At 41.7% G+C, this 72,089-nt stretch overlaps 1 protein-coding gene and 3 pseudogenes across 1 annotated transcript in view; 3 read left to right on the top strand and 1 right to left on the bottom strand.

Annotated features, from left to right (window-relative positions):
* Zdbf2 (zinc finger DBF-type containing 2) overlaps positions 1-8,779 on the bottom strand; it is a 24,855-nt gene extending 16,076 nt beyond the window's left edge. The window contains exons 1-2 of the mRNA XM_087903683.1: positions 8,674-8,779; positions 4,118-4,248 (exon numbers count right to left, since the gene is read on the bottom strand). Coding sequence (XP_087759809.1) covers positions 4,118-4,248; positions 8,674-8,718 — 176 coding nt within the window. The 5' untranslated portion in view covers positions 8,719-8,779. The remainder of the gene's footprint in view (positions 1-4,117; positions 4,249-8,673) is intronic.
* Positions 8,780-38,224: 29,445 nt separating this feature from the next.
* LOC125416414 (ETS-related transcription factor Elf-2 pseudogene) lies at positions 38,225-40,111 on the top strand (annotated as a pseudogene).
* Positions 40,112-42,257: 2,146 nt separating this feature from the next.
* On the top strand, positions 42,258-43,344 carry LOC125416415 (circadian-associated transcriptional repressor pseudogene; annotated as a pseudogene).
* Positions 43,345-63,618: 20,274 nt separating this feature from the next.
* Positions 63,619-64,289, top strand: LOC146896199 (small ribosomal subunit protein uS5 pseudogene; annotated as a pseudogene).
* The last annotated feature ends 7,800 nt before the right edge of the window (positions 64,290-72,089 follow it).

Raw genomic sequence — 72,089 nt, 5'->3', positions numbered from 1 at the left:
CAGATGTTTGTTCCTGCTCTTCTCCACAGACATGTACTGCAAGTGGTCTTTCTGTAGTCCCGGTCCAGTTACAGATTAAAGCTGGGTTTGTGCTTACATGCCACTCTCTCCTTCTCTAAACCCAAGCATGCTTGTTAAAACAAAATCCTTAGTACCCAAGGCCACCCCATCATCTCAAAGGCCATTGAATGAAGGAGGTTCCCCAGCAATACAATACTCTGGACTCACCAAGATAGGATAGATAATGGAGTATTTTCTCTGAATTTGTCAAATGCAAATGGACTAGACATTGTTGATGTACTTACTGCCTGTATATATTGTATAATTATTGTACTTACTGAATGTAGTTTTTCTTATATTATAAACTTTCCTTTTTCATTTTAGACCAAAAGGAAAAATGTAGTGATATTTTGTTTGTGTTTTAACAAATAAAACTTGACTGAAGATCAAAGTTCAGAGCTAAACCACTAGAGGCCAGGCAGTGGTGGCTCACACCTTTAATCCCAGTACTTGGGAGTCCCAAGCCTTTAATCCCAGCACTAGGGAAATGAAGACAGGAAGGGATGTGGCTGGCAGGAGAGAGGAATATAAGGAGGGAGGAGACAAGCTCAGCTTTGAGGAATTATTGTCCAAATGTATCCTCTCAGTTTAGTCATGGGGAAACACCAGACAAGTCCAAACCGGGCTGCTGGTCATAAAATAAATACAGTGCTCTTAAAAGGTATCATAGCCTTAGTAAGTTAGTAAGTAATAAGGAAATGACAAGGGTGAAGGACACTCAGTGCAGTGTTAGCACTGGTGGTCCCAGCACAGGGGAGAACACAGCAAGAGCACAGCCACAGACATCATCATAGAGCAGCAGCCACAGACGAGCAGCAGCATCCATAGAGAGGGTCCTAGTTTAACTGCACGGTCAGCGCTCAACTTTTTCTATATCAGTTTTACAATGTATTTGGTAAGTCTGATATACTATCCCAAAATGAAAAGTTAAAAAATAAAGGCTTTATAGCAGTGATTCTCAACCTTCCTACTGCTGTGACCCTTTGATGCAGCTCCTTATACTGTGGTGACCTCCAACCATTAAATTATTTTTGTTGCTACTTCATAACTGTAATTTTTCTACTGTTATGAATCCTTGTTTTACTTTGCTTTCATTAATTTATTTTTTATGAGTGCTCTGTCTGCATGTACACCTGCATGCCAAAAAAGAGCAACAGATCCCATTACAGAGGCTGTGAGCCACCATGCAGGTGCTGGGAAATCAGGACCTCTGCAACAGCAGCCAGGGCAGCTTAGCCACCTCTCCAGTTCCTACTGCTATGAATCCGTATTTTCTGTTTGTCTTAGGTGACCCCAGTGAAAGGGCCCTTTGACCCCCAAGAGGTCATGACCTATATTTTGAGAACTGCTGATTTATAATGATCTATACACTCCCGCCTAGAAGTTCAAGTCCTATGAAATTAAACTACAGAAATAGTTGCTGTGGTGATTTGAATGATAATGGCCTCCATAGGCTCATATGTCTGAATACTTGGTCCCCAGTTGGTGGAACTGTTTGGGAAGAATTACAAAGTGTGGTCTTGTTGGGGGATGTGTGTCACTGCAGCAGCCCACACCATTCCCAGTTAGCTCGCTCGCTCTCTCTCTCTCTCTCTCTCTCTCTCTCTCTCTCTCTCTCTGCCTCTTCCTTGTGGGTTGAATGTGAGCTCTCAGCTACTGCTCCAGCACCATGCCTGCCTGCTGCCATGTTCCCTACCATGATGCTGTGGACCTCTAACCTTCAGAAACCGAGAGTCCCAAGTTAAATGCTTTTTTTTCTTAAGTTGCCATGGCTAAGGTGTCTTACCACGGAAGATAAAGTAACTAAGACAGTTGTACAGACATTTGTTGAAAAAATGCTTATGAGGTTTATAAATCTGAAAGTCTCATGTATGATCCCACGCTTAGTCTAATCTTATCTTTCTACCAGTTCCTATTGAAAAACAACATTTCAAAAAACATCTCCCCATTACATCTTCATCATTTCTAAATTCTAGATTCGTGTCTTGCAAAGCATGTTTCTTTTTCTACTACTGATGTGCACCTCAGGGAAGTCTGTGTAGATATGTCCCATTTTGCTTTGCTTATCCTGCATACTTGCTATAGTCTGATTTCTAGGGTTCTTTTAGCCCAGAAAATTAGCCATTAATTTTTAAATATTACAAATTTTTTTTATTAAAACAACCAAAACAAGCTGATTGGTGGGGGTAGCTATCAAAAGCCAGAAAAATGGCTTAATGGGTAAATATGTTTGTCACCAAGCCTATCTATGATTCCCAAAACATACATGGTACTTAAAAGAGAAAATTATCTCCTGCAAGTTGTCCTCTAACTTCCAGATATACACAAATGAAAAAAATAAATATAATAAAAATTTAACTGAAAATCTTCTGAAAAGACATCAAGATCCTGGCAGAGTGTGTAAGGAGGCTATTCAATCTAATATGTCCTCTACTCAATCAATATAAAATTGACTTAGATTTTTACTTTGGCTATATTGTCCTATTATGACCAACTTTTCTGTTACTAATCTTTCAAAACATTCTGCTCCACCGCTACCTAACATTTAATCCCATGACACACCTAAAAAGCACCTTAGTAACACAAAATTACTTGTCAGCCTAAGACATTTATTTAGGAAAAAGCATAGCTTTGTGCATATTTTCTGTAGTGAATTGTTTCTTCATTAGCAGGGTTGAGGACTGAAGCCAGGGACTCACTATAATGCAGCACTCTACAATTCAGCTAGCATTCCAGACTCATAGGAAAATCACACAAACAACCGAGATGGAAAAATGGCTCAGCAGTTAAGACTACTTGCTGCATAGTCATGAGGACCAAAATTTGGATCCCAACAGCCATATAACAAACTAGGAACTCTGTACATGCCTGGAAAGTAGCTCAGAGATGGGTAGAAACAGGTGGATTGCTGAGAGTTGGCGGCTTCCAGCCCAGCCCAGAAAATAGTAAACTTCAGCATACAGGTGCACACACACACACACGTGCATGCATCCACGTGCTTGCAAGAGCAAACATATACACAAATCAATCTTTAAAAATAAAAAAGAAATTTAAAACTATGTATTCTTATAATAGGCATATGAGTGTTTTGTCTGCATGTATGTGCACCACATATACGCCTGCAGAGGTCCAAAGGGGGTGTCAGAACCCCTGGAAGTCTATAGACTTACAGGTGGTTGTCAATCAACATGTGGGTGCTAGGAACTGAGCCCAGGGCCTCTGCAAGAGCCATCACTCAAGAGCCCCTACAGATAAATCTTTAAAGACAAAAGTAAAATAAACAATTAGAAATGCAAGTTACTAGATAAAATTTCACTTTAGGGCTAGGTAAGTGCTAACTCTCCTCCTAACCCTAAATCAAGACTGTAGCCAATAGCTTTCATTTGCAATTATTTGCTTTTATTGGTTAAATAAGACAGTACACTTCAAAGCTGGGAAGGCATCCAGAGTAGAGTGTTTGCCTGACTTGTTTGAGCACTTAGGTTTAGTCCCTAGCTCCATAAAAACAACAAAACAACTTTGTACTTTTCTTTTTTCTTTTCCAAGACAAGGTTTCTCTGTGTAGCCCTGGCTGTCCTTGAACTCTCTCTGTAGACCAGGCTGGCCTCGAACTCACAGAGATCTCCTGCCTCTGCTTCCCGAGTACTAGGAAAAAAGGTGTGCACCACCACCGCCCGGCTGTACTTTTTTTAAAATAATTTATTTTAACTTTATTTTATGTGCACTGGTGTAAAGGTGTCAGCTTCCAGGGAGCTGAAGCTACAGGCAGTTGTGAGCTGCCATGTGGGTGCTGGGAATTGAACCTGGGTCCTCCGGAAGAGCATCCAGTGCTCTTAACCATTGAGCCATCTCTCCACCGGCTGTACTTCTTATTTTTAATTCAATCACAGACTTTAAAAGCTAGGTATGGTGGGACATTCATATATAATCTCATCACTTGAGAAACAGTTTGAAGTCAGTCTGGGCTACAGTATTTCCGAACAAGACAAGCCCTGGGCTACAAAGCCGGATGGTGGGGGTGGATGAAATGGGATAATATTCCATTGAACTACCTTACCTGTTGTCTTGGTAGTTGTCTGGGTGGTGGTGCACAACATCCTGCAAGAAGCGTTCCATCAAACTGTTATCGGCAGTCGTCCGACGCCGGCTCTGTCTGGTCAGGCTTCTGTGTTGGGCACTAAACAAGTGCTAAAGAGAAACAATGGGTATTCTAAATGAGTAACTGCCAATCCCGGTAACACAAAACGGGCTCATGTATGTATTGCAGAAATATGAGTTGATATTCTTTCCATGTAGCACTTCTAACATATGTATCTAAAGCCATAATAATGTGTCTCCCTAAATATAGTTACATCCCTCTAAATACATCCTAAGAACAACATTAAAAAGGATACTTAATACACCATATATAGTATTTAACTGGAAACTGCATAATATTCTTAAATTATAATGTAGACTAAAATGTAATACCATGCAGTTACCTAAAATAATAAAGAAACCATAATAAAAATAAATACTATGTATTAAAAGAAAAACTGCATGTATGGCTCTATCTGAAACTACAGTCTAAAAATATATAGACATGCAAATGGAAGAAAATGTACTAAAATCTTAAACGTAAGCTTTTAAGTGATATAGTTATGGATAATTTTTAATCTTTCTTAAAATTTTTATATTTTCCAGTGAGTATTTTTACAATAGAAAACTGTGAAAAGAGAGAACAGGGTTGGATTATGGTATTAAAAAAGAACAAAGATTAACTCCAAAAATGCTTCATTTCTTTTTCTTCGGTGATTAAGAAGAATAGAATATTCTTGGTAGAATATTAGTGTAAGCACATTAAAGCCTTCAGCTTTACACAGATACCAGTATTAGTGGATTAGCAACATGATAAGAAGGAACCTAACAGGCTAAAACAGACCATATGCCACACACAGGGCTATTCAATCCAGCTCAAAAGCTTACTGCGTTTGCACTCTGCAAGAACAAGCGCCCTCTTTTGACGCAAAGAGAGTGGGGCACAAAAATAAAATAAAAGCAAACAGCAAAGCCAGGATGTGAATGTGAGCCAGACTGCAGTTCATGTGCTTCCCATGGTCACACAGCTAGTATAATAGCATATTAGTTGCATATGTTCCTTATAATACAATAACATGCTTTAGTGATATTTTTTAAATCATATTTTAATATATCATAGTTAAGGTACTATTTTTAAAAAAATAAGTTGCTAATTCCTGACCACTGTAACAACTCTTGGAATTATTTTCTGTCATGCTGACGTGAGACTTTTTCTTCAATGTTACCTTACCCCCAGGAACAATCAAGTATGACAGTCTCAAAATCCTCTTGCTACAAACTCCCACACTGTCCAGTGTCCATCACCAGAGCTAGACTGCTGGTAATAAAGGACAAGTGGACAAAGGAACAAACAAAGTCTCAACTGAAACCCAACCTTGTCCTCTGCTAAGGCAAAAGAGAGAGCAATGTGCACAGAGCAGCACATCTGTGTAAGTTGCAGGCGCCACCACAACAGACATACTCACATGGCTTTACATACATGTCACATAGAACACAAAATACTCACATGTAGCACACTAAACCATCACAAAATAAACACATCCATAACCATCTATCCCCAAATATAAGCACCTAGAAATCTCTCTTCTGCCTAACACCAATCTAACATCTCTTCTCTCTTCCTCAAGTATAACTATACCCTGATTTCTAATACTATGGTTTTGAAAGGTTCTAAAATTGACATAAATGACACGATACAACATGTATTCATTTGCATTGAGCTCCTCTCAGTCAACAATGCATTTATAATACCATTCAACATTAGCTGTGTTCTGCTCATCTTCAGGTGCACATCTGTATTCTCTTGTATGAATGTATCATAGCTTGTGCATTCTGCTCTTGATGGATTTTGGACATTACAAACAATGCTACAAAGAACCTCATTGCTTGTCTTGTGTGGTAGAATTTTTGTGTCATACAATACATGTATGCTCAGCTTCAGTACCTACTCTTCCAATGTGACTGGAACAATTTATACCTCAACCAACAGTATATCCTTATCTTTGCATTCATCTACTTCATCGACTCTTAGTATTCTGTTTTTCACATTTTAGCAACTGTGGAAGGTGTTCAATGCCATATATTGTGGCTTTAATCCACAATCTGATGATAGCTTTTCATTTTTACTGGCAATCCAGATTGTCTCTAATTATGTGTCCATTCAAATTTCTTCCTGATGTTCTTTTTTTTTTAAGACAGGGTCTTCATTATGAAGTCCAGACTAGCCTTGAATTCAATATCATCTCCAGAATATTGGGCTACAAGCAAATGCCAGCATACTAGCTCTTTTTCCTGTTTTTCAAACAGATGTCTTCTTCTTTATTAACATGTAGAATTTTTTTAAAGATTTATTTATTTATTATGTATACAGTATTTTCAGTACTCTGCCTGCAGGCCAGAAGAGGGCACCAGATCTCATTACAGATGGTTGTGAGCCACCATGTGGGTGCTGGGAATTGAACTCAGGACCTTTGGAAGATCAGACAGTGCTGTTAACCACTGAGCCATCTCTCCAGCCCTAACATGTAGAATTTACATGTTCTGGGTACAATCTCTTCATTCCAGTATCATCTTTCTTCCTGTAGCTGGTCTGGTCTTCTCACTTCCTCTCTGTAGCTGGTTTGGTCTTCTCACTTCCTCTCTGTAGCTGGTCTGGTCTTCTCACTTCCTCTCTGTGGCTGGTCTGGTCTTCTCACGTCCTCTCTGTAGCTGGTCTGGTCTTCTCACTTCCTCTCTGTAGTTGGTCTGGTCTTCTCACTTCCTCTCTGTAGCTGGTCTGGTCTTCTCACTTTCTTTCTATAGCTGGTCTGGTCTTCTCACGTCCTCTCTGTAGCTGGTCTGGTCTTCTCACTTCCTCTCTGTGGCTGGTCTGGTCTTCTCACGTCCTCTCTGTAGCTGGTCTGGTCTTCTCACTTCCTCTCTGTAGCTGGTCTGGTCTTCTCACTTCCTCTCTGTAGCTGGTCTGGTCTTCTCACTTTCTTTCTATAGCTGGTCTGGTCTTCTCACGTCCTCTCTGTAGCTGGTCTGGTCTTCTCACTTCCTCTCTGTAGCTGGTCTGGTCTTCTCACTTCCTCTCTGTAGCTGGTCTGGTCTTCTCACTTCCTCTCTATAGCTGGTCTGGTCTTCTCACTTCCTCTTTATAGCTGGTCTGGTCTTCTCACTTCTTCTCTATAGCTGGTCTGGTCTTCTCACGTCCTCTCTGTAACTGGTCTGGTCTTCTCACTTCCTCTCTGTAGCTGGTCTGGTCTTCTCACTTCCTTCCTATAGCTGGTCTGGTCTTCTCACTTCCTCTCCGTAGCTGGTCTGGTCTTCTCACTTCCTCTCTGTAGCTGGTCTGGTCTTCTCATGTCCTCTCTGTAGCTGGTCTGGTCTTCTCACTTCCTCTCTGTAGCTGGTCTGGTCTTCTCACGTCCTCTCTGTAACTGGTCTGGTCTTCTCACTTCCTCTCTGTAGCTGGTCTGGTCTTCTCACTTCCTTCCTATAGCCGGTCTTCTCATTTCCTTAATCATCTACCACCTTCTTAATTTTATTGCAGCCAACTTTCCATGCTCTTTTCGTTGTTGTTGTTAGCAGAAAGCTCTTCCTCACAAATCATGAACAGTTTCTCTTGTCTGTTATTAGTTCCTTTATTATGTTACCTACAACATTCACATCTATAATTCATTTGGAATGATTTTTTCACACAGAATGATTCGACAACACAGTTTTAATTTTTTTCCCAACTAGCTACTCAATTGGCACAACAGGCTTTAACCACACTCATTAATTCTAAGAGTTCATCTGTTTGGTTTCTAGTCTGTCACCATGTTATGACAAGTAACTGTTTTTTATCTTCTTACCCAATTATCTTTATCTTAGTCATTTTTATCTTTATCTTTCTTATTTCTATGGCTAAGACCTCCCATAAAGCATTAAATATAGTTTTGTTTTTTCCTTTTTGAGTTGCTGTCATACACAGCAGACAAGTGCTCTACCATGAAAGTAAACATGCACCCACACTGTCATTGAACACAGTTTTTTTTTTAAGATTTATTTATTATGTACACAGTGTTCAGCTTCCATGTATGCCTGCAGGCCAGGAGAGGGCACCAGATCTCATTACAGATGGTTGTGAGCCACCATGTGGTTGCTGGGAATTGAACTCAGGACCTCCGAAGAGCAGTCAGTGCTCTTAACCTCTGAGCCATCTCTTCAGCCCCTCACTGAACACAGTTTTAATTCAAGCAGTAAGTCTATGTTCACTTGGGTATGCTCAGAAGTCTGTTATTTATTATTCTTATGAGTAGTTTCTCTTCTTTCTTCCCCTTTATTATTCTAATTCCCCCATTTTGTTAGCTCAGTAGTTATAGACCCTCTTCCTGGTCTACTAGTAGGAACAAATGACAAGTATAAACTATCAAAGTCTAAAATTATTCTCTATTTTATTCTCTTCTTCAACAACTGAAGATCCTTAGAAATTAACTCCACTTACTACCCTCCCAAGCTACATCGCTGTTAATCCCACAAACATGATTTATTGATTGCCTACATATTTACCTGTCCATTGTTCTTCATTACTTCCTGATAGCTCTGAGCTTCCATCTGGAATCATTTTCCTTCTGCCTGAAGAACTCCTTTTAGTTTTTCCTTTAGTGAGGGTCTGCTGGTGACAAATTCCCTTAAATTTTGTTTTCTGAAAATATTTTTATTTTACTTTACGTTTAAAGGTTATACTTATTGAGTAGAGAATTCTAGGTTGGCTCCCACTGTTTTCTATCGAATTCTCTCCACTTGGTCTAGGCCCATTTCTTCACTGCCTTAGTAGTTTTCCAGCCTTGAGATATATATATATATTCATATTCATATATGTGTGTGTATATATATATATATACACACACATATATGTGTTTTCCAAACTTTCAAAGTAAATATAAATTATCCTGACTGTAATCAACAGAATGTTTTAAAAGGCCAATTTAGTGCAAGAGTGTCCAAATGAATAAAAGTTATTTTAAATGTTAGGCCAAAAAAAATATTTTTACTGAATAAAACCTGTAGTTAAAGAATTAATGTTTCACATTTGTCAAAGGTTCAACAAGTCCAGTCATGTAATGAAACAATTTATCAATCATAAGAGAAAAATAAAGAGACTTTATTTACTTTCTGCCTCATGTTTATGACCAGCATTAAATTTTTTTTTTGAAAAAGGATAGAGGGGTTAAAAAAACCATAACAAAAACTTTTTACAATGAAATTAATTGATTCCTATTAGATAAACAAGACAAATGCTACCACATAGAATTTTTACATATTAACAGTTATCTTAGATATCATCTAAGATAAAAAAACAGTTCAGCATTTACAAAACCAGAATATCATTATAAATTGCTTCACCTAAGACACAATTATAGCTTAGACCCAGAAGCAAAACTTGAGACACTTGTCAGAAAACAGTAGCTATTGCTACAATGAATACTTGTATCAAAATATATACAATGGTTCATAAAACTCTTCCAATAAAAATAGAAGGGAACACTACTCAATTCAGTCTATGAAACTGTTATTACTCTAATACCAAAATGACACAAAGACACCACAAGAAAGTCACAGACAAACACTTCTTACAAATATATATGTAAATATCTTCAGAAACTTAACAAAGAAAACCCAGCAATATGGAAAGAGAACTAACTGTGTGCCACAGCCAAGTAAGATCTATCTCAGGAATGTAAGATCAGGAGGGACTGCACACTGACCCTGACCAAAACTAGCCCAAATCATAGGCTTTACTTCTAACCCTAATATGACTAAAAAGTTGCTTAAGGCATCTAGTAGTCCTATGTTTTATTATGGCAGCCTGAGCTAATATACTTAAATAACAAGCACAGAAAAGCATGTGACAAGTCCTGCACTCTTTTATAACAAAACACTCAATAAACTAGAAGATAACTAGGAACAGAAGCTCATCTCCTAAACCTAACAAGGTCTTTTATATAAAACCACACTATGTGTCATATTTAATATTGACATAATAAAAGTTTTCTCCCTAAGATCAAGAGAGACAAGGATATCTATTCACCACTTCTACTGGACACCTACTAAATTAGAGAGAGGTGCAAGGAAAGAAAAAGGGTATCTGTATTAGAAAACTAGTGTGATGACTTTGTATAAGGAAAAATCTTACATTACAGAAAGTGTTAAGGGCTCACAAAAAAAAATTAGAGCTAATAAGTTCTACAAAGTTGAGTGAGGTAGGATAAATATTTTAAAAAGTTATTATAGTTCTATATGCTAGAGATAAATGCAAATTTAACAAAACAATAGCTCAAAAATATTAATAAATTTAACGTAATAGTATAAAACTTGTACATTGAAAAGTCCAAGACTGGGGGCTGGAGAGATGGCTCAGAGGTTAAGAGCACTGACTGCTCTTCCAGAGGTCCTGAGTTCAATTCCCAGCAACCACATGGTGGCTCACGGCCATCTATAATGAGATCTGGTGCCCTCTTCTGGCATGCAAGCATACATGGAAGGAATGTTGTATATATAATAAATAAATAAATCTTTAAATAACGAAAACAAAAGTCCAAGACTACATAGAAAGGTTTTTAAGAAGCTTTATATAATGGAAATACATACTTCCTGCTCACAAACTGGAAGACTCAATGCTAAAATGGATGCTCCACAAATTCATCTGCAGATTCAACACAATCTCTATCAGAATCTGCCTGCTTTTCTGAAGCAACCTAGTCTTAGAAAACAATTTAAGAACAAAGAAAGCCCATGATGTTTAGTGGAGATGGCAGAATGAGGACGTGTTGATATTACTGTGTTCCAAAAAAAGAAAACCTATTCAACCTAATAATCTAAAACTCTCTATCTTAGAAAAATATGGCTGTCCAAAAAACCTTGAAAATTGACCAAAGAAGATGAGATCTCAACTGTTCTCTAGAGTCCCATGTATTGAAAGGTTGGTCTTTAGTTTGGTACTATTAGAAACATTAAAAGGTGAAGGCCTAAAACTGGAGGTTTTAGGTCACTGAGTGTATGCCTCCAGTGACTATTATGGGAGTCCTGTTGGTTTGTCTATTTTTTTCACATTCCAGACACAAAGTCAACAGCTTGTGTCACTACAGTCCATGCCAAGCTGTGTTGTATCACCACACACCCACAGTAACAGAACCTATCAATTACAACCTCAAGTGTCTCCAAACTCCAAACTAAGAACCAAAACAAACTTCTGTATATAAGGTGATTATCTCAGTATTTTGTTATGGTACAGAAAGATAACAAATATCTCTCCGTCATCACTGTCAAGTCTCTAAAAATAAGAGAATTCTAAAGATAGCAACAGGAAAGTATCAAATTACATAAAAGGTAATTCCCACTAGACTAATAGAAAATGTGTTAGCCAAGATGAAAAATGGTCAAAGTCCTGAAAAAAAGAAAAACAAAACAAAAAACAAGCAATTCTATACCCAGCAAAGCTATCCTTCAGAAATGTAGAAATACAGTTCTTCTAAACTGCAGTAATTTCCCACCATCAGTCTATCCATACCTAAAAGATACGTCTGCTAGAGTTCTATATTACAAGCAAAGACAACTACCATCATAAAATATGCAAATATAAGACCCAACAGTTGCTCAAATATACAAGGGAAGAATCATATACAGAAAAGCACAAAGATGAGTAAGGAATAATATATATACCAAAAAACAGGAAAAAATTAAAAATATAACAAGAATTTATCATTACTTATCAATATTAAGCTTGAATAAAAACATTAAATTCTCAAAGGATGTAGATTGGCTCAATAGGGATTTTTTTAAGAAAAAGACTCAATGATATGCTGCTCTAAGAAACTTATTTCATCAAAAAAGTTAACAACACTTCCTAGAAGCGAGGAACAGAAAAAAACACATACCATGTAAACAAAACCAAGCAGGCATAGCCACATTTGTATCAGTATAAATAGACTTGTAGTCAAAAACTGGGGAAACAAGACATAATGGCAAAAGGATCAGCTCAATAAAAGGAAATAATATATATAGTATCAAATTATTCATCTGTAGATGGCAGCCTTTAAAAAAAGATTTACAGGTGTATAGGTGTTTTGCCTGCATGTATGTATGTGTACCACATGCATGTCTGGTACACACGGAGACCAGTAAAGGCATGCCAGACCCCCCTGAAATTGTAGTTATAGTTATGAAAACTCTGGGAACCAAACCCAGGTCCTCCACAAGAGCAGTAATCACTCAACTGCTGAGCCATCTCTCCAGCCCCAGATGACATAATTTTACTGATTAAGAAAGGGGGGGAAAAAAACTAGACTCCATTAAAATATTTTTAAAACTAAAAAACAATTTCAATAAAGGTGTAAGATATAAAAACATACAAAAAACAGCTGTTCTACATATTGCTACGTTTACCAAGAAAGATATCAATAGTAATAATAATAACAATAATACCATCTAAAGATGAATTTAACCAGACGTAGTATTCTCTACAATGGAAGTTACAAAGTATGAAGAGTGAAACTGAGGAGGATACATGACAAATAAACCAAGCACAAAAAGATAGCTCATGAACATGGATTAGAATATAAAGTATCCATAATAATCTACAGATTCAATTATAATTCATATCAGAATATCAAAGACCTTCATAGAAGCAAAAAAATTCCACATAAATTTAAATTCTAACTTTATGCAGAACCTAAAATATTCTTAACAGCCACAAAAATCTTGAGCAAAATGAATAAAGTTGAGCCATTATAATAGCAACTTCAAAGCATATTACAAAACTATAGCAACTAATATAGTATGAGGTGGGGCACCAAAGAAACGCAATAAAAAAACAAAGGAATAATTCATCCATCTAGAGCTAACTGTAAGGGCAGTTGACAGGGCATAGAAGGCACCAGCTAAAGTTAAATCTCTTCAGCAAATGGTGCTGGAAAACTTTAACATTTATGTATGTGGTGGCTCAAATCTTTAATCCCAGCACTCTGGAGGCAGTGGACCTCTCTGAGTGAAGGTCAGCCTGGTTGACATAGTGAGTTCCAAGACAGCTAGAGCTACATAGTATGACCCTGTCTCAATAAAGATAATGATGATGACGGTAAATCAAATATTAGGAAATAAAACTAGACTTCAATATCTTACTAACAGCCTCCATACAGTACTATGTTTGAATGCTTGGTCCCCAGTAACTGGGAAGGATTAGAAGGATTAGCCAACCCCCCCCAAAAAAAAAAAAGAAAAAGAAAAAAAAAGAAGAAACCAGTCAGTGGTTGTGCACGTCTTGAAGGCAGAGGCAGGTGAATCTCTGTGAGTTTGAAGCCAGCCTAGTCTACAGAGCAGGACAGCTAGGACTACACAGAGAGACTCTGCCTCAAAAAACAAAACAAAACAAACAAAAAGGATCACGAAGGGGTGACCTTGTTGGAAGAGGTATGCACTGGGGGTGGGAATTGGGGTTCCAGAAGCCCATTCCAGACACAGTCTCTCTGCCTGTTGCCTGTGGAACAGGAGGTAAAAGCTCTCAGCTACTTCTCCAGCACCACAGCTGCTGGCTACCAGACTCCCTACCGTGGTGATGGTGGACTAACTCTCTAAAACTGTAAACAAGCCCCCAATTAAATACTTTATTTTATGAGTTACCTTGGTTATGGTGTGTCTTCCCAGCAATGAAACAGTAACTAAGACACACACATAAGTGCAAGACCCAAAACTATCAAACTACATTGCTTTGACAATGGTTTTACCCTGTAAAGATTTGTTTCTTGTACTTGTTTAATAAAATGCTGATTGGCCAGTAGCCAGGTAGGAGTAGAGGTGAGGCAAGGAGAACAGGAGGATTCTGGGGACGGGAAAGCTCAGTCTGCATTCATGTCCCAGCTACAGAGGGAGCAGTCTGAGAATGCCTCAAGGATAATGGTACTAAGCCACATGGATAATGTAGACAAGAATAATGAGCTAGTTTAAGATGTAAGAATTAATTAATAAAAAGCCAACCAGTTTATAATTAATGTAGTTTTCTTTGAGGCTGAATGGCTGCAGAACTGGGGGGTGGGGTGGGGGGACAGAAACCTCTGTCAGCAAATGGTGCCAACGTGGACAAATAAATCCACTTAAAACCTGAGAGAGTTTAAAAAGGAATACTAGGCACATAAAGACCAGAATTGAGCATGGCTTAATTCCGTGGCTCCTTTGAGAGGTTTTCCTGATTCAGCGATAGCCAAAAAAAGTCACACAGCTTTGAAACGTCAGCTTTCTGAGCCCTGCTGCTAGCCCACACTCTGGCTCTTTCAGGAGGCTAAGCACTTGAATGGGATTTGTGGGCAACAGGCTGCAAGTTACTTGGTGACAGTGTGGGCCAACTGGTTACCAGAATTGAGGTGATGAGTGTGGTTCCCACCCAGCAGTCTCAGAGGCAGCGAACAAACTTCCATCACGGTGGACTGGGCAGAGCAAGCAGGCAGGGTCCTGTTTGCCCTAGTAATGCTTAGGATTTTAAAAAAGTGTTTAACATTTTAAGAAGCGGTTCTGGTCAGGAAAGGATTACAGACACACAATAGGACAGATTCAGACAAAAGAAACTTCTAAACGATTTACAATGCATTTAAAAATATCTGTAGGCTTGGGAGAGAAAAGAAAAAGGATAAAGTCCTTAAAATAAAAAAAAGGGAGTAATTGGGTGCAGTGGCACACACCTTTAATTCCAATACTTGGGAGGCAGAGGCAAGCAGATCTCTGTGAGTACAAGGACCTACCTGGTCTACAGAGTGAGTTCCAGGACAGCAAAAGATACACAGAGAAATCTAGTCTCAAAAAAACACAAAAGTTAAAAATAAAAGAAACAGAACTTAAAATAAAGCCACATAAAGATGAAAGATATAGAGAGAGTCTGGATGTTATTGTGTTGTCTTTGAATTGTTTGATGGCTGAGGAGGGAGCAAAAGCCGCTAAAAGATATTTGATTATAAATGCTGCTGGATTAATTCAATATACATATATATATATACTTTGGAAATGCCTTGACTTCAAAATTTAAGCCAAAAGGTATGTTACTTTGGAGAAAAGGTTTTGATTTTGTTTCCACCGGAAATAAGAGGCTGTGAATTCATTCTGGGCTAAGAAATATCAGGTTTGATCAAGGAAGACCCCCTGAGGAATCTCCAATATGAGCAGATGGCCCAGATGATGCAACATTTCAGAGGATCTCTGCTGGAGTTTCCTCTGAGTTCTGCATCCAGAACAGTTTCAAGACTGCTGGCTGAGATGATCAAGCCTCACAGAATTTTCTAGTCAGGACTTGACCATAATCTTAAATTTTCTTTAGGTCCCCATAAGATTATCAGTGCCCTCAATCAGCACAAAGTAGCTTTGCCCACATTTGCCAAAAATGGATTCTAGATATTTATCTTTGTTTAGATTGTTGGTTACAGGCTGTTATAAATAATGGTCTGGAGAAAAAGCTAAAGAAAGGATATTAGATTCAGAGTTCTTGGGGTTTTTATCCTTAAAAAAGGGGGGAGGATGCTGTGGGACAATGGTTTTACCCTGTAAAATTTGTTTCTTGCACTTGTTTAATAGAATGCTGATTGACCAGTAGCCAGACAGGAAGTATAGGAGGGGCAAGGAGAAGGAGGATTCTGGGAAGAGGAAAGTTCAGTCTGCATTTGTGACCCAGCTACAGAGGAAGCAATCTGAGACAGACTCAAGGATAAAGGTCCCAAGTCACATGGCTAATAGAGACAAGAATAATGGGCTAGTTTAAGATGTAAGAGTTAATTAATAAGAAGCCTGAGCTACTAGGCCAACCAGTTTATGATTAATTAGACCTCTGAGTTTTTCTTTGGGGTTGAATGACTGCAGAACCAGAGGTACAGAAACCTCCATCAACAACTACTAGAAGAAAACCTGAGCGCCATGAACGTGCCGTGGCGCACATACGGAATTCAGAGGACAGCCTCGAGTGCTAGTTCTTGCCTTTTACCTTGTTTGAAAACTGGGTCTCAGGGACTGGAGAGATGGCTCAGTGGTTAAGAGCACTGGTTTTTCTTCCAGAGGATCTGGGTTCAATTCCCAGCACCCACATGGTAGCTCATAACTGTCTTTAATTCCAGTTCCATGGGACCTAACACCCATGGTAAAACATCAATGTGCATAAAATATAAGTAGGCAGACAGACAGACAGTTAACAGAATCTCTGTCTATCAGCTGTTCACTGCCACACATCATTCTCTGCCTCAGTCATTAAGTTTGTGTGGCAAGTCTTTTCCCCATAAAGCTACTTCACCAGCAAATGATTCTTCCTTTAGTACTGGAATTTTGTTGGTGGTGGTAGCTTTTGGGAACATGATTTCATGTATCTCTGCCTAGCCTCAATTCATTATATAGCTAAAGTTAGCCTTCGGTTCCTGATATTCTTACTTCTACACTTCCTGACTGCTAAGAAGTCATGAGCTACCATAGTCAGCCACTCAGAGGATTCATTCCAGAAAATATAAGTGATTCAAACACTCAGTATCAAAATACAATTTGTTTTTAAAATGGGTAAATAACCTGTGGATAGACATATTTAAGAGCCAATATACAAACAGCAAAACAATATATGAAAAAGCTTGATATCACTAATCATCAAAGTCAAGACAATTTTCTCAACCCTGTAAGGGTTACTAATAAAAAGATTTCAAAATGGCAAGTTCTAATGAGATGTGACAACGTGGGGGTAATACTGCAGGACTAATAATAAACATAGAATCAGTACATGAAACAGGACACAGGTTCCTTGGAAAACTAAAAGCAAAACCTCTTATAATGGGAAAATCCCACTACTGCTGCATATCTAAAGGAAATAAAGTCCATTTGCCAAGGCAACATCTGCATTCTTCTGTTTACTACAGAATATTCATGACAACCAAAAAGGGAGTCACTCCAGGTATCCACAGATAGGTGAGAACAGAGTGGTCACCCAAACCTGACAAGGGCATAGCAATGAGAAGAGAGTGGTTAAGGGTGTGGGAGATACAGGTGAATGGGTGGAAGAACGTCTAATGGCCTGTAGAACAGAAATAGTAACTATGATTTACAAGTAACTGTGTATTTCAAAAAGAGCAGAGAGCATGTTCCCAGTACAAGGGAATAATAAATGTCAGATTACCCCGATCTGATCATTACACACTGTCTGCATGTGCTGAACTTCACAGCTGTCTGACAGTTTAAAATGTGTGTTTTACAAAGACTATGGTACTAGCATTACGATGCATATAGAGACCAATAGAATAGAATTGAGAACAAATAAATACACTCTTATGACTTTAAGTAGCTGATTTTTCAACAGATGTGACAACTGAACAGGAAAGATTAGTCTTTTCAACAAAAGAAGTAGCGATTATCTGGATATCACAAGCAAAAGAATGAAACTGGAGTCCACTTCTCATCTATACAAAAATTAATTCAAATTGAATAGAAGATCTAATTATAAGAGCAGGTATAAAACTCTTAGAGAAAAATACAGGCATATGTCTTCATGTGTTGGACTGGGCAATCCTTCACCAAAGACAGCCCAAACAAAGGTGCAGTGGTGTGCACCTACAATCTCGGCACCTGGGCAGTGGAAGAGGAAGACCCACAAGCCTGAGGCCATCCTGGACTGCATAGTAAGAACTGTATTTAATTTAATAAAAAAAATTTTAAACTTTTTTTTTTAGATAGGTCTCACTATGTGGTCCAAGCTGGCCTGGAACTTGCAATGTTCCCACTTTCACCTCCTAAATTGTGGGATTACCACACCTAGCAAAATTTAAAACGTTTTCACATCAAGTATACTACCAACAAAGTAGAAAGATAAGCCACAGAATAAAACAAAGTATTACAATCATATTACTTCATAAAGGTCTGCTAGCCAGAAGGAAGACTTAAAATTCATCAGTAAAAAAGACAAACCAACTAAAACATAGACATAGACTCTGAATAGGCAGTTGCCCAAAGAATGCATACAAACAGCCAATAAGCACATGAAAACATGCTCATGACACTGGTAAATGCAAATCAAAGTCACGGTGAGATACTACTACACATCCACAAAATGGCTGTAATTTAATAAAAGAGACAGGTGCTGAAAAGGATGAGGAGGAACTGGAACCCTCACGCGTTGCTGGAGGGAACATAAAATAGTAGAGCCACTTTGGAAAACAGTGAGGCAGTTCCTCAAAAAAACACAGTTTATCACATGATCCAACAATTCCACTCCTACATATATACCCGAGAGAACTGAAAATGTTCACACAAAAAAATATATACAAATATACATAGCAGCAATATTCAAGGTAGCCAAAAAAAAGTAAAAACAACCTAAGCATCCATCGACTGTTGAATGAATAAATAAAATATGGTATTACTTATGTAATGGAATATGATTCAGCCATAATGAGGTATTAATACATGCTATAATATGAATGAACCTTGAGTATCTTATGTTAAATAAAATGTCAGACATAAAGGTCACACAGCATACACATCCATTTTGGGGAAATATCCAGGGTAGTCAAATCTTTTGAATCAGCAAGTAGATTAGTGGTTGCCAGAGGTTAGAGATCCAAGAGAGTACAGAATGAGTGGTCAGAGGGTATGTGGTTTCCTTTTAAAGATGAAAATTAGACATATCACTTTATGCATGCACTAAAGATCTCTCAATTTCACTTTAAAAAGGGGAAAGCTTATGCTAAAAGAATTACATTGCAACAAAATAATATGAAAAAATCCCCATACCAACTATTCTCCTCATCAGCATCCAGAACATGAGTTTAAGAATACAGCTACCCTTCTCTTAGCACTGCGGTGGTCACCCACCTCACCAGCAGGAAGTCAATGTTCTCACCTTAGCCTACAAGGATGCTTGTATGTTTTCTCAGACAGGGTTTCACTGCATGACTCGGGCTGACCTGGAACTCTGTAGATCAGACTAATTTTGAACTCATAGTGATCAGTTTACCTCTATCTGTCTGTGTTGGGGTTTTACAAAGTCTATTACCCTTCCTTTTCCACCTATAACTTTGCACCTATTGCCCAACTTCCACTGGAGTCATACTGGTCTCTTGACTTCTGGTTACCATACTCGTCTTCCCCTTCTGGGTTTTTCTGCCTAGAACACTTCTTCCATCTATGTACAATGGCACCGAAAGGTCTTTCAAATGCCAACAGAAATGTCATTTTCTTTTAAACCCTCACCTGTCCATTCTGTTTAAATAGCACTCTCTCATTTATTTTGCTTTCCTCATAAAACTAATTATACTTTGACATATTATGTATTAAAATTACATGATTACTTATTTTCTATCTTACTAAACTATACTATAAACTCCATGGGAAAAAAAACTGGTTTTGTTTGGGATCATATTCTCATATTCTTAAGTAATATCTGCAAACCAGCAGATTCTCAATGAAATCCATTCAGTGAGTGAATAAGCCAATCTATTAGAATGTAAAGGAGAAAGTCACAACTAAGGTGCTAAGTGTTCTTATCATGTCAGTGGGAACCTCTCACCTGTTCCAGGTTAGGGTACTGCACACGGCAGTAGCTGCAATACCCTTGTCTTTTCTGCATCTTAACTAGTCAGTCAGGAGGCTACTGGCCTCGAATGGTCAAACTACAAAGGAAGAAAAAAAAGCATTCAAAATAAAAATAACAATAATAAACAGTAATTCCTTATTACTCCTAGGAAAAGAGCTCAAAATCATTCCTCTTTGTTTTTCGAGGCAGGATTTCACTATATACCTTAAACTGACCTAAAATTCACTATGTAATCCAGAAACAAGCCTGGAAATCACAATCCTTCTGCCTCAACTTCCTGAGTATGGGAATAATAAGCATGTCTAACTTCTGTCAGTCCTGTGTCTATCTGTAAGGAAGACAATACAAAGCAGACGCGAGCACCGAGTCACTGTCCGCAGCGCTAGAACGAGGAGCTGCAGCTGTCTCCAGACAAGGAAGGTTCACACTGATCTCTACAGCTCCGAGTTATAGACAATGATTCCAGATGAAATAATACAGCTCTAGATTTCTAAAGATCACACTACTATAATATACTTGCTCAACCCTTCTGAAACAACAACCATTTTCCTGAGTTCTTATAACAAAAACTCCAGGTTATCTGAATTTAAGGTATCATAGAGAACATCTAATTCTCTATCATACGAGTAAAGATGCCATGTGGCAGTTTATGGTCAGCTCACAAGCTTCTTTATAATTTATCAGAGGGGCTAAAATTACAAAGAGCAGCTACTGTGACCTCTGAATCACAAACCTTTCTAACTGGATGAACCACATACAATGGAGAAGCTTTATTACTAGTACTTTTGAGATTTCTTGATCAATAAATGGTTTACTAGCTTTTTTACTCACCTAAAACTATAAGCCTTCCATAATACATCCAAGCTCAAAATCAAGCTGAATGTTAAAATCTTTCCCCAAATTCTTAATCAGTAGAATTGAGTTAGAGTCTGGGATTCATAATTTTTAAATATTCTCCACAGTACTTAATGGGTGCTTGCGAGTCTTAGAGTCTTATACTGCCCCTAACAGTCCATCTCTGCCGTTGTCCACAGTATTTAAACGGGGCTTGCAAGTCTTATACTGCCCCTAATAGTGAATCTTGGCCGTTCTCCACAGTACTTAATGGGGGCTTGCGAGTCTTAGAGTCTTATACTGCCCCTAACAGTGAATCTCTGCCGTTCTCCCGCAGTATTTAAAGGGGGCTTGCGAGTCTTATACTGCCCCTAACAGTGAATCTCTGCCGTTCTCCGCAGTATTTAAAGGGGGCTTGCGAGTCTTACATTGCCCCTAACAGTGAATCTCTGCCGTACTTAGGCTTTGCGTCTCAAGGACTGCATTCCTCTCTTGAAGCGCTTTCCACTCTCAGGAGTTCTTTTCTAAATAAATCTACGTTAACTCTGCTAAAGAGAGACTGATTCCCTAGAGAATCTCGATACACAGACAATTAATTTGTTGCTAATACACACACACACACACACACACACACACACACACACAGAGTTGCAACTTTATATACATAGTTGCAACTATTTTAATAAATTCAATTCCGTGTACTTGCTGGTTTATTACAACTGAAAACAGAATTGCAAATAAGTTTTTCACGCTAATTCCAATTATTTAAATATTCTAGTCTATTGAAAAATATACACCAGAATCATTTAGTGTGCTGTACCTAGAGGGAGAAGATGGAAAGGTCTTGATGCATTACCCAGGCTACCTTTCAACTCCTAACCCTTAGCCTCTCAAGCACTGAGATTAGAGGTTTGTGCCACCAGGTCTGGCTCTGGGACATTAGTACTTCTGAGTAAAATTATTCCACAATGTAAAAGGTTTACCTATTAAAACAAATGGTTGAAAAATGAAATTACAGCCTCAGAACTAATAAAATGAGTGCAAAAGCCTTGTCAAGTTAACATTTCACTGTAATATTCACTTGCCTATTACTCTGTACTGAAAACCTTTTTTTTTCTGACTTCCCACACGCATAGGGAAAATAAATCAATTAAACCAGCATCTGAAATAATATAGTAAAATTTTAAAAATGGATTTTTCCCATTAATTTACCTCATTTGTTAATTGAAAAATCAGAGAACAAGACAGAGCTCATAGACATATTTTTAGGCATGACGGTTTGTAGGCTGGACGAATCCCAGAACAAAAAACTAAACTTTGAAAATTATAAAATAAGAAATGTTTTAACCACTCTTTAAATATCTAATTAATACATTCACTAAATAAAAGGAGAATGAGTGCACCATCGTGCACACAAGTAGTAAAGCTTGCAGCCTTTGCTCCTAAGGCTCAGTCACCTGTCCTTTCTACCACCTTTCAACGCCACAGTGAGTTACAACAAAACAGAACCATGTGCGGACATTCCTTAAATTTAACATTCCAGGACCTAAAACTTACCAAATGCAATCCTTCTGGAATAGGAAGACAACACTCTCATATTACACAATTACAATATTCAAGCTGATTCTAAGTTGACCCAAGAACATCAACTCATTTTTATGAACTAATAAAATTTTAATTATCAAAAGGATCATTTATCCAGGGTCTAGAATTATATTACTTTGCATGAGTCAATAGGTCTTTTCATATAGATTTTGGATTCTACTAAAGCCTGGTTGAATGTTTGTGTTTTAAAGTAACGAGGGGATTACCTTGAGCAGAGAAGGGCAAGTATGTCTTCAGCTGTGCCGATCTGGACGGGCAGGCGTCTGGAAATGCAAATAAAACCACTCTTTAGATAGCAAGTCTTACATCTATAGTTTACCGAACAAGTACACCCTACCCATACCGACATTTAAAAATAATGTGATTATTTCCAGTAACAGAAGAAAACATTAAATTTTGAACACAAAGCCCTTTACATACTATTATACACACTTCTCCAAACGGTGGAACAGCGACTGGGAGCCCACCAAGCCCCCTCCCCCTGCACCCGGTGCACTCTCGGCTCTCTGGACTCCAGGAACAACCGCTGTAAAAGAAGGAATGGCATACCTGTGCCTTCATCAAGTTAAGAGAAGCAAAAACTGCCCGAAACCAAAAATAAGTTTCTGGTAGAATTTTGAAAGGTAAACACACGTGTGAAACTAAGTTTGGGCCCAGTACCCAATTCTCGGCTACCATACTAGTTTTAAATTTTATTGTCATCTGTCTGTGCCAGTGAATTAAGCAGAATGATCGGGGTTTTTGAATTCTTTTTAATTATGGATCAGGTGTTAACTGTACCCAGGACCACTTGTAAAGAAAAATTCCAACACAAGTTTCAAAAGCACCGATAAGATCATTTCTTACTCAATGTATATGTTGCCAGATGCCTGCTTGAAGCAGAACTCTGTCTCAGGTGTTTGAGGGGATAAACACAAGCTCTCCTGCCATAGAGGAATGTAAAATGGAACTGGAAAATCAGTGTAAAAGTGTGAAGTGGTATCTGAGAACCACCAAAGTAAAAAAATAGTAAGTGTGAGGCAGAGCAAAGCTGGGTGGGGTGCGAGGCTTGGACTGGCTCCACTGCTGCCAATAAAAAAAAAAAAAAAAATGTGATAACGGCTTGAGTTATAGGATCAACTTAGAGACCTCGTGCTTGAGGGTACGAAGGTAGACAGTGGTTTTAACCAGATTTGGGGAATCAGTAGAATTTACTTACAATAGGGTTAGGGAAAAATTGTCCGAGAAACAAACAAACATAGGTATAAAAACAAAAAGGTGTCGAGTACATTTGAAGATAGTAAATTACTAAATTCTGCTGAATCAAAGGTTTGATTTGAGAATTTAAGGGGCAGCAAAACAGAAAAAGTGGGGTGCGTTTTGACACGGCAAAACTCAGAAGTCAACCAAAAAAGAGTAGGAATTTTTTTACAAAAGGTATATTAATGGTTTAAAGAAATTTTATAAAAGGAAAATGTTATTTTTCACTCAAGACTTTTCTGTTGCACAATGGTAAAAACAAGTAAATTGCGAATATAAGTTGCAATCCTATCTTATCATTTGTCACGTTTTACAGGAAGGGATTGATATCGGATATTCCATTCTATCACCCTCTGCTTTCGTTTAAAAACATATGATAAACACCTTTCCACACCACGACATATAATTTCAAAATGGAATGTGTAACGGCTGTTTAGTCCTTCATTTTATTTGTGCAAGACAAAAATTACTCTCATCAATAAGATAAGAACCAGTAGTTGGTGAGCCTATAATTTTTAAAACACATATATACATAATCTTAGTATTTTAACTTAAAATGTATAATATATGTTTGTGTGTGTGTGTGTGTGTGTGTATGTGTGTGTGTTTAAAATTGGGTTAGGGTTTTTTGCTTCACTGTTTAGAGAGTTTTTGTCTTTTTTCTTCGTGAGGGCAAATTAACCTGTATTTCAAGCCACGTTTCCTTCAGAGACCGAGGGCTCACTCGCAGTGAGTTCCCTTTAACCGCTGCGAAACAGAACAAGAGCCTAAACGCATCTTCAGACCCAGGAGCAAAATTATGATTGTTTTCCATTTTCCCCACCTCTTCCAGATGTCACACCCAGGTACAGCTTTTAAAAGAAACGCCTTTTTTAGTCCAAAGCAGTCTACTTATTTTTCATAAAGATTCTAATGCCATTTTTAATGACAGCGTTCACACTCTTCATTCATTGGATTTTGTAACAGATAAATTGTATAAACCAGTCTAGGGCAGTGAACTGATATGTCTGAATTGCCTGGGATGCTACTACCGTTGCTTCTTTCTTTCTTTCCTTCTTTCTTTCTTTTTTTTGTAAAAAAATCTCTTGCATATCTGAGAAGTGTACTGGGCGAAGAGATAAACCAATAATATTGCTGACTTGGTTTGGAATTATATTGCCTTTCAATTGACTGTCATTGTAATGAGAACTAGCAAAATTCAGAATCCTCATAGGAAATACTTCTCAGTTGCCTGACAAAAGACATCAACTTAAAAATAAATAAATAAATAAATAAATAAATAAATAAATAAATAAATAAATAAGAAAAGACAACAGAAAGCTATCTTTTAGAATACAACAATCTGAGCTGGTTATGATGGTGCACACCTATAACCCCCGCATTTGGGAGACTGGCGCGGAAGGATCATGAATTCAAGGGCCGCCCAGGCTACATAGGGAGACCCCTGTATCAAAAATAAGAAATAAATTTAAAAATTAAACTCCAAACAAACCCCATAATCTAAATTAGCTGTCTAACAATAGGAAGTATAAGAAGCAATCATAACCATGGCCAAGCCATATATAAAAAAGACCGTATTTTAACTCAGTGTCAGTTCCTTCATATAACACTATCAACTAATTTTCACCTTTGCTTTTTTTTTTTCCTTTTGGATTATCGATGTTATGCTGGATTCCCGATGGCGACAAACATCCTGGACACTTCCATTGGGTCCTAATAAAATAATAATAGCTAACCGTGAGCACTTAATCTGAGCCAGGCATGCTGTCAACAGCTTTATATGCATTTTCTTATCAAAAGATAGGAAACAGACTGATGTTTAGAAAGCTGGGGAATATTGTCCTGTCCCAGGTCTCACACCAAACACCAGGTTGACTAGTGAATCTGAAAAAAAGGGGCTTCAGCTCCTTAATAGCTATGAAACGTTTTTTTGATTTTTTTGAAATAATTTAGAATAATTTAAAAGTATTGTTTTAATATTAGATAAAAACAAATAATAAACAATGTAGTGTACAATGTCACTACTCCAAAAGTGAAAAAGGATAAAATTAACATTTAGTTTAATTCCATCGTTTATCCCATTCTGAATGTATAAAGTACTTTAGTGACTTTAAGTTTATTTAGCATGAGATCATAGGAAGCAATACAATTTTTATATTACAACCCACTGCTTGAGAGAAAGAGAACGCGCGCGCGCGCGCGTGTACACACACACACACACACACACACAGTTTTTTTTTTTTAAGGTTTCACAAAACAATACCCTAGTACAGTACATTCTGGTATTTTCTACGTTACCTTACTTGATTTTTTTTTTAAGATGTTGGTCAACCGGTAGGAAAACTGCAATGTGAAAAACAGTGCCCCAAATTATTAGGCAGAGTAAACAATATATTGTAGAAACTGGTTGCTACCCTAATTTCAGCTTTTTTTCAGCCAATAGGCTGGCTACTGCAGTAATACGTAATCAAATTTTCAACGAGTTTTTGCTATCCTTTTACGCTTTGATTTTAGAACATACGGAAAAAGTCCTCGATGTATTAAGTGAAAACAGAAAATGAACATTCCGCTTCTGTAAAACACGCATACAAATCGAGTATATAAACTTATACATCCTTAAAAAGGCACCGATAATCTGACATTGTTAACGGACTCTCTCCAGTGGATACAATTTGCTACGGGCTTTCTTCATGCCCCTCGTCGCCCCTCGGAGCATTACAACTGCAGTAAAAACAAATACATACAAAAAATACTATTATTTGGGGACGAAAACCGTTTTAGTGCCTTGCGACCCCGCATCTTTTGCTTTCCTTTCACGCACTAGCCAGAACTGTCGTCAGAAAACCGGAGGACCTTGGGAGCAAGTAAGGGAGATGGCGTCTTTGATTAGCTCTACACAACTGTTGCACGACGGCAGCAAAGCGATCGTTAACACGCACACACTCACACGCCCCAGCATCGACGGTCTCCTGCAAAACTCCGCGGCGGGGAAGGCCCGGGGACCGAGCGCGCGGGCGCCACGGGGAAGGGGGTGTGTGGACAGGTGGCGCCGCTGTCTCCCGGCCCGGCCCGACCGCCGCCAGCCCCGGCCTTGCCCGCGCCCCTGCAGCCCCGGGACCCACCTCCTCCCTCCGCCGAGACCCACAGCCGCCCCGAAGCTGCGCGCCCAAGGGCGGCAGAGTCCGTCGCGCCGAGCGCGGGAGCGGGAGCCCGGACGAGCCGTCCACGCTGCTCCCGGGCCGCGCTGCCCTCGGCCGCCCTGCCACTCACCTCCGTGGAGGCCGCCGCACTCCTTCCGGGCCGCAGCGGCTCGCCGCCGGCCTGGACGCGCTGCCCGCCGCTTGGGTTCCGCCGAGCCGCGAGGGTCTCGAGGCCGCCGGGTCCCCGGCCACACCCGCTGGAAGCCGAGGAGAGGAGCTCAGCGGAGCGCGTGTCGCTCGACGCGAGCTCCGAGTCGCGACTGGGACGAGGCTCTAGCGGACTGACCAAGTCGCCGCAGCCCCTCTGCAGCTCTGACGTCAATCAAGGTGCGAAGCCTGGGCCCCTTCTGACGCACGGCCACGGCGCCACCCCCGGCCCCCGCGCCAGCCCCCGCTGCCGCCGCCGCCGCGAGCCCCTTCCTCCCGCTCTTAAAGCGCACACTTCCTGTGGGCTCCGCCCCACGCGGCCCCCACCGGAATCGGGACTTGAGGCAGGGACCCAGAGCTAAGCTTCAGCTTTCAGTGAAATGAGATCCAAATGACCAGTTGAAAAATGTCTCGCAAAGCAACATGTGCATGCAGGCGAGGAGAACAGCGTTCAAAGGGTTAATAGAGCGAGCAAGCCAGAGAGCGAGAGAGCGCTTGGTTGCCCAGAGTCTGCAGCAAGAGAGGTGTCTCAACCAAAAGCTGCTTTTTCAATGATCCGTTTACTTAGGGCTAGACACTGTTTTAAGGTTGCTGCTATCTCGTCCTGCGTTTCACTGCTGAAGAGTAACCATAAAATGAATCCTATGAGCCCCCTTTAACAAAGGCAAGGACCTAAGCTCCTTTAAAGAGGCAAGGTATTCAAAGCCTTATATTGAGCAAGAAAGGATTACAGATATTAACAAATACTTATTTATCCTCAGTTACATTCATTGCCCTGTCTCCTACAAATGCTGTGGTGAGCAAAAACAATTGAGTGTCATGAGGGACACAAAACCAAATCAGACACACTACTGAATATATGTTAATAATCTGTGATAAAAAAAATAAGCATTACCTATTTATTTTTCTTTGCATCTGCAGACAGGGTGTCTGTCCACTAAGTAGCTCAGGCTGGCCTCAAACTTTCAAGTCTCTTGCATTGGCCTCCTGCGTGCTGAGAGTAAAAGCGCCGCTCGGGGCTAAGGAGCCAACGCTTTGTGTAAAAATATTCCTGGTGGCTTTAGAAAGAACTGTTGGTTTTGCCTTTCTGGAGACTCATCTCAGCCACTCAACACACAGCAAACGCCGGGCAAAACCCTCCCAGTTCCTAGACCGTTTGTAAAACACCAAACATTAAATTTCTTTTAGAGAAACTGTTTTACAGAAATCAGCCTTGGAATTATTTTAGAAACCAGATCATACATCAACCCAGCCCTCCAGACATATCTGTATTTCAGCTTAGGCACGCTTTTTTAAAAATCTCCCCACTTCAACATCTCTGAAATCAGCATGCATCTTGAAACTCTGGGCCTCTTGATTTTGTTGGCCAGGTGGCAGTATTGCTTCCGCATACAAAAGATGTATGCAGCTGTTCAAATTGTCCTCGTTTTAAATAAGTAAAATGCATTGTTTAAGGAAACCCACAAGGAAGGGAATTATCAGACATCAGGCATCCTTTTAACTTGAAAACAACGTGCAAGCTTGTGAAAGCTCACACAAAGCGCGTATGTACGTGTACACACACACACACACACACATAAATAAATAATAAACTTGAAGACATTTTTCTAAGGAAAGAGATGATTTTTCTTGAGAAGAGGATTTTTCTAAAAAGCAAAAAGTTTTCCCCAGTCCTTTGAAATGAAGGTGATGAGATGGGCTAAAACCTTAATGGCAGTCCCCACTCATTCAGCAAGAATGTCAGTTCTCGGGGTTCTGTGGGACCTGTCGCAGCACCACAGCCTGGGTGACGCAGCTGCACCATGACTTAAAATACAACACAAATAGGCATACGGCTGTAAATCTAATCCTGTACCAAAGGGGGAAAAAAAACCTTGAATATCTGTCATTTTTATTACCAATAACCAGGCTGATCACTTAGAATCCCTTTTAAACTTTACTAGAAAACAGAGATATTGTGGCTTGGATGTCACCTGAAATCATTGCCATCGGCTCAGACCAACAAAGTGCTGCCATCAGAAGTAGAGGGAGGGATAAGGCCAGCTGCTTGAATGACTAAGATCTTGTGCATTACCAGAAGTTTAAAACTTTTAGAATTTATTGTTACTATTTTATATGGAGTGTCAGTGCACATGTGTGGGTGTGCGAGACGGAGCTCCTGCATCAAGGAGCCCGAGCAGAGGTCAGAGCACTGAAAGGATCCCATCTCTTCCTCCATCACGGGCTCCAGAGCTTGAACTCACTTTGTCAGGTTTACGCGGCAAGCTGAGTCATCTCGCCCATCACCAGCACTTTTGTGTCCCAGAAGGCTGTACCGGATGGAAAAATCACAGCAATCAACAACTGACTCAAAACATGATTCACAAAAATTAAGGTCTGAATGGAAGAAAGGGTTTTTTTCGGGGAGGGGGGCATCTTAACCAATTTTACTACTGTCTCTCCTTACATGCATTGATGTACATATGTATGGTGTATATAATCTGCAGAAAGTCTGGAAGGGTTGACGCATAGAATTTTTCTTCCAACATGACACTATCCACCAATTTTCAAGGAAAAATATCATTCTGCATCAGATTTGCAACCCAATCAGATCAAATTTCTGTCTTCTGGTAACAAGGGATGGGAAAGTTCATTACCCATGAGATGGAGATCAAAAATTCTAACATCCTTTTCAATCCACTATAGAGCTATCCACACAGCAAGAACTCTCCTAAAATTACCTTAGTCAATCCAGCTCCTCCCCGGTATACCTGATCTTGGAAAAACAGGATCATGGGTTTGTAGTCTCTCAGATTTTCTTCCCTTAAACCAAAAGAAAGTTCATCTATGTCCAGAAATCATTTCCACAGCATCTACTTTCCAATTGTCATTTCAGTTAAAATAGATTGATGTCTTCTGGGAAAAGCTGTGCAGTAAGTAGATCTAGAGCTCAATGCTGAGTCCTAATACAATTCCGACCAGCATCAACGTGGGGCTTTGTTACCTATTCAGAGTCCAGTGAAGTCACCGGGAAGCTTTCACACAATGGTCTGGCATTTTACCTTTTTAAAAAGTATGCGGTGTAAACCAGGTATCATGACACATACCTGTAATCCTAACACACAAGAGGGTGAGGGGCCCTTGAGTTCAGTGAGTAAAGACACTTGCCACCAAGTCTGACAGCCTGAGTTCTAGCCCCACAAATGGTGGGTGGAGATAGATACTGCCAACTGTTTTCCCATCTTCATACACATTATAAAATGTTTTTAAAGCAGTTGAGGTGTAATGAGGCAATGCACACCTGTAACCTATATCAAAAAAAGACTGAAGGATTACAAATTTGAGGCCAGCCTAGGCTACAGCAGAAAGTCATTCTCCAAAAAACAAAACAAATAATAAAGAGTATATGTTAAAGCCCAGCAGTGGTGGAGCACACCTTTAATCACAGCACATGGGAGGCAGAGACAGAGGCAGAAGCAGGTGGATCTCTGTGAGTTCCAGGGCAGCCTGATCTACAGAGCAAGTTCCAAAATAGCCAAACTACACAGAGAAACCCTGTCTTGAAAAACAAAACAAAACAACAACAACAAAAACAGTGTATGTTGGAGTTGGAAGCACATATAGCATAGCTGTAGAGCACTTGCTCAACGTGTGTGCACAAGATCCTGTGTTTGATCTTGAGCATCGCTAAAAGTGTATGTCATCTTTAAGGGTTAACAATTCCCTCATATTTCACATCTAAATCATAATTTTAAAACTAATGAGATTGGTCACAAAATATTTGCATTTTTTTCCTGCTGTCTCCTCTCTGAGAAACATACACAAATTCCATTTGAATGGCAGAGAGCACAATAATACTGCCAGGAAAGCAGCCTGTTGCAGCTGGCAGCCTACTGCACAAACCCAAAACTGGCTGAAGGGACGGTGGAGGGCACAACCCTAAGTGGAACAGTGCTAAGAGAAAACTTGGGGGAGGGGGAACAGAAAGAACGGGAGAGCCACGGGGCGGGAGATGCGCGAACAGCAAAAAGCATCCTCTGTGCTTGACATAGCCGCTGTAATCAGGAACTCACTGAGGCTGTAACAATCCACACAAAACCTGCACAAGATTGGGCCTGTCTACATTTAATCATGGATGGGAGAGGGGTCCAAGAGGCCAGACCTTTCCCTGAGGGACTATTCACAGCTAATGGTTGATGGGGGAGGAGGGTGTCATTTTCTTCAGTGATGTAGTCACTGATGAGTGGCCAATGCACCAGTAAATTACCTCCTACCCGTGCTCCAGCAAGAAACTCTAATTAAACTCAGTGGGTCACACAGAAAAGAAGACATAAAAATAGAAGGGGGGCTTGTTGATAAGGGTTTTAACTGGAGAGAAGGGACTGGGAGTGAAAACGACCAAAATTCTTTATATAAATGTAGGAAACTGTCAAAGGATTTTTGAAAATTTAAAGATAGATAATAATGTCCTTGCTTCGTTGCCTGTTCAAGCAAAAAAAGTCGATGAAAAGCATGGGATTTAAAGGTAGCTGGGTGAGTATGCTGCAGAGCTCTGGGATGGGCATATGACGGACTGCCAGGATAACTCCGTGTGGGAACCAGAGTGCAGGGGAGGAGCCCGCAAAAGAGTAAACCCGTATCACATGAGAAGACATAGTAGCTAGTGTGCACAAAATTAGTAAATCATCAAATATTGGTACAAACAAACAAATTCTTCCTGCATGTCAGATGTGGGCAAAGGCATAGTAAGCAAGATCAGGAACAGATCTTTGCCTCCTCTTTTTTATATTCTTTTTTAATTTTGAGAGATGGGGTCTCTTGTAATCCAAACAGACTTAAAAATGGCTCAAACTTGCGTCCACAGTGCTTACAGCATGCTCCAGCACACACTTAACAACGGAGTTTCATTGCGTCAGCTCCAGGAAAAGTCTAGTTTCAGGCTTCCCCAGCATTGAACTCCCCTCACTGGCTTTCTTGAGACCAAAAAAAAAAAAATTCGTCTTCCCTATTTTTGGAGAACTGATCTGAGCCCAAACCTTAGCATGTCCATCTGCAGTCTTTTAAACATGACGGTAAGCAGCAGTGTTGACTGTGTGCGTCTGCGAGCAGGTGCAGGAGCACAGCAGCGCTAGGCTCCGCTCCGGAAGAGGCTGCCTCCTCCACCAAGCCATCGCGCAGTCCCCTTATCTGTCTTCAAATGTAAGGTTTTTCAGAGCCAGTGCACGACAATAAAGAAACAAGATGCTGAATCTTGGTTGCTTTTGGTCCTGGGTTTGATTTTGTGTGTGTGTGTGTGTGTGTGTGTGTGTGTGTGTGTGTGTGTGTTTTGCTTTGTTTTGTTTTGATTTGGCAAAGATTTCTCTTTTTCTGTTTCCAGTCTTTTAAAGTAAGCACAGATTTGCTTACAATAAAGTCGATTTCAAGAACACATAAAAATTAAACCCAAACAATGAGATTAAATCTAACAATCGAGAATGATGAAGAACACAAGACAGAAGAAAACTGAGGAACTGGCTAATGACCTGACAGCAAGATCGGAGCCGGGGAGTCCTCATTCTGCACATCACACAGTGAGGTTTGTCCTTGTAGCTTGGTACTCATTACTTAATAACAATTGGCATAGAGTTAAGTGCTCTTTACACACGGACAGCATCCATTTAAATTAAATACATTTTATTTTCTACAAGGTAATGCAATTATAAGGCCTCAATATTCCCTTTACAATATTCCCTTTAGGCAAATCCCTGAAAGTAGTGATTTAATAGCAGTGTTACTTATTCTTTTCAAATATAAATTATTTTAACCTAATTAAGGTTGTAAATAATTTTTAAATACTGCAAATATCATTACTAGTATATTAAAATTATTTATAATGTTTATATCTAATATCCACAGAAAATTTACTGCCAAATGCTTAGCTGTCGTCCGTCTCGGGCTCACTGATTGATCCCATAGATATAATTATAGGTCATAATTTTAGTGTCTGTTCTCTCTTCTTACTAAATTAGGAACACTGTATCTATGAACAGGTAAACACAAGTGGTACAGGCACCCAGGGATCACGATAGCTCTTCAGTTAGCCATAAATCCTTGTGAAAAGTTTCTGCTCCCCAATAAACCTCTCCGTTGACGCAGTATTCCGAATCAGATCAAATCAAACCTAATTTTAAAAAGTCCCCAGGTTTAATGGATACCAGCACTCCCATGTTTGTTCTCTGGGGTACAATTTAAATACCCTGTGGGAGTGGTCTTGAGCATCTCTGAGGAGGGGTCATCCTTTGGTGAGCTTTCTCAGAAGTGGAGTCTGGACTGAGGGCAACTCCCAGGGGAGAGGGCTTGGGATGGAATGTCCACCCAAACATTCCAGACTCTTTGGGTATAAGGATGCCAGGGGCTGGGGTGACACTTCCAACCAAACACCTTGTTATGTGAGAGCAAGTTTGATCCAATTCTTCATCAAAGGTACTGTGCTGATGGAGGCTATCATATGCCTTCCAATATAAATTCCCGATCCAACAACCAAAGGAAAGGAAATCCACAGAGACGAAGAAAAAAACCTGGAGAAAATGTCCCCTTTCTGCCTAAGGCTTGTTCCTCATGCTGAAAGGAGCACTGTGCACTGGGTGTTTAAAACTGAACTCCTGGGGCCCATGAGATGGGCAAAATCGCCTGCTGCAAAAAAGCCCAGCAATCTGAGCTTGATCCAGTGCCCACCATGGAAGTAGAACACGCACAATAATAAATTATATAAGTTAATAAAATATTTTTTAAAAAAGGAACTCTAGTGAGTAATTTGTATGGCCTGCTTAAAATAATTATAAAATCTTCACGAGACTTTCCTTTGAGACGTTTTCTCCGTCTTGCCTTCTCAGACTGACAGCTTTGCTTTCTTTCCTGTTGCGCACTACTTCTTCAGAAACACTGTTACTCTTGCATCTGAGAGAGTCAGGCAGGCTGGCCCTCTACCCGCGCTCGGAGTTACTCCATCCAAGCTCATGCTGGGAGCCCAGCAGTATTTTTTTTTTTCCTTCACCACCATTATACACAGAACCTGAGGCTAGCGTGAGACTGCAGTTTCCACGCTAACAAACTGCATCTCACACAGAAGCTAGCGGAATCTCTGAGGCCATCGGCTACAGGAGCTAGGGTCAGAGCTTCCTGAAGGCTTGCGTTCACTGGGGCTGCACCTCAGTGGCATCCAGTCTCTCTCCTTTAAGGTCTTTCTTAGAGAATACTGGAGGGCATTCTCTTTTCCCCAGGTTGGCAAGTTTTGTTAGATGCTGCAGTAGAGTTTCGATCAATTCACGAGCTATCTTTTCTTTGTCATTTTATAATTCCTTTCTTTTATAATCACCAAGAACACCTTTGAGAGGCAGAGGCAGGTGGCCTGGCCTACAAGGCGAGTTCCAGGACAGTGAGAGATGCGTGTCTCAAACAAAACAAACAAAAATTCCAATTAGCATTTAAAACTCAACCTCAAAGAGATCTGTGCCTTCTGCCTGTGTCTCTAATAGGAATTACCCTTACTCAGCAACCAGCAGAGGAGAGGACAGTCTGCTTGATGGAAACCTTGTTAGCTATTCCTACCCCAGAATCTAAGCCCACAACCCTTCCATTCTTCACTCAGAGTGGCAGCATCAATGTTTGTGGCCAAACACTACTCAGAGTGTATGAAGCTTGCTGTCACGCTCTCTCCGCTACAACACTTTTCTTGCAGCAGGTGGCTGGGAAGAAGCTACTGGAAGCAGCTGACTGCCACCCAGGCACCACAAAAGAGAGCTAATTGTTCCATACAGACATAAGCTGTTATAAGGAAAACACTGAGGCTAATTTTATTTTCCACAAACTATATTCCTAAAAATTTTATCACTAGCATTCAAGTATCATGATATGCAAAGATCATTAGAAAATTCCATAATGTCAGTGTTTGGGCTCAGGTTTCACCCCAGCCCCTGGCATCCTTATACCCAAAGAGTCTGGAATGTTTGCGGGGGAAGTTCCATCCCAAGCCCCCTCCCCTGGGAGTTGCCTCAATCCTATTCCACCTCTGAGAAAACCCGCGAAACACTGCCCTCTCCTCAGAGATGCTCGACTGTGACAGCTCCCACCGGGTATTTAAATTGTTCCCCAGAGAACAAACAGCAGTTTTCCCATCTTCCTTCCCCATCTCCTCTCTGGGGGGCTGGAGAGTCACCTGGGAGGATTAGTTTTCATTAAACCTGGGCTTTTTCTAATTTAGTTAGATTTGGTCTGATTCGAATTATTGCCTTGGCAGAGAGGTTTATCAGGGTGCAGAAATTTTTCAGTCAAAACACCAGAAAAGCTGTACTGCTGATTTTCTGTAGGTCAGTGTGGAGGGGATCGTGCTCCTGCTGGGAGAATGCTGCACCCCGCTCCTCATTCAGATCGACCTCAGTTCCTAGTTTCTATTCTCTTTATTTTTTAACTAGTGTGCCATGACATGCACAGTATAAAAGATCCACTGGGTATTCATGCCACAGCACGTGTGCAACTACCAACAGGTGCCACAGCAGCATGAGTGTGACAGTGTGTGTCACGGTGTGTGTGGTTAGCAGCATGTACTTGTTACAACATGCATGTGTCCCAGCATGTGCGCGCCACAAGGGGAGCGTGTAGATCAAAGGACAACTTGAGGATTTGGCTTTCTCCTTCCACAGAGTTCTGAGAATCTAACTCCACTGAGCCCTAGTTTCTATATTCACAACGAAGCTGGGGGCAGCAGGCTGAGGAACGGCTTCTCCCAGGCTTAACTAGCTCCACAAATTTAACTCCAGCATGCCTGCCTTGTTATGAAAAATAACCATTCTTTATTCACAGCTCCCCCCTTTTTAATTTAATACCTCCTCTACCCTAAGGACTGTGACGGTCTAGCTATCACAGCTGAGGCTCCACCAGGTAGCCCGGAGACGATCCTTTGTATTTGCATGGCTGTTTGCCTGGCATGTGGTGGCACTACTCCCTTTGCTAGCTTATCTTGCATAGACACATCCATCCACGACCCTGAGAGACTCTGTACCTCTGAAACTAGGAAAATGATACTGAAGAGGTGAGGCCTAGTTTTGGACCAATATGAGCACTTGTCTCTAACACACCACCTGAGAAGGCAAAAGCCCATGGGGACAGTCTCACTTGGTAGGGACCAGTGGACTGAGGATCAGCGCACAATACTGCTGGGACCATGTGACCTGCACACTCCCTTTTCTCTCATAATATTGATTTTTGTCAATTATACATGGGAGAGATGTGTTCATTTTGGAAACCCCATAATATCTTCCCCTAAAATTCTTTGGGAACTGATGCTTCTCAGGTTTCCTGTCTGGGGTGCCAGCTGTCAGTTCAGACCCCCCAGAAACTGTCCTGATTCAGTGCTGACTGAATTAAAGGCAGATCACTCCCATTTCTGTAAATACAATTGAACGGGGCTGACAATCACCTTTTAAGTTTTGTAAAGACTGGCTAGCTAAATGATAAGTGTTGTTTTTGCTTTAAAGATGTTTTGATGTGAAAGTTGGGGGAAAAAACATTTCTACATATTTGTTTTTACCAGAGGTTAACGTTGGAGGATGGGTCTTTAGTATGGAAAAATATGCTTGTTTTCAATGTTTGAATAAAGGTTCTTACTCATAAGTGGCTTTTAGACATAAGCAAAGAAAAACCAGCCTACAGTTCACAATCCCAGAAAACCTAGACAGCAATAAGGACACTAAGAGAGGCATACATGAATCTAATCTACATGGGAAGTATAAAAAGACAAGATCTCCTGAATACATTGGGAGCCTAGGGATCATGGGAGAGTTGAAAGGGAAGGGAGGGGAAGGGAGGAGAATTGAGAAAAATATATAGCTCGATAAAAACAATTTAAGAAAAAGGGGGGAACAAAAACAAAACAAGAACCAAATAACAACAACAAAAAAAAATACAAACAAAGAAGAGGAGGAGAAGGAACAGCGGCAGCGGGGAGGAAAGCACCGTGTTCCAGAAACTGAGAACTGGGACCAGGCTTTCCTCCGCTCTGCTCTGTCTTTAAAGGCTACTGAAGTGACTCCATTCAGGTTTTGTCTGAGGAGACCCATTGATCCAGCATGTAATGTTAGAATCTCATTTCTTCATAAAATCTGTGTTTGCTGTTCTAACATGACTGCCTGGACTGTATAAAGAATTTTACCTGGGGACCATACCAAAAAAAAATTTTTTTTTAATAAATAAAGACGGTTGGAGCTAATCAGATCCAGCCGCTTGTGTGAAATCCATCTGGTGTTCAGGACAAATCATCTCTTTACACTAAAGCCCCTTCCCGTCTCAGAACCTGAACCCAAACTGCTCCCACAGGACAAAGGAGGCTTTAAAAAATCTGCCCAAAGGGCGGTGGTGGCTCAAGCCTTTAATCCCAGCACTTGGGAGGCAGAGGCAGTTGGATCTCTGTGAATTAGAGGCCAGCCAATCTACAAGAGCTAGTTCCAGGACAATATTCAAAGCTTCAGAGAAACCCTGTCTCAAAAAGCCAAAAAGAAAAGAAAGAAAGAAAAATCTTGTAGGCAATGATTTTCTTCACTATTTAGTTATTTCGTGACGATTTCCACTATGCATGCGCAGAAGCACACGCGCTCTAATTGCACATTTTTTAATAGTAGTACTCTTTTATATATGTATTTATTTGTTTAAAGAGTAGTACTCTTTTATTTGTTTAACGTGGGGGGGGGGTGATGATGGCACACGCCTTTAATCCCAGCACTCGGGAGGCAGAGGCTGGCAGATCTCTGTGAGTTCAAGGCCAGCCTGGTCTACAAGAGCTAGTTCCAGGACAGGCCCCAAAGCTACAAAGAAACCCTGTCTCAAAAAATAAACAAACAAACAAAAAAGTGAGAAAAAACAAAAACAATGTGCAAGCACCAATGTCGAGGTCAGAGAAGATTTGTAGAATTCGATTCTCTCCTTCCACCTTGCGGATCAGGGAGTGGAACTTGGAGATCCTTACGCTTGCCAGAAAGTACCTTTACCTCGATACTATATCATATCTACAGCTGTACTGAACACTTTCTGAAATAAAAGTATGGAAACCGGTGTTGCTTCCATCACCTCAGCGGTTGGGGATCCTTGGTGCGGTGTGCCGGGTGGGCGCAGCGCTGAGCATTGCAGCGCGGTTTGTCTCGTCCAGAGGTGGAGAGCACCTCGCTTGAGGTGGCCTGCCCAGGGAGGCCCCTTGGCTGCCCGCCCTTGGCCCGCAGCTCCCTGAGGGGAAGCGGAAGGAGACGTGGGGGGAGAGAAGTAGTTCTGGGGAAGATTTAGCTCTTGACAAGTTGTGAAAGCAATGAAGACTGCTGAGACTGCTTAACATTCAAATTACCCTCTGGTTTATCATCTTTAGAAGACTGGACTTCTGGATGTCTAATCTACTCCATCTCTATCGAATTAAACCATGAAAATGAACCCTATAATCCTGGCGTCATCTATGAGCTCTAATTACGTTGCACTGATTTGAAACTTCCTCAGGGATTAAACGATGACATCGGCACTGGCTGACAGTGGAGGTTCTGCTCTGGAACTTTCTAGCAATAGAGTAGAAAATCAAGAGAGAGGTGAACTATCCAGGTGTAATTGTGGAGTCAGTCCCCAGTGCGATTAGAGCACGGGTAGGCTGCCCGGGTTCTGGTGCATGACGGTGAGACTTACACGATGCAGGATGCCTCAGAAGAACAAGAGTTGAGAAGACGGTTGGGAAACAGTGGGAGCTTCAGTTCATAGCAGTAATGCACTGTATGGATAAAACAAGTGAAGCTGCTGAAGCCCTGCTTCATATGGAATCTCCTACCTGCTTGAGGGATTCAAAGGTCCTGAGGAAGTGTTTGTCCCTCCAGAGTTTATCCAGACGGCATTACAGACACTTCGTGAAGGTGTCGTTGGAACAGTCTGAACCAATGGATGACTCACCTATTCCCACTTCACCAGATAGCCGAACCAATGGAAAAGATAAAAGTTGGACGCAAACCCAAAAATCCTACAGTCACCAGTTTCCAATGGGTCTCCTGAGCTAGGAATCAAGAAGAAAGTCAGAGAAGGAAAGGAAACGCAACCTCTCTGTGGGAGTTGCCCCAGGTATATTAAATGGACTCAGAGAGAAAAGGGCATAGTAAACCTTGTGCACTCAAAGGCTGTCTGGAAGCTCTGGGGAAAGCATAGGAACAAGCCAGACGCGAACTATGAAACTATGAGGCGAGCTCTGAGATGCTATCACCCAAGAGGGATTCCTGCAAAGTTCAAGGACTGGCCCAAAAACAGAGCGGTCACTGAAAAGGGAAGCCAGCATGGAAGACCTGGCAGCAGCCGCTGACTGGAAGTCCCTAGAGCGCTTGTCGCTGTCTGCAGAAAGTCTTCTGAAAGCAGCCACTTCTGTTTGTGCTGGGAAAAACTCATCCATAAACTGCTCCAGAGCAGAGAAGGGTGTGCTTAGAGTTGTGAATCTCACTTCTCCTGCGCTCCTGCGCTCGCGCTCTCTCTCTCTCTCTCTCTCTCTCTCTCTCTCTTTCTCTCCCTCTCCCTCCCTTCCTCCCTCCCTCCTTCTCTCCCTTCTTCCCTCCCTCCCTCCCTCTCTCCCTCCTCTTTCACTTCTGGAGAGGTTGCTTCTGCCTCTCTCTCTCTCTCTTCCCCTTCCGTTCCATCTACATAGCCCACTAAATAAACTCTATACCCCCAAAAAAGAATAAAAGTATCAGTGTTCAGATTACAACTATAATAATTTATATATTCAACATTAGAAGTATATTCTATTTGTTATAGTCTTGTTTTAAGTAGGTTTTCTGAAATATAGACGTGAAATTTGAAAAACAAAAAGTATGGAAGACTTAGACACAGCTCACTAGTAGGTGGCTGCCTAACACCCAGACAGGTTCAGGTTGTTTGGCCCAGCACCACAAAGAAAAAGAAAAAGTATAGGGTGTATTTAGTTAGAACAATTAGAGTACCACACAGTGTATTTGCATCCAGATAGAGTCAAAAAGTCATCAGTGGTAAGCTGTCTGTCTGCTCTAGCCCCATAGATGACGGTCACCAACCACTACCTGAGGGGACTCGGATGGCACCTGTGTGCCCTACTCTCCCGGCACTGGGTATCAACGGGGAGCCCAGAGCTCCAAGCGCTGCAGTGTAGAGTGCTTTGGAGAGTGAAGCCGGATGCCCCTATGCACTGGACAGTCCTGACACACGTGTCCTGAATTACCAACAGGAGTGGCACCCGCAAGTGCCACTGAAATTTACAGATAAGACTGGGAAGTGTAACAGCCTGAGCCTGCAAGACTGCCCAGGAGACCGGGCTAAATCTCACTGCAAAGGGTTCCGAAGAAGAACACTGGAGCCAGGAGGCTACCCTGGAGAAGACCGAGAATGTCGCTAGGATGCTCCCCTCCCCAAAGGGCCTACCTGAAAAAGCCGCTTGTCACCAGGGATGTTTCCTATTCGTTCGAGCCAACACACCTGATGATAACCCCTGATGCCTCCTTGAGCAACATTTTCTAAAATGGGCTGGAAACGATAAACATGTAACTCTTGCAAGAATAGAAGGTCCGTGCTCAGGAAGATCAATGACACTGCTGGTAACTCTACCTTGGTAGGGAGCAGTTGACCTTAAGGGTAAGGATTGTTCTCCTCAGCCCCCTCTCCGAAGTAAAAGTCACTTAATATAGAAACATAACACATATAACTGTATACGTGTATATATATTTAAACTATAAACAGCATGTTCTTATTTGGTTCCTATATAATACCTAAAACCACCAAAGATCATTTGATTTAACAAGAACTAAACGAAAACAAGCATTTTTCTCAATATCCTTAGAAATAAAATGAACACAATACAAGAGTCACAATTGTATTACTCTGTCTAATAACGCCAATGTTCTAACTTAATTTGTCAGTGTTTTTTGGCACTGACTAATAAAATGCATTGTTTACAGAGCGTTTCACTCAGAATCAGATTTCCACACACACCAGGGAGATCCCTTAGCTTTGTTTCTTTGTAGCCCTAAGTTGCAAGTGTTTTTGAGTCCTGAGAAACTGCTCACTCGTCTTTCACTAGCTGTGCCGCAGCTGACTGTCTCTCTGAATTTTCCTAAAAGGCTTTAGTGTTTTGTCTGTAGCAGCCTTTACTCACTCAGTGGCCTGAAAGACAGTTTCCTTCCCTGTAAAATTTTGTATGGCTTCCAAATGATTCACGGCGACTATAGAAGAGCATATGCAGTTTTGATGTACCCGTTCAAGGACAGCATTAATACTTCCCATTTGCAGCGTGTTCCGATAACAAAAAGGGCTTTTAAACCGCGTTGCCCTTGAACTTCTGTATTCTGTCTCTCGATCCGGAGCCCCAGTTCGGCACACATATCAAATACAAATTCTGTGTAGTTCAGCTGTCTTGCCTAGCTCGGAGAGAGCTTGGTCCCAATTTCCAGCACAAAAAACAAACAAATAAAACAAAACCCCAAATACTGGACTCAGGAGATAAGGAACTTCCTTGCTGAGTTCAGTTACTGAAATCACAAGCAGGGGAAGAAAACCAAGTCCCACAGTTGTCTTATGACTTCCACACAAACACTGTACCACACGCACACACATACACACGAACACACGGAGAAAAACAATCAAACAAATGTTAATTACAGCAACTTGACAAAATCTCCCACACCAAACTAAGCATTTGTAAACCTGATTTTCAAGTGTTTCAAGCAGGTGTGTATATGACGAATAAACAGAATCACTGTGAAAAACATAACCAAGAAATTACACAATTGCTTGCTAGGTATATCCGATCAGATCCAAGTATTTGAAGTTACAGATACAGTGTCAGCACGGACGCTATCAGACCGGCATTAAGTCACTGGATTTCTAACAGGTCTAGGCTTCTTAGAATAATCGCGCAGCCCTCCAGTTCTGCCTTTGTTCTAACACACTCGTAGAAATAAACTGGTTGTGAATGCTCTGAGAAAACCCATAAAGGACATTTGTTTTATATACCCCTCCAAAATCTGTGCACCCAAAACCGCGTCCAAGCTTCCAAATCTACAAACTGTACTAATTTATTTTACATGGAGATCGTGTGCGCCTTTCCTTGCTAGAAAACACTTAAACAGATAGGGACCTTAGGTGGGTTTTGGTGCACAGATGAGCCATATGGGTGGCTTTTCAGGTCTGTAGTGTCACTATGAGGTCTGGAAGGAAACAGCTTTGAACAGCAGACGGAGGGGAAGGTGTAATGTCGGGCATTCACTCTGAACCCAAGGTGAGAAATGCTATGTGGGGTCAGGAGCTCTGCCTGGGCCGACGGGCTGGATTTTGAATGGGGGTGGAAAAGCATGTTTTTTCTTATTCCTGCTGAGAACAGGGCAGGTGGGGAGAATGTTACCCTGTTGGGAACGCCCCAGTCTCCGGGTACCTTTTCCAATCCTTTGACTCTTATTGCAGACTCCCTCTTGGCTTTCAGTTGGGGGTTCTGATCTTTGCGACTACGTGAGCCCCTTCTCTGTTGTGATCCCACTCCAGCCTCTGCTCCTGGACCCATGGATTCTCCATCTAGCATTCTCCTTACTCCTCCTCCTCTTTTCCACGTGCACTGTGAACAGGGACTTTAGCTTCCCCTCTGATAATGAGAGGGAAGGCAAGAGCGCCCAGGAGCTCGATCTGGCCAGACTCTGTCGGGCAAAGGGGAGGGGCTCAGCCCAGCCCAGGTTCTGTGGGCTGCAGACAGCGACCCAGGGTTTCTGGTAACCAACAAACATATAGCATCTCATCTGGTACGGTGAGGATTTAAGATCAAAAGATCAAGAGACAGTGAACTGGAGACTTGTCTACACACCCAGGGATGTATCACAGAGGGAGACCTGCTTCTTGCTCAAAAGTGTAAAGAACTCCAAGGGTCCATATGGCCCCTCACAGATCTACTGAATGGACTAAAAATGGGCCACTTCGACAGAGGATTGAGCAACTTCTAGCAGAGTGCGGCCATGGACCAGATCCAGCATAGAGTGGGTGTTTGATGAAAGTTTCAGATGGGAGAACGTTGTCTAGGAATTTTGCTGCAAGTGGAAGGGATGTTAAAGACCTGGTTTCCTCATACAGCTGCCCAGATGTCATCCTTAGGAGGTACCAAGCATCCAACAAACAAGCACTTTCCCAGTTATCACAGAGACTCAGGTGCTTCCTTCTCCTGCACCTCATGGAGAAGATAGGCCACACACAGCTAGGACATTCAGTGTCGAAACCAAAGCAGCCTTGGCATCTGAATCACCTGGATTCATAGCTCTCCAATTTGAAACCTCCCACCCCCAGTACCCAAGGCCACAGTTCCCAAGGCACTGCTGCCAGCATTGGTGTCACCCTTGTCCTCCAGAACAGAGGACAGCACTTCACTCACTCTGCCCTAGGCACTCTGATCCCGTCAGCTGTGCTGTCCCATTAGCCCCTGTGACCTGAAGAAACCACCTGGAGAGGGGCCTTGCTGCCACAGTTTGCCAGTACCGCTGCCATCAGACTGGAGCTGCAGCCTCTGTCCCTCTGCTCTACCTGCCATACGGAGGTGACTAAGGACCCCTAGAGCCACAGCTGACCAGCCATCCTGCCAGTGCCCCTGGTCCTTAGCCCCTGGCTCAGGCTTTACAACTGTCCTCTGATTTCCAATTTGTGTAAATACCATGTTTATGTGTATTTTAATTTACTTTTAATGTATTTGTGAGGAAAAATAAACCCTTTATGATTAAAGACTTTTTTTTTAACCTAACCACCCCAAAAAAGAAAAAAAAAACATTTGAACAATCATTATGAAAAGTCAACTGCAAATATGAAAGGTCAAATGTAAACTTGGGAAAACTGTTAAAAATTTGTTTGTTTTTATGTTTGTTTGAAATATGTTTCCTGGGTGGTTTTTTTTTTTTTTTTTTTTTTGGCTGTTGTTTTGGGTTCTTTGTTTTATTTTGGTTTTGGCTTTACCTGTTTACTTGGTTTTTAGAACTGATACATTGGGTGTGTTTGATTGTTTGGGATGGGTCTTACTAAAGCAAAGGATGAAGAAACCATGAACTTTTCCAGACTCTTATGAAGGAAACAGTTGAGACACCTAAGAGCAGATGAAGCCATCGCGGGTCAAGGGGCCCCAGTCCCTCGCTGGTAGCTGCTGCCTAGACACCTCCTTACCCTACTACTTTGGAGCTGCTGCGGGATTCACTGCTGTCCAGGCTCCTGAAATTCTCTTCGCAGTTATTCTCCCAGCGTTCCCTTAGCACGACCAAATCAGAGCAGAGCTTGGCTGTTTCCACTCCTGTCAATAAGTATTGAACAAAATCAGGGCTTACCACTTTATTTTTTGACATTTGTGTATGTGTTGGCGGGGCGGGGGTGCACTCACTCCCGTTATGGCGCACTACAGGGGGCAGAGAGTCTGTTCTCTCTCCCCCCACGGTGAATTCTGGGCATCAAACTCAGGTTGTCAGGCTTGGCCACAAGTGCCTTTATAGCTGAGTCACTCCACTGGCCAGGTTGCTACCGCTTTAAGCTGCTACAACAGATTTGAATCAGAAACACAGTCCTATGGAGAGCCGACCCGCATTATTCTGGGTGTCTCTTGAAAGACACCTCTAAACTAAATTTTTTTCTCGGGGCTCCATGGACTCAGTGGGGTTCCCCACTAAACCTAGATGGTTTTTCCTGATTCCCTAGAAGGACTTTCTGACCTCTCTGTGTTGCCCAGTTGCTCTCAGGGGAATGTCACTTCAATTCAGTCTTTCGGGTCAAATCTTTGATTCTGCGATTTTTACCACTACTATACTAACATTAGTTGTTAGTTGAATTACAAAACTTGAATTACTATAACCCTTCTGGGGCTCCTAAATTGTCCTCCAATAATCCACCTATGTAGAGACAGAGCAGCAAGCAAAACATCTTATACAGGACAAACTACTTGTCTTATCTGGTTAGGGGAAACGGAGAGAGTGACTAAATACTTCGGATATCATTTAAATTATTAATGCTTTAAAACTCTGACTTTAAAAAAACATTTTTCCTCCCTGTAAGCCCTGCTGCAACTCCATCAAATATCATAGGCACACACTGCTGCCATCCTACCATTTAAACCTTTGTATTGCTATTGCATTCACACACACAAGGATTGCTCCCAATCCCCCAAAGAGTAAATGAAAACTGACCAAATGATTTAATGGAATTGTTTGGTGGACAAACTGTCTGTAATTCTTTTACTCATAGCAAATGTATCCAGCTATTGAAGGGACCTTGAAATCTTCCATTTGGATCAAAAAAGTCAAATGCATTGCCATTTTTAAAGACCTTCGTGGATCAAGAATTCTTTTGGTGCTGGGCAGTGATGAAGCATGCATTTAATCCCAGTACTAGGGAGGCAGAGACAGGCAGATCTCTGCGAGTTCAATGCCAGCCTGGTCTACAAGAGCTGGTTTTAGGACAGGCTCCAAAGCAACACAGAGAATCCCTGTCTCAAAAAATAAAACAAACAAAACAAAACAAAAAAAAAAAAAGAATTCTCCCTGGCTCCTGTGGTAAAATGGAGAAATAGAAAACCCTGCGCAGCACCATCAGATCTAGTCCAACGAAACTGATTGTGTATTGTAGTCAAAATTATGGACAGAAAAGACAGTCCTGAGAAAATCATCTATTGCCAACAAAAACTGGAAAGATCCGATTTCTTGAACAGTCTCAGCTCTGGCTGCAACTACTCTAAATCTCAAACCAGGGCATAAGCCTTTGGGCCTGTATTTCTTCTCTCTGAACCACGGTAAATGGTCTCAAACCAGTAATCTGCAGGCAGCCAGGCACTCGGGTGCGCCTCAACATTAACCAACAAAATGTCAGTGGTGTAAATGCAATGTAAAGAACTACCCCATTCTCCGTGGGCAGTAGTTAAGGAAAAAATTAAATACAAAAGGTAGGTGTTAGGGCACTGCAATCAAAATAATTAGGAAAAACACAACAAGCTCCAAAATTGAGCACGTCACCAAATGATTGCCAGTACTGTGAAGAAAACTGGCACAGGATCCTGAGTCATTCGCTTTCAAAAACCCTGTGAATTCATTCTTATAATAACCTCCCACGCCTCAGCAAGTGAATGTTCAGCCTCCTCAGCCAAAAGGTGATAATCCTTGAAGGAAGCCAAGGGAAGCCTTCCTCCCCCCCCCCCCCCACTTCCCTTCCTGTATTTACCAGTGAGAAAGGGTTTTAATCACCTGCTTCAAAATTCCCCACTTTCTAAACCTCCAGGCATTCCAGGGGCCACGAAAAGTTCCACATAACTTCCCTTTTAGTTCAACCGTTATAGAAAATGTTAAAAGGGACTTTCTCACGAATCATCCAACCGAAATTCATTTTCCCCTAATGGGCTATGCCTTGATTCACCTCCAGCAGACGGTTTTACCTGGATTCCCTGAGTTCCTCTTTGCCCTCACCCTCTTCTTTTGCGAGGAAGTGATGTCCGCACGCCTTTAATCCCAGCACTCCCGAAGCTGAGGCCGGTGGGCTACAGAGTGAGGTTCAGAGCTGCACAGGGTAAACCGTTATCATTTATAAAACGGTGTGTGAGCCGAGGTTGGTGCCACGAGGGGCAGGGCGGGCCACCCAAAGCCTTGGCGGGTGGGAGGCCGAGGCGGGTGAGAGACAGACAGATACCACGAAGAGAAAGCAGGGGTAGAGTTTTTTTTTTAGTGGGTTATGAAGGGGAAAGAAAAAGGGGAAGGAGAGAAGGGAGGAGAAGGGAGAGAGGCAGAAGTTTCCTCACAAGAAGAGGGGCAGACAAGAAAGGGCTGGAGAGGAGGCGGGAGGTCCAGGAGTCCAGGGACCTGCTTGACTCTGCAGAAGGTGGGGGAAGTTGGGAGTGGGCGGAGCTTGTCTCTTAAAGGGACAGGGTACACAGGTGACAGACCAGGCCAGCAGATTACAACGGAAATACTGTCTCATAATACAAAACAAATAAAAAAGATTTCAGTCAATTGGAGAGACGGTATAAGTACTGGCTGCCATCCCGAGAACCCATATAAGGGAAGGAGAAGATGGAGTGCCCCCACACACAACTTCTATGAGGGCACTGTGGTACCTACACACTCCCGCATTACTGTGTGCAGGCACCTGTGTGTTTTTGAGCGAATCCGTATGCACACGCAATAAACAAACAAATGTGGTTAAAAATATTTTTGTATCGACAAGAGCCAAGTATACCATATGGGAACATACCCAGAGAAACCAAATCGTAGAATAAAAGCTCACACAAGCACACACACACACACATTTATCAACTTATTATCCGTGATAGCCAAGTTATGGAGTAGGTAAAGAAAGTAGAATATGAAAACATGACAGAGCATTCATTAAGCTCTCACAGAGATACAGATCATGCCACCTACAGGAAAATGTTTGGAATCAGAGACCGTAAGGATAAGAAAAATGCATCAGATTCAGAAGGAAGAAGATTATTTTTACTCACATACAGAGATCATATTTCTTTTTAAAAGGCAGGACAGAAGGAGTGGTATCTGAGAAAGAGAGAAGGGACTGGAAGAAGAAACAGGAGGTGTGAATCTGACCAAAGAATCGTTATATGTTTGTATAGAAATGTCTAAACAAAATCCATAATTTTGTACAACAAATACAAAAAGAAAAGGCAAAAAAAATGTCAGTGTAGCTCCATAGTAAGACAACTGCGGAGCACACATAACTCTGGTCTCAAACTCCAGCAGCAGCAAAAAAACCATGAACGTAGAATCGTCTCAGTGCTCCAAAATGCTACAAGCACCTAGCATGCAAGATCCTGAACACCAGCTGCCCAGGAGCAAACTGAGTTTAGGTGACAGAGCAGTGAAGACAGCCGACTCTACCTGACGAAAGTCTAAATAAACCTGAAAAGTAGTCGACAGAGGACAAATCCGGGCAAAAAGCACATATTTTCAATCCAACAGCAAAGCCAAATTTCCAACTCAAAGGAAAGAACCGACCTCTGCTCTGCAGGTTGTCCTTGGACTCTGAATGCGCATACACAATAAATACAGTAACTGAAGAGAACAAATCTTATAAACAAAAAAAATTCAAGGAAAGAAATTATGAGGGGAAAAAAAGGACAATAACTAAGTTAAATCAACTAAGAACAAAATCTACCTTCAGAAGAGAGGAATAAAAACGATGTCAGCCAAGTAGTGATGGAGCAGGTTTTTAGCTCCAGGACTCTGGAGGCAGAGGCAGCCAGAGTGATACAGTGAGACAGTGAGACAAGGTCTAAAAAAAAAAAAAATGAAATGCCAATATCTGGGAAGCTGAAGAGACAACGGCCAATTACTACCATGCATCCTATCTTCCCCCGGGCTCCTTTACCTTCTGTGCAGTTCCGACAGTCTCTTTTTCAGTGTTGAGAACTGAACTCTTCTGCACATGCCAGCTAAGAGTTCACCTTAGCTATACCTGAGCTAAGCTATAGCTATACCTCCCTGGCCTCTGAATGAATATTTTTACCAACTGTTTAATAAACACTATAAGCCGGACAGTGGTAGCACACGCCTTTAATCTCAACATGTGGGAGGCAGAGGCGAGCTCTGAGAGTTCAAAGCCTACCTGATTTACAAGAGCTAGTTCCAGGACAGGCACCAAAGCTACAGAAAAACTTTGTCTTGAAAAATAAAATAAAAAATAAACGCTCTAAAACATTTCGTAGGTGGAGTTTTCCTTCACTCTATTTTTCAAGTCTGTGGCTTTTTTATTGACTTTTTCCCTTTAAAACAAAATCATTTGCTGTTTTGAACAATCAGAAAGTAGCAGTGTAAATGTTGTTAAAGCAGTGGCTTGTGTCTGCTTACCACTCTGGGCTGGGTGAGCGGAACTGGTGGTGGATTTGTTAACGCATAATACAAAGCTGCACTGGACGGTCACGGTCACTTACCCTGTCTCAGCATCCACTCTCAGTCTCAGATGGACCTTCACACAGTTGTCCCAGCCTCTCTAGGTGATAGATATAGTCCACTGCCTTATATGACCTCATCTTGGTGTCTACTCCCTAGGGAACAGCTGGATACAATTTACTTGATTTACCTAACTGACACCCAAGTCCCTTATAGAGAGTTCAGACACCCTACTCTGGCCAGCTCTGCCACAGAGCCTCACTGGAACACATGCTGCCCGCTCTAAGCCCCCAACTAGGATTCCCCCATGGGAATCCTGCTGGGGTATCAGCCTGTGCTCTTCCACTTAGAGGTTCCCCCATCATCCCTGACCCTGTCCTCCTCTCCTTCTGGCCCCCTCCCACTGTCTGCTCCTCTGTTCCCACTGGCTCTGTAGGCCCCCTGTTCAGTGATTCTGTTGTCCCCTGGGCTTTGTTGTCCTGCCTGCCCCTTTCCCACCTGACCCGCACTTGGACCTGGCTCTCTTACCACTAGGGCTGTTTTAGACAGTAACTATCTCCCTAGAAATAAGCTGGAGAAAAACTAGACAAGGCCAATGCGCTGCTGGTAGTCCAGACACACACAGACGTAGGTGATAGGCTTCGGAATTGGGATTTTAAGTTGGGAGAGAAAGCGATATGTATACATCAGGAACTGTGCTTCGTATTTTAAATTTTCATCTTTTCCTGGATTAGCAATAGAACAAACACTTCAGACATCGGGCAGAGCATCCAAGCCACAGCCCCCAGTCAACCACATAATCACCGCGAGGAAAAAAATGGTACTCTGCTGCGCGGTGTGTTGCTAAGAAACAATGTGCAGTAGCTTAGGCATATTCAATCTGTTTTCAATTTAAGATGTGTTCATCTTACAATGCGTTTATCAAGGTGTCACCTCATTATGAATCAAGGCTCATCTGCAAAAGTGAGTTCCCCCTGTGAGGAACACCTGATCACCAGCCTGACACTGAAGCATTATTAGCCACTGCAGTATCCAGAGAAAAACACACTGGAACATCCAAGACCAGCTCCCTGGAATCTTGTCAGCTCAAAGCTAAGCCTTTCTTCCTGCCACAACGAAATCATAGGAAAACACGGGGGCACGGTGAAAAAAGGGTGTGCTTATGAATGCAGTTGTCAAAAGCACCCGAGGCTGCCCTGGATCCTCCAGGTAGCTCTTCTATACCCAGTCCCAGGAACCCCACTGGGAAACACACAGCTCTGCCACTGAAGGTCTGCAGCTGTCCTGCATGCTGCACAATGTAACTCCCCGGTCACCTCCTCTTCTACCCCAAAGTATTCTGTTGCCAGTAGCACCATAAATGCTTCCAAAGGGAGGAAAACGGAATCTCTGATCTTACGTGGACAGACAGATAGATCGCAGAGAGCAAAGGACCTCCCCTCTTTCCAAGAGAGAGCCAGCCAGATGGGAGCTGATTGCCAGGTCAAGGGCTGAGGTGTCCAGGTTTACAGCAAATTAATTCCCATAGGAAAGAACGCAGAACCAGGTCCCTGTACCCACCAAGTGGATATTAACTGCAGGGCCAGCCCTAGCCTATGCTCTCCGTGGGAATAAGCTCACCACTGGAACCCAGTGATATCACCACGGGACACTGAGTATGATGATTGTGGAACTTATTTGGGGCCTTCCTTCTCTTTGTCCCTCTGACCCTATTGAGGGGACCTCAGAGCAGGAAGCAATTGGTTGGGAGCAAGGAAAGTCAGAATGCAGACTGGAGACTGGGACTCACAACATGGACTGCTGGACAGTATCAGGAGCTTGGCAAATGTCCAAAAAGAGGGGAATCTACTTGAGATGCCTAGAAATTAGCCATTCCAAAGTCTTTTCTTGAGGGGAAAATAAAAGGGGATTCCAGGAGAGCCGGGGCTACACAGAAACCTAGACTCTGGGGTGGGGCGGGGGTGTGCCGGGATGGAGATTTGTGGTAACCACTAGCACTAGCTAATTGTTCACAAAGCCCATTACTGATCCCCAGCACCACACCTACACAGGGGAAAGACTCATCATCTTATAGTTGGGGGCTGGCCAAGAGCCCTGGTCTGGACTTCAGGTCTGTCCCATTCCACAGTCCCTCATCCTGACTGAAGAAGACTGTTCCTAAGATTGAGGCTCCTGTTGAAGAAAAGTCTAAAACAGGAAAACCAAAACAGAAACAGAAAAGATGTTGGGTAGGAAACCTCAAAACCAAATTATAAGAATATGCATTTTTTAAAAAATTTTATTGATTTTTATTGAGCTCTACATTTTTCTCTGCTCCCCTCCGTCTTTCTCCTCCCCTTCAACCCTCTCCCAAGGTGCCCATGCTCCCAATTTACTCAGGAGATCTTGTCTTTTTCTACTTCCCATGTAGATTAGATCCATGTAAGTCTCTCTTAGGGTCCTCATTGTTGTATAGGTTCTCTGGGATTGTGGTTTGTGGGCTGGTTTTCTTTGTTTTATGTTTAAAAACCACTTAAGAGTGAGTGCATGTGATAATTGTCTTTCTGGGTCTGGGTTACCTCACTCAATGTGATGTTTTCTAGCTCCATCCATTTGCCTGCAAAATTCAAACTGTCGTTATTTTTTAACTTCCACCCTGTTGGGTTCACTCCTCATTTCATCATTGCCTTAATTTAGCCTGAGCTAGGGGGTCGGGAACAGCTCTAGAGTCCTGTAATCCCTGTCCTAGGTGCAGGGACATCCATGCTTCTCAACAGTGAAGTAGGGGACAGGGACTTGGAGACTGTTGTAAAGATGAGAACGCTTAGAAACGTGTTCTGGAGAATAAAATCCCTATGTGAAAAAAAAGAGATTATCTTAATTTTAATCTTAATACTTTTAGGCCCTCCATTTTAAATGAACTATTAAGGTTCATAAAGGAAAGATTAGGGGCCATCCAGCTCATGGTAATGCAAACCCAATGTCAGTCTCTCCCACAGGAACCCAGAGAAACAACAGAGCTTGAAAGAATCTTGAAACTTGAAAGCGTTCCCATATTTGAAACTCTTAGGAACCAATCAGAGTGGGGAAATGTGAGACTAAAGATTTAATTAAGCCTTAATTTTACAGGGATTCTGTTTTCCCTAAAGGTCACCTGGTAAATGACCCAGCCTTAACCTTGGCTCCAGAAATGTGTAGCAATAGCAAAATTAGAAAAGATACCCTGAAAATAGCCAACTTATAGAAGCTAGGGAGCAGGACCATAAAATTTAATAAGGTCCAGATGTACTTTGGAGGCGTCCTGTCCTTGATGACACCTTGTCAGTTATTAATGGCTCTTTGTTAGGGTTTTTACGTCCAAAAACTGACTGATAGTTTCAGAAACTACCTTATCCTATGTATTCCTCATCCAATCCCAAGCCGGCAGGACTCACTCCCCTGACTATGGCGTTTCCCCTTTAAAGGTTTGTCCTTTCCCCGGGATGGGGGCGCTGCACCTCTGTCACCTACTGCGTTGGCACATAATCCAAACTCAAGTTTGAATATTATTAAAAACTCTCTTGTGCTTTACATTTTAATCCGGTCCTGTGGAGTTTTTCCTTTTTCTTTCTCTCTTTCTTTCTTTCTTTCTTTCTTTCTTCCTCTTTTTTGTTCTTTTTGTCTTTTTGTTTGTTTTGTTTTGTTTTGTTTTGTTTTGTTTTGTTTTGTTTGAGACAAGGTTTCCCTGTGTAACAGTCCTAGCGGTCCTGGAACTAGCGCTTGTAGACCAGGCTGGAATTCCTTTCTGATGATAATTAACCTGGAGGTAACACTACCCCTCCAGAGCTGTCTTCTGGAGTCTCCACCCCTCCAGAGTTGCTCTAGTGCGGCTCCAAGTAAAACCTGGCTTCCCGATGAACCGGAATGCTTCCACAGCTCTGTAACTGTAACACATTCCCTACATACAGCATTCAACAGGATGTTGATTTCAGTGCCACAAGCATTTCAAGACAAAACAGGAGTAGTTCCCCCCCCCCCCCCCCGCCACCGAAAGAGTTCAAGATGAACACTAGGGTGTGGAACACCTGGAGAGTCCCAAGACAAGCTGACTGGGATATAACCCAAACACAAAGTTGGATCATGTCATTCTCCAAAGAGTTCCAACACAACAGCTGGAGGTCTATGGGAAACCAATACCCCAAAGGCTTTGAGGGGAGGGAACTGTCACATATTCTACCACCAGGCTTCATTGAGACAGGGAGTCAGCACAGCAGTATAACTAGGGTACCTAGCCCTAACAGGTTACAAGGGTAGAAAGTTAACAGAAACCCCTAGATCACAGGAGATCCCAACCTCATGTGGGGGCATGGGTTACCCTGCACAGCACTTACCCTTGTCCCTTCCCAGGTTCCATCCTTTAGCTCTGTCTGTCATAAGAAACAACTAATCCACTATTCACTCAGCAAACTGTTTTCTCCCGTCCTCTGAATAAACACAACAAACGGGTGAATGAAATGAGAAGGCGAAAGCCCTTGGACCTTGCCAATGTAATTCTGCAGACTAGGAGCACAGAGGTGCACAGGAGTAATGCAGTTATGCAGTTCCCAGTTTTCTCCCCTTGGGACAATTTCCAGCACCACCTGGCAGTGCTCTCTTAGGAACAAGGACAGCAGCCCAGGATTCTCCTTGTAGGAGTCAAGTCAAGCTTATAAGTGACTTCAGGCTTCTTTGTCTCAACAACCCTGGCACACATCCTTAGGTCAGAGTTGTGAAGACAGCTGAGCATGGTGCGCAGTTTGCCACTCAGACCCGGACTATCCGGAAGTTCGATGTTTCTTGGTCTTGTTTCGTTTTTTAACATTTACTTATTTTTATGTATGTATGTATTTTTATGTAACCCTGTAACCCTGTCCGACCAGGAACTGACTAAGTAGTCCAGGTTGTCCTCGAAATCACAGAGATCCACCTGCCTCTGCCCCCCAAGTGCTGGGATTAAAGGTGTTGCCATCTCATCCAGCAACATTTATTTATTCATTTATTTTTTTGGGGGGGGGTGCTCATGGAAGCACGCATGCTCTTGACTGTGAGTGTGCAAGTGAGTTTGTGTGTACACTCTCAGTTGTGCATGTGTGCATACCGCAGCAGGCTTGTGGAAATGAGGACAACCATGGGTCTTGTGCCATGTGGGTTCTGGTGATCAACTCAGTTCATTGGTAAGCATCTTTATACCCACTGAGCCATCTTGCTGGCCTTTTCTCGTTTTCGTTTTGTTGTGGTTCTGTTTTGTTCTCTAAAACGGGCAAGATCTTGGGGTGTGGTCCACACTGATCTCGACTTCACAGTCCTCCCACCTCAGCCTCCCTTGTTTTGTGCAACAGGTGTGTACCAGCAGGCCTGCTTTCCAAAGTGTTTAAATGGCACTGGGTGTGACAATGCAGGATGGAAAAGATGATGTCCACTCAAGCTACTTTCCGCTAACCTTTGTCGTCTGACTTTTAAACCCCTTGCTCCCACCGTGAAACACCTGCCTTTCTGCCAACCACACGGAACACCTCTGACTAAAGGCCTTTTTAAAAAGATTATTTGTTAGACAGATAAAGAAAACTAAAGGTTAAAGAGTGTTTTAAAAGCTAAAATTTCAAGGTATATATGACTAAGTTTACTGCAATTAATGGTTGTTAAAAATGCCTAAAGTTTACAAAGAGACTTTTGCTTCTAAGTCCCCAGCAAACTAAGTTTTGGGTAAGCCGTGGATCTGCCTGCCTTTTTCTGCAGCTTCAGAGAACCTTCAGTCTGGTTCCGAGCCATCAGAACCAGTTTCTCTGAAACATACCCCTCATGCTTTACAAGCCCTCGTTCTACAATGAGCTCTGAAGGACTCAGTTTTCCCAGCTCCCCAGTTTGGAGATCAGCCAAAAATGATGATGATAATATCCCGAAGAGCAAGATCAAAACAAACAACAAAAACAGAAGTCGAAGATGTCAGCACAAGCAAGCTCACACCGTCAATGCTCTCTCAATCAGTGGCTGCTGCCTAGGGACAGTTACTTAGTCCAGGGTGGCAAAGGATCATTCGGATCTGATCCTAATCAACACACTTCTAATCATGCTCTCCAGATGTGATTTAATCAGGTATAGTATGACACACAGATGTGAAAATGCTTTTCCATATCGAAAATCATTTTATTTAACAGTGTTCTTTTCTAGTGTCTGTGTCATGTCTGTCTGTCTTGTGTGTGTGCGCACATGCGTGCGTGTGTGTGTGTGTATGTGTGTGTGTGTGTGTGTGTGTGTACGCGCGCGTGCATGCACACAGACCCATATTGAGACCAGAGGTCTCCCTTCTGCTTTAAGACAGCCTCTCTCTCTCTCTCTCTCTCTCTCTCTCTCTCTCTCTCTCTCTCTCTCTCTCTCTCCCAGGATATCACTGATTTGGCTAGACTGGCGGCTGGCCATTAAGCCTCGGGAATCCTCTTGTCCCTCTATCATCCCCTGCAGTGGGCTAGCGTTTGCTTCACCACGCCCTGATTTTACAGGATCTAGAAATCTGAACGCAAGTCCTCAGGTCCTCATACCTACGCAACAAGCGTTTTACCCACAAGCCAGCTTGCCAGTTCCATACAATTTTTCTTTCATATTGATACATAATCAACTTACCCTGCAAAGATCTAGATATGAGAAAAATAAAAATGACCTTATAAAGATTATCAAGTGTGGCAATTTGCAGAAAGGATGGGAGCATTGCCCCATACGCTGGCAAAGTAAGTCAAAAGCCAAATGCAAATACAGGTCCCACATCCAAAGTTCAAGAGGAAAATTTCCTACACCTGTAAAGTTACATCCTTCCCTTTCTTTACTGTCATATTTACCGAAAAGGGACTCAGCAAAAATTTAATAACAAATCACTTGATTATAGGTTTATTTTTTAAAAAAAAAGGCTTTTTTCGTATTTGTTTATTCATCACAGATTTTCCTCAGGAACCATGTAAGACAGACATGTTAAGTCCCAAAGCCTGCTTCTCAGCAACCATGTTGAACTTATCATTCTGAGTCTGGTCACTAAGATTTCTTGTGCAAAGAAGAGGAGGGGGTATTCTAAATTCATCCTTGAAATCACTGAAAGACAGTTACATTGGTAGGCGTCATGGGTACGCTGAGCTGATGACATTTTGTTTTGGTTGCATTTAAAACGGAAACAAAATAAAACAAAACAAATTTCATCAGGCAGTGTAGCTGGGTGGAAGTTTCCCCCAACCCAACATAAACCCTGCATTCCATTCCCAATGCCACAGGACAAAACCAGAAAGGCTCGGTGGTAGGAAGGTGCCCGAACGAAAACCTGATCTGTTCTAACATACTGACCTCAAAACTGGGACTGAAGACAGTGTGCAAAATTTCCCGTTTTCTCTCTTATCAAAATTCACTTAGTGAGCAGTACTGAACTTCAACGATGGTGCACATTCTCTCCCTCAGGTTTTCCTTGCTAATAACGTGCTTAGACGGCAATTACAGGCCCTGAATTATCTACCTATGATAGAATTGATAGAATTGGCGAACCAGCAATAAAGAGGAATGTCAAGTTGGCTCTTGGTTGGTTCTTCTGTTGACACCGGAGAATGGGGATTTTTGCGTTTACCAGCCCAGTATGCAATCGCTTTGAAAGCGTGTTGCTGTGTGGAAGGACCCGAGGGCAGTGTTTTGCTGAAGTCCGACGGGTCTGAGGCTGCTGGGCGCCTGGTGTCTGACTCCACAGCTCGGCGCCTGACTCCACGACCGAGCTTCGGATCAGCAGGCTAACGATCGGCACCCGGAGGGTGGTATGCTCGGCTCAGGACACCGGGTCCGACCGCCATCCGGTCTCCAGTGGGCACGCTCCCGCCCCGGCCACGCTGCGCACCCCACGGCTCCAGGTGCAGCCGGGGCCGCCTCCAGAACCCATGCCCAGCACCCGGGCTTCCAGCAGTCAAACCCGCCGCCTCTCCCTGAACCGAGGCCGCTTTCGTGCCTCGAGGCTCAACTTTGCCTCACTATTAACGAATCTTGTCCACAATCTCTACACACCAGTTCCCCACGGCAGGAGATCGTGAGGGTCTGGAGGGTGTTCTAATTAATGATGGTAAGGGGTTCGTGGCCATGCACGCATACAGACCCCAGAACTTCAAAGCTGGGGAACAGGTGAAAAGTGACTATGTTTCACCTAACTGCTCCTCCAGCCTCTTGTTTTTAACTTCCATCCTCTGTAATAAACCTATAATCTCGTAAGGAAACTGTTTTCTGATTACTCCAAGCTATTTTAGTAAACCATAGAACCTGAGGGGTAGTCATGGAAACCTCTCTGATTTATAACCCGGTCACATGCACAGGTAACTACTGTGGCTGGCGTCTGAAGAGGGGGGTTGGGAAAGGGGCACTTGGGGGACTGAGCCCAGAATCTGTAGAGATCTGTACTTCTCAGGTCGGCAGGGCAAGAATTTAGTTAATTCTTGTACTACAACCAGTATCTGAAGAGAATTGGAAAACTCTAGGTTTTGGGGGGGGGGGACAAATCTCTAATCTGCTGCTAGGAGTGAAACAATATTCTGAATATAAAAAGAAAAGTGACTTATCCTATAGTAACTAAATGCCCGTAATGAAATTAGCAATGTTTTCTCTTGTAGAGGTTAGAGCGGTTTTCTTTTCCAAATTGAAATTTAAAAATCAAAGAGCACGTCCTTTCTTTTGAAATTCAGCAGAGAAAAAACTGAATGGACCCCTGCTAGCCTTAGAGAGAGGGCGGGGGAGGGAAGGCCTCTGATGCTTGGTCACCTTGGCAACGATTGTTTTAAGCTGCTTTTTTTTTTTTTTTGAATTATGAGGAAAAAGCCTTGTCTGGCTCAAACCGGTTGAAACCGCACACCCCCTCCCCTTACCCAGGAGCAGCAGAAAATGTCTAACGGGCGTGATCGTACTTTTGACGTAAGAGGACCCAAAACCCACCCGAGGTCACGCTAATGCAGCCATTTTCTGAACCGGCGACCTACGAAGAGCCCTGAAATTCGCCTACGCACCCACAGACCACCGCAGGCACAGACTGCCAATTACTTCGGCGTCCCTTCCCTCCAATCGCCTTTCCCCACACCTCAGACCACAGATTAGACTCTTTCTCCAGGACACGGGTTTATTCGGGTTTAGTGCTGACGCTCCCCTCCGCTGCCTGCCTGACTCTTGAATTAAACCCTTTTACAGAAATCATGCCCTCAGACAGGGCCTTTCTCTGAACTAACAGCAGAGACCAGCCTTGTTCGCATCTTTCTCGCAGGGTCCGACAAAGCAATCAATCTATCACTATCGTTTTTAATCTATTTCCTCTTCCCTCCAATTTCCTAATTCTATTTTGCAGTGTCCTTGTATTTTTTGTTTTGTCTGTAGATATAACTATGCCCTTTGCCCCTATAAAACCAACATAGATATCAGGTCAAATACAGTGGTTATCAATATTCTGCACACTTTGTGATCTAGAGATAAAGTGTATGGACATACCATTCTGTATTTGTTGTAAAAATTATACAAGTGCCTAGTGCTAGCCCTGGCTGATAACAAGATCAGAGATGATTTAATATTATTTTTAAAAATATTTAACTTTATTTTCATGTGGTATAAAGGTGCCAGATTAACTGGAACTAGAATTACAGACAGTTGTGAGCTTCCATATGGGTACTGGGAATTGAACCTGGGTCCTCTGGAAGAACAGAGTGGTGCTCTTAACCACTGAGCCATTCTACTAGCCCCCTTAGTATTATTCTCATGCTCAGAATCAGTTCTTTTAATAGTGTGTTTTATGGAATAATTCCATTTAGTAGCACATGACTTGTTAAAATGTCCAATTCCAGTTAATTTAATGACCAATGGCTCTGAACAAATTATCTGTGACTAATTTGTGCACAAGGCTTTTGTCTTTCTCCTGTACTGGAATGTATACAAGAGCCCTACCACTGCGCCACATCCCTGAACACTTTGTGCTTTCAGTCATTTTTGCAGGTATTGAGGGAGTTCCATGTGTCAGCTATAAAATCCACCAAGCAACAACCCCAGTCCATTGTGGCTATTATTGATAACATTTTGTATTGGCTTTTAATCCTAAAAGAAAATGTCCATCAATTGAAATACAGTGCTGTAAACAAGGTAAGGGTATCTCTGTTATGGTAAAACTAAACCGCTGCAGATCCCAGAGTAGACTGTGGGCCAAGAGGGGCAGCGAGTGGCCCATGGGACCTAGACACAGAGCCCATGGTGGGTGAGAGACCAAGACAGGTGGGCACATCATACAGAGGAAATGGGTATTTTATTTAGTGGGTTATGGAGGGAAAGGGAGAAAGGGTAGAAGAGCAGAGAGAGGGGGAGAGAGAGAGACAGACAGAGACAGAGAGACAGAGGAGAGAAGTGGGGAAAAGGAAAGGAAAGACTGGGGTTGAAAACAGGAAGAAAGCTCTGCCTGCCTCAGTCGGGGGAAGACTTGTCTCTTAAAGGGACACGATAGACCATTACAATCTCAGTGGAATATTTCAGTCGGGAGTCAATGTCCTGACAAAGGGGTCTGTTTTGCCCCACATGACTTGTTCTTTCTCTGTTGAACATCAGTACACTGTAGCTGAGCTGCTTGTCAACCCTTTGTCATTCAGCTGCCTTCAGAACTAATCGATTATCTGCTGCAACAAGAGAGAGATTCTGTCTGGGCAATCTTTTAAATTTGATGAATATGTCTTGGACTGACTGCTTAAAAAAAGTAAAAAGCAAGAAATGGCCATTTGATAAGAAACTGCTGCTGAGAGCAGAATCAGTGTGAGCAGATTTCCCTTACAATGGCCAAAGAATAGTTCTTGTAGGACCCAGGTCTACCCCTCCTCCTGGGGTTCATCTTGAGGACAATTTCTGGACAGACATTTTGTTGCATTTCCCAGATTTCCCGACTCCCTCGGTCCCGCCTAGGATTAGCTACAAAACATTGTTTACTCCACCTTGGGAATGGTAATTTCCCACCTGCCTGGGGGGAATTCCATTGTGCAACAGCTAGGGATATAAGGTTTTTCCTAAACTTGAATAAATGGCATTTGGCTGATCTCCTTTAGAATGACACAAGTCTCTTGTGTGTTCTTTCAATCTCCAGGTCCTTACCCGACTCACAAATGGTACAGTGGGGCACAAACTGTACCAAGAGTAATGTAGGCATTACAGTTGGAAGCCCATCAGTGAGATCAAAAAGTAGGGGACCCCTGAGGGATCACCCTTAGAAGCCTGGCCAGCAGGTAAGAAATTGATGGTGAGGGTGAACTGAAAATGGGTGCAAGGTAGCAGAATACAAGATTAACTTTAAAAAGTCAGTGGACCTTCTGTACACAGATGATAAAAGGGCTGGGGAAGAAATCAGAGAATCAGCACCCTTCACAATAGCCACAAATAGCATAAAATATTTCAAAGTAACTCTAACCAAACAAGCATGACAAGAACTTTAAATCTTTGAAGAAAGAAATTTAAGAAGACACCAGAAAGTAGAAGCATTTCCCATGCTCTTGGATAGGCAGAATTAACATAGTAAAAATGGCAATCTTACCAAAAGCAATCTACAGATTCAACACAATACCCATCAAAATCCTAGCAAAATTCTTCAACGACCTTGAAGGAATGGTACTCAATTTCATATGGAAAAGCAAAAAGCCCAGGATAGCCAAAACAATCCTGAACAATAAAAGAACTTCTGGAGACATCACAATCCCTGACTTCAAACTCTACTACAGAGCTACAGTACTGAAAACAGGACACAGAGAGAACAAGCTCCACCAGGAGCAGAAGCCAGGAGCGAACCCAGTCCCCAGGACACAGGCCAATCAGGATTGAACTAGCAACCAGATCCAGAGTCAACAATAAAAGAACTTCTGGAGGCATCACAATTCCTGACTTCAAACTCTACTACAGAGCTACAGTCTGAAAACAGCCTGGTATTGGCATAAGAATAGACAGGAGGACCAATGGAACCCAATAGAAGACCAGGATATAAATTCACACACCTTCGAACACCTGATCTTTGATGAAGAAACAAAAAATATCAAATGGAAGAAAAAAAGCATAGTTAGCAAGTGCTAGCATAACTGGATATCAACATATAGAAGAATAAAAATAGACCCATATCTATCACCATGCACAAAACTCAAATCCAAATGGATCAAAGACCTCAACATAAAGCCAGCTACACTGAACTTTATAGAAGAGAAAGTGGGAAGTACACTTGAACACATTGGCACAGGGAACCACTTCCTAAACATAACCACAGTAGCACAGACACTGAGAGAAACAATTAATAAATGGGACCTCCTGAAACTGAAAAGCTTCTGTAAAGCAAAGGACATGGTCAACAAGATGAAATGACAGCCTACAGAATGAGTAAAGATCTTCACTAACCCCACATCAGACACAGGTCTGATCTCCAACATATAACAAAGAACTCAAGAAATTGGACACCAAAAGATCACATAACCCAATAAAAAAAATGGAGTACAGACCTAAACAGAGAACTCTCAACAGAGGAATCTAAAATGGCTGAAAGACACTTAAGGAAATGCCCAACATCCTTATTCATCAGAGAAATGCAAATCAAAACAACTCTGAGATTCCATCTTAAACCTGTAAGAATGGCCAAGATTAAAATCACTGATGACAACTTATGCAGGAGAGGTTGTGGGGGAAAGGGAACACTTCTGCATAGATGGTGGGAATGCAAGCTGGTACAACCCCTTTGGATGTCAGTGTGGTGATTTCTCAGAAAATTAGGAAACAACCTTTCTCACTACCCAGCAATACCACTTTTAGGTATATATCCAAAGGATTCTCAATTGTGCCACAAGGACATGTGCTCAACTATGTTCATAACAGCATTGTTGGTCATAGCCAGAACCTGGAAGCAACCTAAATTCCCCTTGACTGAAAAATGGATAAGGAAAATGTGGTACATTTACACAATGGAGTACTACACAGCAGAAAAAAATGACAGCTTGAATTTTGCAGGCAAATGAATGGAGCTAGAAAACATTATTTTGAGTGAGATAACCCAGACACAAAAAGACAATTATCACATGTACTCACTCATAGGTGGTTTTTAAACATAAAGAAAACAAGCCTACAAACCACAATCCCAGAGAACCTAGAAAACAATGAGGACAGTAAGAGAGACATACATGGATCTAATTTACATGGGAAGTAGAAAGTGGAAAAAACAAGATCTCCTGAGTAAATTGGGAGCATGGGGACCTTGGGGGAGGATTGAAGTACGGAGAGGAGAGGCAAAGAGGGGAACAGAGAAAAATGTAGAGCTCAATAAATATCAATAAATATGTATTTTAAAAAAAAGAAAGAGGATATATTAGAATGACTGACAGCTAATCCAGCAACGGCCGGCTATGAACAGAAAGTCTAAGAACCCAGTAGTTGATCAATTCCCAAGACTGAATGTCTTACCTGATATTCAGTGTATACTGGAATCCTGAAGAAGTAGCTTCTGAGGTCAGTGAAGTAACAGACTCACCAGTGAAGTGAAAGCAAACCCGCTAAGAACACAAGCTCTCTCCTTCCAGCAGAAGGCATGGCCCAGAATAGATATGGACCAAAGGTATGTCTTGCTGCCTCAAGATTCAGATTAAAGAAGTGTCTTTTCCCCTGCTCAAAAGATCTGGTTGAAAGTTGTTTTTTCTGCCTAAGAGATCTGGATTAAATGGAGTCAAGTTGACAACTTTAAAAAAAAAAAAAAAAAGCAAAATCTCTTCTCCAAACCTTTTACTTCAATTTTGAAGTCAAGGTATTTTCAAAATACCTATCTTGGATTAATTCAGCAACATTTATAAACAAATATCTTTTAACTGCCTTTGCTTCTTTTTCAGCATTCAAACAATTCAAAGAGAACATAATAATATATAGTATCCAAATTCTCTGCGTGTTTTCCATCTCTATGTGGCTTTATTTTAAACTCTATTTCTTTTATTTTTATTTTTAATTTTTGGCTTTTTGATACAGGGTTTCTCTGTGTTTCTTTGTACTGGAACTCACTCTGTAGACCAGGCTGTGCCTGAACTCACAGAGATCCGCCTACCTCTGCCTCCAAAGCACTGGGGTTAAAGGTGTATGCTACCACACCTTGAACTCAGAGATCTGTCTGTGTCTGCCTCCTAAGTGTTGGGATTAAAGGTCTGTGCCACCACACCCAACTACTTTCTTTTTTTTTTTCTTTTAAGGACTTTATCCATTTTTTTTTCTTTCCCAAGCCTACATATATTTATAAACACACTGTCAATCATTTAGAGGTTTTATTCATCTGAATCTATCTTTACTGTATATCTCTTTTTTTCTGACCACGTGAGTCTTTAATTTGCTAGGATTAAAGCAGCGGCTTTGACAGCTAGATCCAGCCTAGTCTTTAGCTTTCTGAGAGTCTAGCCTCATGGTGGAGGTAGTGGCCAGAGTCATGTTTATTGCTACAACTTTATGGCATTTCAAGGTCGTTGCTGCCACCAAGAAGCATGCTGTAGGGTATTCATAAATACCATTTAAGTGTTTTGTGGCAGAACCTCTTAAAAGGACAACAAAGTTTTTGCAGCTAAAGCTGAGTCAGGAAGCTTCTCTTAAATGAAATGCATTTGCCTCTAGCAAACAGAGCCTACCTGAGAAATTGTTTCTATCAATAAGACCTGCTTAACTCTATCTTCTTCTGTCAAGAATTACTTCCCAAGCTCTCTCAGGCTTTCTGTGAATGCAGTTGTCCAGATGTTGGGCACCATTTGTTGACAGAGGTTTCTGTCCCATTTGGTCCCACAGTCATTTGGCAGATAATGCTGATGCAGCAGGAGGGCCAGGAGGGCCAGGAGGGCCCAGGGGCCCAGGATTATGAGACAGTGGTGGCTTTTGTGGAGAATTCGGCAGCCATCTTAGGGGCTTCAGTCAAGGCTGAGGCCGAGGGCAAGGCCGCAGGGCTCACGGAGGTAAAGCTGTATAGACAAGGAGTGGATTCCCATCACCAAGCTGGGCCGTTTGGTTAAGGACATGAAAATCAAGTCCCTAGAGGAGATCTACCTGTTCTCCCTGCCCATTAAAGAGTCCGAGATTATTGACTTTTCTCTGGGAGCATCCCTAAAGGTTGAGGTTCTGAAGATCATGCCCGTGCAGAAGCAGACTAGGGCAGGCCAGCGGACCAGGTTCAAGGCTTTCGTAGCTATTGGGGACTATAACGGTCATGTTGGTCTCGGTGTTACGTGCTCCAAGGAGCTAGCCACTGTTATCTGAGGGGCCATCTTGGCCAAGCTTTCCATTTTTCTGTGCAGAGAGGCAACTGGCGGAACAAGATTGGCAAACCTCACACTGTTCCATGCAAAGTGACAGGCCGCTGTGGTTCTGTGCTGGTGCGTCTCATTCCTGCCACCAGAGGCACTGGCATAGTCTCTGCTCCTGTGCCCAGGAAGCTACTGATGATGGCCTGTATTGAAGACTGCTACACATCAGTCAGGGGCTGCACTGCCACCCTGGGCAACTTTGACAAGGCCACCTTTGATGCCATCTCTAAGACCAACAGCTACCTGACCCCCGACCTCTGGAAAGAGACTGTGCTCTCACCAAGTCTTCTTATCAGGAATTCACTGAGCATTTTATGAAAACCCACACCAGAGTCTCTGTTCAGAGGACCCAGGTTCCAGCTGTGGTCACCACATAGTGGTTTTTATACAACAAAAATAAAAGTGAATTAAGTCTGTTTTAAAAAAGGAATAATAATAGTGGGTAATATAATGAATACTTGTGAGTTATTATTTACGGATAATTTACATTGGTATAGTTTTTGTATATTGAGACAAGTTCAAATTTTATTTGTTGTTTTTGTTTACATTATTTGGACACCTATGCAAAGTTATCCTGTCAGACTGTATATATGCATGTTTCTACCTCTGTTTAGAACATTTTGTTATTGATACAACTTTTAGGATATATTTTCTTCTTTTTTTTTACTTTAGAAAGAAGAGAAATTTATTTATTTCTCATGATTCAGGAGGCTGAAGTCCAATATTAAGGGGCCAACAGATATATTTTTATATTGCATTATATATTACTCTTACCTCTGATCAAAATACTTATAGATTGTTTACATTTTGAGGTCATTGTCCTCATTTGTTGCACATTTGTTTACAGATTATTTAATATTTTGACATGAAGTTTTATTCTTTAAGTTATACAGGTATTAAATATTATAGGTCAATAGTTGTTCATGTTTGTTGTATATACAGTCGGATAAATTAGGTTCTTTAGATACATACAGATTGTATTCTGTCTAAATAGGTAATATTCAACCACTTCAAGGTCTGTAGAACATGGCATTTAAATAACTTAGGGTTCTGTTGACATGAGACATGATTGCTCCTGCCAGCACCAATCTATTCCGGAGAGAATGTTGAGCACTGAAGACATTCTATTTGGAGATTGTTTTCTTCTTGGCAAAACTGACCTTTGGGCAAGAATTTGCCCATGCCTCAACCACTGACATCGTATATGGTTTCTGGAAATGGATAAGCAGAACAAAAAGAAGGAAACTGTCAAATCTTGCCAAGACAGGGTAAAATGTCCTGCCTCTGAAAATGGTCTGTCAGTTACACTACCAGGCCCTAGCCAAAGCTGGTTGCTTCAACGTTGCAAAATGAGACTTTAGGTGTTTGCTCAGGTAGCTAATTGTCTTCGTTATATATTGCTCACCTTGGAAGCTGCTTAATTGTACTTCCTGCTTGCTCAAGTAATATTATCTCCTTTCTCGAGCCTTCAATGGGGTTGAAGATTAGATAGTCGTAGTTACTGCACTCTTATGATCTAGTCAAGCCATTTCCTATACAAGACTTAGACTCTTTAGGATAGAATGTTTATTAAAACATTTTGCATACATTCCTTGCCTAATATTGTTTATGCTGCATGTAATTCTAATTATACTTGATATCTGTTCCTAGTGTATATAGTGTTGGATTGAGTTTGGAACTTTATTATTTGAACAAAAGGGGAAGGTGCTGTGGGAGCATATTCTGCCCCTTCAGTTAAGAACCTTTAAGATACCAGCCCACTTGGGTGTGGTCTCTGATACTGTAAAAAGCAGCTCTAAAGCATGTGCTCTCTCTCTCTCTTGCTTCTGGCTGCTAAACTCTGCTCTTGTTGGCACAGAGGACTGTTTTCTAGGACAGTGATCTGTAAGTTTTCCCTTAAATAAATAACTCTTTTATTATTCATATTCCTGAACTGGTGTGGGAGTATTTTGTGACTTCCATCTTCAATCCCTGTATAGCTGGTCTGTTTGTTTCTGTCTAGTGTTTGGTATGGAAATGTCTGGTGTTTCATAGATCTGTTTAAGGTATGGGTAGAACAGAGGACAAAGTGAAGTTTAGGAAAAAAATTTTTAGGACCAGGAAATTGAGGGGATGTATCTGACCTGTTTAAGGTGGATCCTTCAATTCAGCTTTCTGGAATTCATAAGAATTTTTGGGGTTTGTGAAAACATAAATTTTAGCATATTTATCTCAGAATGACTTTGACAGATGTTTGTGCACAGTGAAAAATATTTTAAAGACTATGAAAGACAGTATGAGAGAGAAATTTGATAAGGTGTACTTGTCCTCACACCTTTATAACTTACAGGTAAACAGCTTAATGACGTGTATTTGTATTTTGTTAAATTTGTTTGAGGTTGTCCTTTTAAACTGACAAAACATCTCAGCTGTCAAACTGCATCAGAGATCTTGAGAAGGATAAAATTTTACTTGAGTTACTGATTTAAAAACAACACAGAACTTACTTGGTTGACACCTAGGGCTACTCTTCAGGGACTTCCATGGTCACTGAGGGTTGTATTTTTCTTTTGCTGTTTAGCACAGGGCCTGCCAGGCTCCAGAAGATTCTGTGGGCTAAAAAATCTGTAGGAAGACAAGCCTACCTTGACCTGAGCAGGTAGGCTGTCAATTCCAGTGATTCTGTCCACTGTCTGGTGATCTTTAGTTTAGATAAAAAGCAGTTTTTCTCAGTGGTCAGAGCTTGACAGTTGAAGTGAATTGCGGATGGACATTGTTCTGTGTCCATTTGTCTTCTGTCTACTTTGGAGGAAATAGAGTGCTAGTAGCCAACCTGTCTCTTTCTGTTATGAAAAGTCTCTATTAATAATTAAATATTTAAATGCCATATTCCCCAGATCTCTGAGCGGTTGAGGGCTATTTATCAGGTACAGTTACAGTATAGAATCTGCCTAGAGAGTTGGGTCCAAGCTTGACTCTACTGGCTCTCAACTTAACAGGTAAGATTTACACTCACAAAAAGACAGAAAGAAGAAAAGATTGCTTGCAATAGAAGGCTAACGGCAGAATTGACAATAGTAGAGAACAGCTTAATACATTTTAAGTCAGGGTTAGATTAAATATACCATAATGTTTTAGGAGACTTAAAAGTACATACTAATTTAAACATGAAATTTACTGCTTTGTAGTCTGGGATGAAATACAATGAGCAGACAATTGTAACATTTAACAGTAAACATAGGTTATTTAAGTTACATGTATGAACACACACACACACAGAGTGAACAGGAATTGGGTGAAGTGGGTGCCCTTGGTGGGCCCTACCAAAGGCATGCCACTGCACAAAACACACATGCAACAGAGTCAACAAGAGGAATTTAGAGACAAAAGCTTAAGTAAACTAGAGGACTAGGCAGGGTATACCTCAGTAAAGATGATGGGACTTGGTCACCTGACCTGGTTCTCACTTAAGATGGTGGTGAAGTCACATGACCTCAATTAAGATGGTGATAAGGTCACCCATGTAACAGAGTTAACTCTGGGGAACCAGGAAGGGAATACCTCAGTAAAGATGGTGGAACTTGGTCACCTGACCTGGCTCTCAGCCAAGATGGTGGCCAAGTCACCTGATATCAGTTAAAGCATAGGTAACATGATATCTGGAAAGTAAACTGAGCTTCCTAAATAATGAAAAAAGAATTTAGACCTGGTCTATTTTTAAGGTATTCTAAAATTGACCAAACTTTTTGGTTAGTGAAAATAAGAAATTATAATTAATCAGGTGTGTGTGAGAGGGGGTAAATAACAAAAAAAAATCACTTCAAAGGCAATTTTTTTTTTCTTTTCAGTTCTTTAAGACAAGTTTTTTCTGTCCTAGAACTCTCTTTTTAGACCATGCTGGCCTCAAACTCAAAGATCCACTTGCCCCTGCCTTCAAAGTGCTGGGATTAAAGACACATGCCACTACCATCTGGCTGGATTTTGTTTTTAATAATAATAGTCATAATCATAATAGTCAGGCAGTGGTGGCATATCCCATTAATCCCAGCACTTGGGAGGCAGAGGCAGGCAGATCTTTGTGAGTTCAAGGCTAACCTGACCTACAGACTCTTTGTTGGGGGTCAGTCTCAACAGAATTACCTTTCTTCCAGAGTGGAGGTGTGGGAATTTAGAAATATAATAAAGAGTACAAAGACACAAACAAAAGTAATAAAATGCAGAAACACATAGGATAGTATCGGAAGGGAATTTCAGTGAGTTCTGAAAAATTCACCATGTTTTATTTTCCAACTGGTTAGTATACCCCTGATTTCAAAAGGTAGGAGTAGAACAAAAGGACTGCATTAACACACAAATTGAAAGTCATGGGGTCCATTCATCACTCATTCCCTAGACTCATGCCCTAGACCTAACACTCTATAGGCAAGCCACTCCCTGGGTGGAATTCCAAGTTATTTCCATAAAGGATACTGGAACTTAATTGGATCCTTAGACTTTTGTTTTAGGTAGGAACCAACTACTTCCCTATTTCAGAAGCACCAGGTCTGACAACTATCCATACCTGTTGACAATAGCCTTGAGAGAGCAGAACTCTGGTTTACAACTAGGTGGGTCCTTTGTTTGAGTTAGAAGCACAGTAACCTTGAATGAACCAAAAACAAGTCTTAAGCTCTCTGACCTTTGGCCTCTTTGGGCCTCTACAATTCCTCCCTTTTTATTAATTTTAATAAAGCCTATGCTTCTGCAACAGGACAGATGATCGCACCTGCTTTAGGATTAACACTTCTCTGTTTCCCAGTTTTATGCATCTTCAGAACATGCACCTTAATTTATGCAAGTCCATATCTAAGGTGCCAGGGGGTGGGAAGGATCAAATCCCGTCCTTGACTGCCTACCTCTGTAAAAAAAAAAAAAAAAAAAAAAAAAAAAAAAAAAAAAAAAAAAAGGTTAAGGGAGAAAGTACTGGACTCTCCTTCTTCAAGCCAGATTTCTGTCAAGAGAGTTCATTAGCAATTAGCTAATGGTAAACAAGCAGATAATACTTTGTACTATGCATACTTCAGTGGCTAATATATTTCCTTACTAAAGGAATGGAAGCTCACCAGGGTTGGGAACGCCCACTTGTGAATTGGTCTAGAGTATTCAGCTGTATCAAATTTTAAATCAAACATATAAAATTCAAGAATTCATTTCTAGTGTCAAACTTTTCTTAGGCAACTCCTAAACATTTTCTTTTTTTTTATAAAAGTTTATTAATTTATAAAAGTTTCCATTTCCACCCCTCCTCCCAACACCCTCCCACTCCCCCTCCTAAACATTTTCTAATCATTAACATCTTACAGTGAAGATTACTAGTGTCAAACTTTTCTTAAACAAGTTCTGATAATTTTCTAATTATTAATATCTCAAAATGAACTAAAGCATTAACAAGCCAATACCATAACAAGATTTAACAGGTCAATACCATAACACAACTTAACAAATTACAATTCTCTTTGTAATGGTTGTTCTGTCTCTTTAAGAGACAAGTCACGCTCACTCTCTCCCCCATCTGCTGAGGCAGGTTGATCTTTAGCTTCCAGCCAGAGCTCACTCTCTTTTCCACCTTCCTCTCAGAGAGGCAGCTTTGCTTCTGCCTCTCTCCCCACTTCTCCACTTCCCCCCTTCTCTCTTTCTCCTCTTCTCTCTATCTCTTTCTCTCTCTCTCTCTGATCCCCTTCTCCCTTTCCCCTCCATAACCCCCTGAATAAATATTCAACCTCACTCTGCATGTCATGTCTATCCATGTCTCCTGCCCACCTGCCATGTGTCTCCCTGCCTGGGAACAGCCACCACTCGGGGACTGGCAGCCGTCTCTGCCTGGGGCTGGCTGCTCCCAGGGCCCACTGTCTGCCACCACATGGCCCGCTACCACCATTTGGGACCTACAGCATTTCTGATGCCTACTGCCACCGGGGATCTTGCAGCATTTTTAAAAAAAATCATAAAATTGAGGCCGTGACTCAGACAGACTCTCCCACTCCAGTTCCTCTCCAGAGATTGGGATCCTGAACCAAGTTTTTTCCTACTCCCACCACCTGCTTCCATTGGTAAGTTTCCCCCATTCTGCTATGGTTGCTTCCCTCAGCTTAAATTGTGTTTGGAATGGCCCAGGGCCAATCCACCCATGACTGAGGACCCAGGGTCTCTCAGATCCTTCTTTCTCTCTTTTTTTCCATTTCTTTTCTTTTCTTTTTTCTCCCTCGCTGTAAAAGGCCGCTCAGAGAGACCTTTGGCCTCTCTGGCTTCTGAGTTACCCTGACCAGATCCAGCCAGGCCATAGCACCCCACCCGGAGTTAGGAGATGCCCGGCTCATGAGTCCTGGGTGTTCGCACCGATTTACACCCCACCTATACAGGCAGACGTCCCCGTTATAGGCCTTGTAGTTGCGGTTTCACGGGTTTTCACAATTTCAGCTGTGAATAGCAACCATCCATGTCTGTCCCCTGGCTTTTTTCAATTCCAACCATAGCATGGTCCCGTTTATTCAATCCCAGCATTTTGCTTCCCACCGTGGCTTGTGGCATGGCGGCTCAGTGACAGGGAGGATCATGCTTCTAGGTCTCTCTTGTTATTAAGCTTAGATTCCCTGCAGCTCAAAATTTGTGGCTTTTCCTTCTCTTATTGAGCTTAAAACCCCTACAGCTCAAAAATTACGGCTTTTTTTCATACAACGTGTGACTGCTGCCATTTTGATTGAGGTCATGTGACTTTACCACCATCTTAACTAAAGTCAGGTGACTCACTTCCATCCTACCTGAGCAGCTTTTTCATGCAGCATGTGACTGCTGCCATTTTGACTGAGGTCAGGTGACCTCACCACCATCTTAACTGAGGTCAAGTGACTTCACCACTCTTAATTGAGTGGCTTTTCCATACAACATGTGGCTGCCACCATTTTGATTGGGGTCAGGTGATTTTGACACCATCTAGACTGAGGGCCAAGTCAGGTGACCAAGTTCCTCCATCTTTACTGAGGTATTACCTGTCTGGTTCCCTAGTGTTAACTTTATTGCATGGGTGACCTTACTGCCATCTTAACTAAGAGCCAGGTCAGGTGACCAAATTCTCCCATCTTTACTGAAGTATACCCTGCCTTGTCCCCCAGTTTTCACTAAAATCCTCTTGTTGACTCTGTTACATGTGTTTTACGCAGTGGCATGCCTTTGGTAGGGCCCATCAAGAGCATCCACTTTGTTCAATCCCTGTTCACTCTCTCTGTATGTAATAATTGTTCATTACATCTCATTTCAGACTACAAGATCAGTAAGTCTCATGCCTTAAACTGGTATGTACTTTTAATTCTCTCACAAAATGCCTTATATTTAATTCGACCCTCATTTAAAATATATTAAGCTGTTCTCTACTATTGTCAGTTCTGTCGTTAACCTTATATTACCAGTAGTTTTTTCTTCTTTCTGTCCTTTTACAAGTGTAAATCTTACCTGTTAAGTTGAGAGCCAGTTCAGTCAAGCTCAGACCCAGCTCTCCAGGCAGAGTCTATGCTGTAGTTATATCTGATAAACAGCCCTCAACTGATAAGAGATCTAGGGAACGTGATATTTAAATATTTAATTATTAAAAAACTTTTCATAACAAAAAGAGACAGGTTGGCTCCTAGCAAGCACTCTATTTCCTCCAAAGAAGACAGAAGACAAACGGTTACAGAACAACATCCTTCTGCAGTTTGCTTTGACTGCCGAGCGCTGACCATTGGCCAAAACTGCCTTTCATCTAAACTAAAGACCTCCAGACATGGATAGAATCGCTGGAATTGACAGCCTAACTGCTCAGGTCAAGGTAGGCCTGTCTTCCTACAGATTTCTTAGCCCACAGGGTGTTCTGGAGCCTGGAAGACCTTGTGCTAAACAGCAAAGGTCAAGTGCAACCTTCAGTGACCATGGAGGACCCAAAAAAAGAGTACCTCTGGGTGCCAACCAAGTAAGTTCTCTGTCATTTTTTAATTAGTAACTCAAGTAAAATCTTATCCTTCTCAAAGATCTCTGACAGTTTGATAGCTGAGAGGTTTCGCCAGGTTACCTCACCAAACAAATTTCAAATCAAATTTCTCTCTTATGTTGCCCTTCATAACCTTAAAAATACTTTTCATTGTACAAAAATATGTCACAGTCATTATACAATGTATGTGTCTAAACCTTC

Source organism: Myodes glareolus, chromosome 1 (genome assembly GCF_982192425.1).
Source record: "Myodes glareolus chromosome 1, mMyoGla1.1, whole genome shotgun sequence".
Classification (NCBI taxonomy): domain Eukaryota; kingdom Metazoa; phylum Chordata; class Mammalia; order Rodentia; family Cricetidae; genus Myodes; species Myodes glareolus.
The sequence above is the reverse complement of the archived record's forward strand: the minus strand, read 5'-3'. Positions and strand labels throughout refer to the sequence as shown.